This window comes from Anastrepha ludens, chromosome 4 (genome assembly GCF_028408465.1).
Source record: "Anastrepha ludens isolate Willacy chromosome 4, idAnaLude1.1, whole genome shotgun sequence".
NCBI classification, from domain to species: Eukaryota; Metazoa; Arthropoda; class Insecta; order Diptera; family Tephritidae; genus Anastrepha; species Anastrepha ludens.
Window position 1 is genome coordinate 128911730 of NC_071500.1, and position 67328 is coordinate 128979057.

The following is a 67328-nucleotide window of genomic DNA, read 5'->3' on the forward strand; positions in this document are numbered from 1 at the left end:
AGTACTTCTCTAGTGATGAGCTCATATCTGGTGGCTTTTTTGGTTTAAAGCTTTTTTATTGATACTTTCACTTCGTTTTATGAAAATTTTTTGAGTCCTTCTGTTGTTGTTGTTGTAGCAGTATCTTCGCCCTGTCAGTGTAGTGTAATTACCGGTCGTCTTCGTCTAGCTCATCTAACGGTAGACCCAGGAAACTGGCAGTTTCGACGGGTTGGGTCCAGAGGGAGAGAGGTGTTAGATGAGTGGGTTTGATGGGGCATGTGAAGAGGTGGTTAGTGTCGTGCGGGGTACCTTCACATGCTGGACATATGTTTAGTATGTCGGGGTCGATTCTGGATAGGTAGGAGTTTAACCTGCTACAATATCCAGAACGTAATTGTGCCAGGATTACGCGGGCCGTCCACGTAATTGAGGAAGTGTCTCCTGATGTGCCTGGGAGGTGGCTCAGGCTCGAGCAGGTGTCTGCATGGGTGAGGCCTACGGTGACACCCAAGCAGAAACTGCTTGCCGAGCATTTTGTTATGTTCCTTGACCGGGAGCATGTGCGCCTCGTCATGTAAATGTTGTAAAGGGGACATCAGGAGACATCCTGTCGCGGTCCTGATGGCAGTATTCTGGCAGGTCAGAAGCTTCGTCCACTGCGTATCACTGGTTCCAGGCGACCAGACAGGCGCGGCATAGTTCAGAACCGGTCGGCCTATTGCTTTGAAAGTCGACAGCAACATTTCTTTGTCTTTGCCCCAAGTGCTGCCGGCAACCGACTTGAGGACCTTGTTGCGATTCTGTACTCTCGTTGCAATAGCGGTTGTGTGCGCCGAGAAGGAGAGCAAGCTGTCAAAGGTGACTCCCAAAATTCTGGGGTTGTTTATCGTCGGAATTGGGGTATCGTCGACGTGTACCTGAAGTGGCAGCTTGACCTCCTTTGTCCAGGTGGTAAAAAGGGTCGCCGTGGATTTGGTGGGAGAAAGTTTTAAGTTTCTCGCCGTGAAGAAGCGAGAAAGGCGGGCGAGGTAGTCGTTTACTTTTGAGCATAGGCCATCAATGTCATTGCCCGAAGCCATTATCGTGCAGTCGTCGGCATATGAGACCAGTGAGACTCCCTCTGGTGGCTGGGGGAGTCCTTCTGTTTCTGCTTGCTGGACGCAGCTATAAAAAGTGTCTACAATATTAGTTATATCTTCGTTGATCTTGAGAGAGTGCTTCAGATAAATTGCTGAGGATATAAGCGTCCGGAAGTACTTCGAATCAGTTTTACTGTTGTAAAGACAGCATGTGGCAAGTGAGTCAGCTAAGTATTTATTCAACGTGATTTGTACGGGAGAGTGGTCGGAGAAAAGTTCGTAAAATGAGTTACAGGTTATTTCACTTGCCGAAATACCTTTTGCTACACAAATCGGATATTTTATTAGTGGCAGTCGACCAATATGTTGGGGAGACTGAGGCGGGTTTTCCACAACTATGCTCGTGGCTTGGATAGCTTCATGCACTGTTTTATCGGAATGCATTGTGTGATAAAACTTGTAATTGGGGATACAAAAGTAGCTTTTATCAGTGAAATGAGTTTCCGATATTAGGAAAATATCAATGTTTTTTTTTTAGCGTTGCAGAGGAGAATATTAATGGGTTTGATGGGCCTAATTTTTGTGTCGTGAGGGCAACGAGTAGGTTCATCATTGATGAGACTTGTTACAATACTTGTTGGAGGAGTGCGATCATTGACTCCGATGTTGTTTCTTTAGGCTGAGGGGCAGAGGATGAACTTATATTTTCTGGGATTATTTTAGCAACTTGGGAATATGCAAGTGAGTTAGGGCTGTGTCTAGTCTTGGGTAGGAGGAATGGACTCTGATAAATTTTGAACGACGGGTGTTGGGTTCTCATCCTTTTTTCTCAATGGTGGTTATATCAGCTTCTGTAGACTTTTGTATATCTTGCATTCTTTATAATTTGCTGGGTAATTTTCTTTGCATAAGGCTCATTTGACATGGTGTCTGTTTTCGTCTTACGCATGCAATTTGAGGATAAGTGTGCTCCAGCGCACTTATGCAAACGGGTTTTCTGTGGCAGAAGGTTTTTGTGTGGCTGTATCTTTATTTTTTGGGCTCGGTTTCAACTCGACAACGAGTGGCTTGTAATTATGTGCTTGATGTTGTGTATATTTGTCGCTGTGTGAGCGAGATCATTAAGCTTTTGACAGATTTTTCCAGTGTCAATAGATGTGTACATATTTTTGAGAATTAGCTTGAAGTTTCGTTTTTTTTGGCTTATACATATGTATAAAATTCGGTGTCGTTTTGCTCCAGGAGGAGAACTATTTTTTTGTATGCTTTAGGGGTGGATGATTGTATTTTTATTTGCTCATTGTTAATGAGCTTCAAATCGTAAGAGCCAGAAGCATTTTGATGTAAGCGCTTCATCAAAGGGATAATATTTTTAACTTTATCAACAAATATTTGTGGGGGGCTTCGGGATTTTTTCTTCTTGCGGCTTGGGGTTTTTTCTATTTTCTCTTTTAATCTCAAGGGAAGAGAAATGATTTTCAGAGGACTCGGAGCAACCTAGCCAATACTGATCGAGTTTAGCTTGGTTTAGGGATATTTTTGGCTTACCTGGGCTATCACGCGGTCATGTTTTGTGGTCAACAGTTTGTCAACCAGATTTACTGGTTGAAGGTGTTGGAGAAAAACTCTGATGTTGATTTTGAATGAGCCTCCCATTTAGAGCGGATTGGGGAGAGGCTTCTCCGATTTTCTGGTTGTGTAGGAACTTCAGCTGTTCTTGCAGTAAATTAATTTTCTGCTGTATAATTTTCTGTTGGGTAATTTGTACATGAGTTTCCAAGGGTTTTGCCGAGTTAACATTTGGGGAAAGACATTGTGTACTCCACGGAGAAGAAGGGGTTATTGGCAATGGTTGCTGTTTGATGTTGTTGGGCTTGCTGTTCCAGTTGTTGTTGATGCTACTTTTGTTACTGTTTGGAACCAGCCCGATTTGGTGGGGTGTGGCCGACGCCCATTTTTAATTTTGTAAATTATTGTTATTGTTCTTTAAATTATATTTAATTTTTTTTTTAAGTTAAGATGTGGACTGAGCAGGATATTGAAAAATATGATATGCTGTGGTGCAAATACAGGATATGTTTTAGAGCTCAGTTAATGTGTGAGCTCGATATGAGTTTATTATATATGTAAGTTTGTTGTAATTTTTGGAACGCGCCTGTAGCTGTTGTATTGCTACATTGAATTACTTTATGATTTCTGTTACAAAATCCGTAAATGCTTGGCACCAGATTCAAATCCTGAGACCGTCATTACTTTTAATTATGTTATTAAATGATTTATTAGACGCAGTTATTATAAACGCATTTATGTAGATCACATACACATACATATGTACGTACATATACAATATATTGCGAAGTTGCTAACTTCTTCATATATTTTAACTTCCAAGTTACTAACTTCGCAATATATTGTACAATTGTTCCGAATTGGGCAAATGGTGATATTTTTGCTGTGGCGAGTGCGTGCCGGTGCATATACCTATGTATGCTGACTTATAGGTGATTAATGCATATGTAATCGTATTATAAGTCCACAAAATTAATCTACCCGTTCACATAAGACAGATTACTTCCAAAATTGACAACCAGCTGTCAGTACTGCTTTAAAAGGTTTTTCTTCATAGAAATAGCTTTGGTGGAATATTTTGGAGTTTTTGATTTAACTATTATATAGCGGTCGCCCCTCGACAGGCAATGGCAAACCTCCGAGTGTATTTCTGCCATGAAAAAAGCTCCTCATAAAAAAATATCTGCCGTTCGGAGTCGGCTTGAAACTGTAGGTCCCTCCATTTGTGGAACATCAAGACGCACATCACAAACAGGAGGAGGAGCTCTGCCAAACGTCCAAAAGGGTGTACGCGCCAATTATAAATATATATATAATCTCGCTTTTTAATTACCGAGTGGGAGTAAAGTACGAAAAAGCAGAAACGAATTAATATATTACTTTTCCTTAATGTTAAGTTTTACCTTTAACATCTAGCTATAATATCTTGTCAACTATCATCGCTACAGCTTTATTATTTTTTATAGTACTAACGTACAGAGTAAACTCCATTCGTATAAAAATATATTTGTTCAATAAAATAAATGCATTTCACAGGTTTTACTCTGAACTTACAAAATGATCAGCATCAAAACTGGAATATATATGGCCTTCAGAAATCAAAAACTCGATTATGGAGCTGAAATTACAAATTCTTTAATATATAATGGTTTTAAAACCTACGCCATACTTAATCTCGTTGGCGCTGATGTGACTAAATTTTAGCTGCAATTCTTTCCGGCTAATACCTTCCGTAGTTATATTGTTCTTAACAGCTTGAAGAACAGCCAACTGTTTCCCCTCTAAGCCAAGGTAATTATTTCCTCCTATATTATTCGGATTGAGACCACTCGCTTCAATATTAGTACTTATTTTATCAGAGGACTTCGTAGCGAAATCTTCAGATTTATATCGAACATTAAGTACTTCTAACACATGAGTACAAACTTCGTTTGAATTCATAATGGCAAACATTTTAAAAACCATTAACATTTTTTGATGGCCCTGCGTACGAACACTACCATAGAGTTTGACGTAATTGTTTAGCATAACGTCAGGAGCCTTCAAAGTGTCGCCTTCTTCCAACCAATAGTGTGCTTCAATTTGTCCAGAGAGATCCTCCAGGGTATAGGTGATTTTAGTAGATGATATATCTATTGAACGAACAACAGCTACACATGTTATCATTCCAAACGACATCCCAAACATTAGGAAATTTCCTTCTTGCGATAGAATAATTTGTTTAATAAACACCGGAGCAATACCCTTCAAATAGCTAAAGTTAGTTAAGTTCATTAAATTGACTTTCCTTACCTCAGCCGAAGCAGAGCTTCCCTTGGCACTATTTTGTGTTGCTCCTAAGCTCCCAACAACTGCAACAAAAATAATTTTTTGAGCTAATAACGACTAAACAATCGGTATTATTGCGAATTCTACGTGAACGGGAACGAACTACAAAAAAAGCACAAAAAGCTAAAAAAAATTATTAGTTTAGACTTACTAGACGAATCCATTTCCATAACAGCGCGCGCTATGATATGTCGAACTGAGGAATCAACATCGATGTTTGCAAACAACGATATTTTTCGATATTATCGAGTATTCAAATCGTAGAATTTTATTCTTCGGATGTTTGAGCATAGATAATGGGACTGTTCGTGAAGAAATTTCTTCTTAACAATTGTTATTGTTGTTTTTACTGGATACATTTTTACTTGCACAAATTTGAAAGTGAGAAAAAAGCTAATCGCAAAGTAAAAATAAACACGAATTAATATTTGTGGATTGAGTCAGAGTTCTGAATTTAAACAAAAATGGTGTTTAAAATGGTTAATGTAAGTAAATATTATATAAAATATTTTAGATACAATTTATAAAGTTTCGTTGAAGTCATATATTAAATAGGAATCAGCCAATTATATAGTGGTATGTGTTTCTGAATCAAAGCCTTGAGTCACCGTTGCTGTAGTTCCCGAAATACAAATCGGAAGCACTGAAGATATCTTTCGTTTTAAGTTCGCACATCGTTGTTATTAATTCATTTGGCAATACACCAATATATGCATACGTTAATAGACCCAAGGCGAATTTATTACAGGTGATGGCAACCGGCGTACGTATAAACCTACATGTATTTGTTGTTGCCTTTGGTGTAGGCATCACGTCAAAATCAGCTGTTTGTTTTCAGGGTGATTTGCTTGTGAAACGTAAATAAAATAATTCATGTTTCGCGTTTAAATTGCTTAGTACTTCCGATTAATTTATTAAATTGTGGGCCTGAGTAAATTGCTTTGAAGATGCCAGCATATGCAATGCGGTGATGTGTGTGCAGGTAAGCAAAGAGAATACTTAACGATACTTGCAATTAAATAATATTTCTTCCTAAGCGCAGCACCGGCTTGGAGGATTCGATGCAATTACAATGAGCGTTAAAAACGCTCGCCAAAACTAAGCATTGATTGTTTTCCATATTTATAACGATTAGAAGAGGAAAAAGAGCCAACACGCTTACCTAATTTACTACTTGAAGAAAAGTTAGCTGAAAGACCACGCTGGAAATAGTCACAAAATAAAAGGTCACCACATTTCCCACAGTTCATTGAATATTTAGTGCTTAGTTTATGTGTTCTTGTAGATATGAAAAAAGTCACCTACATTTGCGGTATTTTAATTTATAATACATATTTCAAGTCTGCCACGGGCATTAATAAGGTGAAAATGAAAATAGAGGATGATGTTTGGACACGGAAAAGATTAAAATAGAGAAACACAACAAAAAAAAACTTCGAAACAAGGGCAAAATTAAAATCTTACTGCATACTAAGAGTAATGTATGCAATATTTTAGCTCAATTGTTATTTTTAATTTGCAATTTTTACATGTGTAATTCTCTATCATCTTGGCTATCAGAAATCCGCCCTTGGCTACTAATGACTATGATGACTTTATGTAAATACTGTTGAGAATCGCATACCATATAAACTGTACACTTAAAAATTCTAGATAACAAATTTCTTACATGCTTGGGAACTCATTTTATATTATATATTTATCTACAATATAATATAAAAATAAGTCGGGGTTTCCTTCCTGACCCTATAACTCGAGAACGCACTAACCGATTTCCACGGTTTTGCATTCGTTGTAAAGGTCTCGGGCTCCGTGACGTTTATAACATGTACTCTGCTCAGTTAATTTCATGTAACATTTATTATGCGCACGTTTTTTCAAACGCTAACTTAAAACCGGTATTTCGTTCACTGTGATATTTTAAAATTGAGGTTAAAGTTATTCGTTTACTAACAGTTCAACTGGAAACTATTAAATCAATCACATGTATTGTGCAAATTTTTGTTTAACTTCAACAGCAGGCATTTGTCCTTAAGGTGGTAAGTTGAACTGTGTAAATTATGTGGATCGTTCATTTGAGGTTAAATTCACCAGTCTGTCCATAGTCCAAAATGCCGAGAGGACGACGTGCGTACATATAATAAGAGAAAATGCCCGATTGAGACAACGTGTGAGCAGATCATTGGCATCATACAATCGCTTGGCATTTCAATATGGTCCCACTGCGAAGGATAGTGATGATGACAATTTAGATATTGGACCAATGACGACTGTATGCCGATATTGCAATGCGTTAAAGATCAAAAAACAAACGGCTGGATTGTGCTGCGCAAGAGGAAAAGTCAAACCGGATCCTTTACTTACACCACCACAGCCACTGAAACAATTGTTCGATGGAACTAATCCCGATTCCAACCATTTTCTTCAACGCATCGTTAAATACAATAACTGCTTTCGCATGATTCCTTTGAGGCTAATATCATTCGAAAAGGCGGAAACATTAATGCAAGCGGTGGACAATAATACTGGTGGTATATTCTTCCTGGACGCACCTGGAGGAACAGGAAACCATTTGGCATTTCATTGATTTTGGCCACTATTCGATCAAGATGTGACATAGTTTTGGCGTTAGCATCATCTGGAATTGCGGCGACTCTTCTAGATGGCGGTCCTACTGCACATTCTGCGCTTAAGTTGCCACTCAATTTAAACACAATTGATACTCTAAAATGCAATATTTCCCGATCCAGTGCAATGGGAAAATTGTTGATGCAATGCAAGCTCATTGTTTGGGATGAGTGCACAATGGCACATAAGAAATCACTTGAAGCACTTAACTTCACACTGAAGGATCTTCGGCGAAATAACAACATCTTTGGCGGCTTGATGATATTGTTGGCAGGCGATTTCAGGCAGACGTTGCCAGTAATTCCCCGTGGAATGTCTGCAGATAAATTGAATGCTTGCCTGAATGCATCACCTTTGTGGAAAACCGTAAAAACATTACCGCTAACCTTTAATATCAGAGTTCAACTTCAAAATGATCAAAGTGCTGCACAATTTTCCAAACAATTGTTAGCTGTTGGAAATGGAAAAGTCCCAGTTGATGCGTTAGCTGGATTAATTACTCTTACCAACGACTTTTGCCGATTTGTACATTCTCAGTTAGCTCTTACCGAAAATGTTTTCCCAAACAGAATTATGCTTAGTTAAGTCAACGAGCAATTCGAGTAGGGAAACCATCCGCTTTGTTTGAGTTAACGTCAGACCAAAGAACAACAAATGGGGTTTACCAAAGAGCACTTCAATGAAACGGATAATTTGCGGACACGTATAACGCTTCGATCCGGTATTTACTTTGGATTCACTTTCATTTTTTACTTAAAGAAGCTCAACTAAATTACACTTCATTTTTGTATTTGAAATGAATTCATTACTGTTGTGAAATGAAATACAATTTTTCCTTTTCAAATATAAAACAAAAAAAAAAATATTTTTTTTTAATCTTTTAATCCCCAAACGAAATGTTACAAAAAACAAAGTCATCGGGTGGCGAAACGGAGTTCGCCGGGTTTGCTAGTACTTTATTAAATATGTATAAAAGAAAAAAATATTCTTTTTTTTACTTATTTTTTATTTTTTTTAAGATACAAGAAAACCTTAATTTTTATAATTTGTATTTAGAACATAAGTTCTTAAACTTTGAAATATTAATTGAAAAATAGATTATTTAATTTAATTTAAATTTATATTAATTTTATTTCATCCATTAGGATTTTATCCTCTCCTGCGCGCTGTGCGGTATCAATATAAGTCTGTATGACGTCCTATAAATCTGTGAGCTCCAATGATATAAAAAACAAATGATTATTTACGCCTATTATTCGAATTATTATTGTGTATACCTGCTTATACCCGATATCTCAATTAGCATTTAATTTCAATCCATGCAACAAAAGATCTAATGTATTTACTGGCAATTTCCTGGTTTATAATCGCAATTGTATGTTTAAAACTGAAATATTTGCTTCTAGCTTCCAACAGTGCATGTGGTAACTCGGCAGCTTCAATTAAGGAATTCTGTTTGACGAACAAATACAACAGCTCTGGACAATTTGCCAACTGTTGGTATGCATCTTTTTAATAAATTATATAAAACGTTTTTACACCGAAATTTCATACCTTGTCGTCATTATATAGCCATTGCGGTAAAAAAGTGTTGAGACTTAGCAGCTTGTTTACTATATATTTACGTGCGCTAGTAGAATTATCTAACTCATAATCATCAATGAGTTTTTGTAACAGTGACAAATCTAAATTATAGAAAAAATCACATAGCAAAGAAAATGTTTGTATAGAAACTACTTTTTCTCACCAACCATTTCAATTTCTTGTAACCACGCCCATGCTTCATTGGTGCTTTCCTTGGTAATATGGCGTACCCATTGGGAAGAGGTGATAATCCGAGGCCAGTTAGCAGCTTCAATGTAGCAGTATATAAACCACCACCAGATAAAATTATTGCCAATTCTTGGGGACCTGCATTAATAAATCTTTGTACGCCTTTTCGATAATCAGCGAGTCGAACTAGTGCTTTGTATGGTGTTTTAATTTTCAATACAAATAATATATGCACCAAGGCGTATCTATAAAAGGGGATAGCAGTTGTACAAAAACAAAAAGTTACATGTATTTTGTTCTTGCTTTTTTGGCACAAGTGTCAAAATAATTATTTGCTAGGCGAATTGGTTTGTGAATAGTAAATAAACGCGAGTGTCGCGTTAAATTGTTCGAAGTACATTTGTGTTATTAATAGCAAAAATAATTAACAACTAGGATTATTATTTACTCCTGAGCAAGAAGTTACAGCAGTCATAATAACAAAGTATTCAATTTTGTTATTAAATGGAAGGGGAGAGCAGGAAAAACGAAATTTGCGGAGACCTACCTACTATAAAAGTACATTATGAATTTTATTAATATCTTGCAGACTCAAATCATACATGTGAATGATCATCATCAACATTTGTGGGCCTGCCTTGTGGTGATGTGCATGTAAATGCAAGTAAACCAGTGAATACTTTCTCTGCTTCCATTTAGATAGAATTTCACCTATATGCAGCGTGTGCTAGTTATGAGGACTCCATAACTCCCAATTGAAATGCTTCCAAAAAGCTACAATTTACTTTTGTTTTTTATTTATTACAATTTCTTTACTTAGCTTATAGAATTGATCTTGTCTATGACTATGACGTTGTCGGATAACTATATGAATTACATTCGTTATATACTACACAAAACTAGCGTTATAATAATATAAATTCATATATATATATATATATATATATGTATTCCAAATAAATACGCGGCTATGAGAAGAACTGGTTTACATTCAGGGGAAAAGTGTTTGCTAATTTACAAATTAAAAGTGGATTTGTTCGCAAATAAGTACATAAAATTAGTTTATTTCCAACTAATAACTATTTGGATTTTAGATGTAATGATTTGCGCTTCATGGTATCATTACATTCAAAATCTGAATAGTTATTAGTTTGACATGAACTAATTTTATGCTGCTTTCTTTTCTAGGCAGAGCTAGTACGAATCGGAATTTATCCGAATTTATCTGCACTCTGTTTGGCAAGTGGCTAGATTATTCCACCCCTTATCTATTCGTATTTTCATGTCCGCAGCGATTTCTTTATATTCCGTATTTAAAGGTTTCAGTATGTCGTTTTCTTGTTCGAATTGTCTGTAAACAGCGCTTTTGGCAATCTCATCTACAATTTTGTTTCCTGCAATGCCCTTATATCCGGGTAGCCTATAGATATGCAACCGTCTGTCTGCGGCTAATCTTTCTATGGCTTCCTTGCTTCTTAGAGCACTTTTAGATGAGATTTGGTATCAGTTTATTGCTTTTATCGCAGCTTGGCTGTCAACGTATATATTTATTTTGGAGTTGCTTGATGTATTTTGATCGCAATATCAATCAGTGACAAGTTGAGTATTCTTTCATAGACCCCATGTAACTCCCAGCATCTTTTTACAGGTGTACAGTGCGTTGCTGGCCTTTTTCTTCCTATAATCTAATATATTGTACTTCCATGATAGTTTACTATCCAAAATTACTCCAAGGTACTTTGTTTGGTTTTCCTTCGACAAAAGTTTTCTGAGCCTAGCCGCTTCTTTTGTACTTCTTTCCATGATTCTCTTTTGGCCCTACGTTTCTCTTTCTTATAAGTTCGTCGTAGATTGTTATATTCCTCCCAGCAGGATTCATTGTCGGCTGCCCATGCCAATTTATAGAATTCTAATACACTTCGCCTTTGTGATCCCAGCTCCTTGTTCCATCAATGTCGCTTTGATCTGCGTTTTAAGCGTAGGTGAGTGCATGCTGCGAGATATGCTTTATTAGGTGCCCTTGTCACCGTTCTAACACTCTCTTCCAGTTAAACACAAGAGCTGAACCTGCGAGGTCTCAATGGTTTTTGCATTAGCAATTTTCTGAACAGATCCTAGTTTGTATTTCTAGGATTTCTGAAGGTATTGCTCTTTAGATTGGGCGTGAATGTTATTCTGAAATGTATATATCTGTGATCGGAGAAAGAAGGCGTTAATAACACTCTCCAATCTACTACCAGCGTAAGGTTATTTGTAAAGGTTAAGTCTAGAACATTTTTCGAGGTAGGTCCAATATATGTTGGTTACTCCCCACGGATTGCTACTTCTAGTCTACTTTGTAAAATAAAATTGAATAGGGACTCACCTCTATCGTTTCTATCGGAGCTTTCCCAGATGGTATGATGTGAGTTTCCATCGGATCCTATGGCAAGCGCTAGCTTCCTTCGCGCAGCTTCCTTGACCAAATTGTGAAGCTCGTCCGGCGGTATGACATGTAGCAGGACCCAAGAAGTAAAGCTTTATTCTTGCAGTCCTGGATTGTCACTACTGTCTGTAGCGATCGGGAAGTATGTATTGTAGATTGGTGAGTCTAGTCCAGACACTAGGCTTCCCGAACCAATCCACGGTTTCTGGACCAGAGCCACATCGTAGTTGGCCCCTTCTAGATTCTGAAGGAGCTCAACTGAGGCTTCCTTACATTTTCGAAGATTTATTTGAAGGATCTTCAGCATCAGACTTCGGTTCCTTCACGGGTTTGGATGCCTGCTCCAGCTCACCCTCCTTCACGTCTTGTAGATTTAGGGCGGTTTCGATGTTGTCTTCTATGCCGTGATCCTTCTCCTCCTCCCCAGTTTCCACCGTGTTTTGATTAATGTCTGTTGGGTTACATTTTTTGAGGTGAAGGTACACGCTACCAATAACCCACGCCATTTCCCAAACCTTGCATATAAGATGCCCTCCGCTTTTTTTTTTAATTTGGAGCATGGCCAAAGTGAACGCTGAAGCGTTTCTAGCTCACTTTGAAGCAATTCCCATGCCGTAATAGAAGAAGGTACACCACGCCAGTCGAAACAGAGAAGCAGAGGCGGAAGCTGCATATTTCAGACAATCCCGAAAAGCGCTGAAGCAAGCAATCATCGCCAGTAAGAAGGCAAAATGGGAGAAACTTCGAAGGGATCTAAATAGCTACTCTTGGAGTGTGGGCTATAAAATTGTCGCGGGGAAGCTAAATGCCAACTCCACACCAGAACTTCTAGACAGAGATGCTATCAGCAAAATAGTGTTCAGACTGTTCCCCACGCACCCTATGCTGTGCGGGGACCGAGACCCCAAGGGAACGAGATGTTCCTACCCTTCACCGAGAAAGAGCTTAAAATCGCAGGAAGAAGCCTCAAAAGAAACAAAGCTCCAAGCCCCTATGGCAGCTCTCAAATTTATGGCTGAAAGCCGACCAGATGTGACGCTCGATGTTTTCAATGCATGCATTGCTCAAAGCATCTTCCCTAAGCTGTGGAAAATACAGAAACTGATGCTGATCAGTAAGGTTAAGGGTGACCCAGCGCTACCGTCAGCTTGGCGTCCGCTTTGCATGCTGGACAGCGCCGGCAAATTGCTTGAGAAACTCATGCAGCGCAGACTTGCAGAGTCTGTTCAGAGTGCAGGAGGACTATCAGCAAGGCAATACGGTTTCCGACGCGGAAAACCAACCCTTGGCGCAATACAGGAGGTGGAAAGCAGCGCTCAACGCTGATGCCACTACCCGAACCACATCACCGTCCTAGAAACGCTTGCGCACACTTTTTTCGCACCTTTAACATCCTACGATGGATAAACATTATAAAGGCACTACGAGAAGGGTTCGAATGTGTGCATACCTGCTAAAGATTCAGAAAACAAAAGCAATAACGTCCAACGTCCGGCACAGCTCAAGAATCTATTCTCGGCCCCGTTCTCTGCAATCAGGGCTACGATGGGATATTGAGCATAGAAATGCCAGAAGATACATATCTAGCGGAAAGAGAGCTAATTATGGCGGCCACAAGCTCAATTCTCCTGTACGGCATGCGAAGTATGGGGAATTGTGCTAAGCTGCAAAGCCAAACGCAAATCACTGGAGGCTGTGCAATGAACAGCGGCACTCAAAATTGCCTTAGCCTACCGCACTGTCTCTGGCGCAGCAATTTTCGTGATCAGCGGGCAGATACCCGTCGAACTCATGGACCGGGAACGAATGGATGCGTGGGACCCCAAGAAAAAACACGTCATCATTAGCTTCTCAGAACGGAGATGCCAAACCATACTCTGGTGGCAAAGCCGATGGAACACTGAACCGAGTGGCAGATGGACGGCGAAACTTATTCCATCAATTGACAAATGGGTCCAAAGGGACTTCGGGGAAGTGAACTACTTCTTAATTCAGTTCCTCTCGAGCCACGGATACTTCCGGAGATCCCTATACCGCATGGGCAAGATAACCGATTCCAAGTGCATATACTGCGAAGCGCTGAGCGATGATTAGTTGTAACATATGGCTCGCGGAAAGAAATGCTCTAAGGGAGCAGATTGTCGACATCGCACCGAGCAACATAATCAGCAAAATGTTTGAACGCGAGGATAGCTGGAACGCGGTAAATAAATACATCGAGAACGTACTACAGAAAAAAAGATTGACCTCAGATAGAGACGTAAGAAGACGAGCCTATAGCATAAAAGCTGGCTACAAATATGGTGGACCCAGACGTGGGTGAATAGAATTGGTCCTTTATGGATGCCGTTCTGGGCCCTCGCGAAGTAATATAGAAAGCAGTTCCGGGAAGGGTGTTTTCCCAGAAGAAGAAGAAGGATCGTTTTACCCTCGGCCACACCACACGATGCAGAAGACGACGGTCGCTGTAAGTGCGAAGGCATTACGAACCTTACCTCACCCACAAAAAAAAAACACTCCAACCACTTAGTATTACTAGCCACACTGGATATTAGAAATACATTCAACAGTTTAAGTTGGGACGACGTAATTGAAGACTTAAAGGTTTAATTCAAGATCCCAAATAATCTTCAATAGCTATCTAAGCAAACGCGTGCTCTTATGCAAAACGTGAAAAGGATGCAAAACTAAACAAATAACAGCAGGTGCGGAGCAAGGATCAATACTCGGACCTGAACTTTGGAATATAAGCTACGATGAAATCCTTCGAATAGAGATGCCTCGGATGTGCATTTAGTGGGATACGTAGATGACAATGCAGCTGTAATAATCGCTCGAAACACTGACGAAGCCAAAAGGAAGTTAATTCAGGTGATGATCCGAGTTCAGACATGGCTAGAAGACCATGGATTAGAGCTTCGTCATACAGAACTGTGCACAGAGCAGAGAACAGAGCACACCTTCTTTAAATGCCAGAGGTGGAACATAGAGAGAACAGGTCTGCAACGAGCTATTGATTTATTTACACCTGAAGAAATTAGCGAGAAAATGATGATAGACGAAGAAAAATGAAATGCCGTTGCAAATTTCGTGGAGAATATTATCCGAAAAAAGAAGCGTGAAATGGAAAGGTATGCTGAAGAGCATTGAGCATAGGTTTATAAAACCAGGCGACCCTGGACGAGGGTGAGTAAGTAAGTGTTCTTCCTAGGACGCCGTCTTGGCCTTCTACCTCGAAGCAATGAGGAAGCAGTCCCCGGGTGGAGGAAAACTTCCAAGAGAAGAGAAAGGATATTTTTAGTGGAATTCCCACACACGTAGTAGCGACGGTTACTATATGGTGCGAAGGTATTTTTAACCCAACCGTCAAAAATAAACTCTTTTTTAAGGTGTTGAACCTGTAGTTCGCTCAACTTTGCCATATGCGCGATCCTTTTCTTGAGACTTTATTCAAGAACTCTGGTTTTAATTGTTCCTCATTTCGTATCAAGTATTTGACATTTTAAATGTACATATAAATATTCTTCTATATTTAAATAGCTATATTAGTCTATAATGTTTTCTATAATTACCAATTTTCCCTTCCAGTTTGCTGCCATGCATCCCCAAATCATTACCGACCCCCACGAAATCATTTACAAAATAGACAGAACAACAGGCAGGGCATGAATATCAGTTCGGTTGTTCTTGTAAATTAACTGAAGGGAAAAGTGCAGTATTATGGAAAAATGTTATTTTTTCGAATGGAAGCAAGTTTTGCATTTTTGGTATCAAAGAAAGAAAAAATATTTGAAAGAAATCTGGTACAGCGCTGAATAAAGAACATGTATTACCAACAGTAAAACACATGGATAAGCTTTATTTAACCCTTATTAAACACTTATGGGCGTTTCTGGAAAGAAATATATAAAGAAAAACCAAATTACAAGCAAAGAGGTCTTGAAAGATGTTACGTGGGCGAAGATTACGTTTCGCCATTTTGTATTAAATTTTGTATTTATCTGAAAATATGACATTGTTCTAAAACTGGTCGAACTTTTCATGATCTAATGCGAATGCGATCGAGTTATGCCGATCGTCACTGTCACGAAAGTCTTCTTTCTACTTAATTGGGCGGATAGGTTGGGTGGGACAGTGCTTTTCAATCTCATTTTCCACTTCAAGTTTTCAATTTTTCTTTTTGTTTATGTTTGATAGCAATTTACATATGTAGTTAAGGAATTCCGATAGTATCGATAGTCCTAAACCATAATTAGTATTTTCTATAGTATCGTCGATAATTTTCCATCTTGTTCTAATGTTGTTTGAACATATCTAGAATACATGTTTAGTTGAAAAATGGATTATTTTCATTATATATATTGTATTGTGGCGCTGTTGATCCGTTTCCAATTTTGTTTGGTAAAATCTTCTAAAATAAGTTTGCTATGGGTTTGACTGTTAATTTTACAGGGTTATTTAGAGTATGATAATTGGGTTAATATTCAATTAAGTCATGCTGTTGATGTGCAAAATCAGAACAACTTCATATATCGAGGAAATGTTACTATTGCGAGTTTGGACAATGGTATGGCTAAAACATCTCAGGAAACTCTCACTGATAATCAGCGGGCTGGGCTTAGAGTGAGTAGCATGAGGTAACTAAGTCATAGATTTAAATACTGATGGAGGAAAATAGTCTTTAGGTCAAGCAAATGAACTATATAGGCTAAAGGCAGATGTTATTTATGCCAATGGAAAGCGAAAGGTATTTTTCAGCGCTACCAGAGCATGCAATCTCATGGAAGCTCAACTAAACGACGTCTTATGGGTTTCGGTAGACAATAGTGGATATGTGAATGCTATAACAATTTTAACTTCGGGATCGCAGAAGTGGTAAGTTTTTATTATGATTTTTGGAATTGGTGGGCTTTTCTCTCGCCATTATAATCACCAACAACAACAATCGCGATTCTTTATTCCAAACTTTTACTATTTATAACAAAATTTTTTTTTTGTAACACATATAGGGGGGACCGGGGTAGCTTCGGCTGTGGGGTACATTCGGCAATAGCGTTTTCAGTATGAAGGAGCAGTCTGGCATCACCTTATAGAGGTGAAAACTTTCGCACCACTAATAACGAATATTGATTCAAAGTTTCACTTCTTTATTTGAGCAGCTGATACAGTTACACGTGCTTTTGTGTTTTCTCGAGTGCCTAAGGTGTTTTTCGGTTATTACAAGAAAGTGTTTTCTGCCCTTTGTATTTCACATTTTTAACAAATTTTGATAGTAACTGAAAGGTAAAAATGTATATTTTGTGAAAAATGTGATTAAGGGATATACAAAATGTCAAAACGTAAAAAAAAAATAGAGAAAAGAGAAAAGGGAAGGGTCGGGGCACATTCGGCGAAAATAATACTTTAGCTATGGCACACCCACTTCAGCTAGATGAAATCGTTGGTGGAACCAAAACACCAGAACAAATTCGTCCCATTTCCCGTTTGAACGCTTCTAAAAAGACTGCTCTGAATTTTAACTAGTTCTTGTGAGAAAAAAAGGATGGAAAATAGAGTTATTGGAAAAAATTCTCAAGCAGCAAAAAGAAATATAAGGTTTTCAGCTAAAGGAAATGTTTGAAACGACAAAAATACTAAAAATGTTAAAAAGGATTCTCGCCCAAAGACCAAACAGCCTAAACTTATGTTTCGAAAGGAAATTGATACCTCTGACAAAAGTAACATAAGCATTGAATACGCAGATACTGACCAATCAATTGGATCTTTTGTTGATGGTAAGGAAACGCCGGAGGTGGACAAATTTTCAAACGATAAATTGACAAACGACTTCGAACTTAGTGTAGGAAATTTCGTTCTTACCTTACCTTCTCAAACCTGCAAAAAAAAAGTGTATTATATTGCTGAAATCATTGAGATTCTTAGTAAATGTACATTCACTGTTATCTTTCTTAGGAAGCTTGACATTCCGCAGCTTACATTTGTAAAGCCCGAGAACGAGAATATATTATTGGTTTTGAAAAGTGAAATTTTTATTTAAACTTCCAAACCCTGTGAACCCTGCTTCAACATCACGTTGTGGCACTTAATATATTTTTGAGACTGATCTAAGTAGTTTCAACACCAAATAACTTTCTATTATTTTGGCCCAAGACGCACTATTTTTCACTACAGTTAAATGAAATATGCTTTTCGTTTGTACTGATATACTATTTATTAAAATATAATTTAAGAAAAAATGTTTGAAAGAACTTTTTATTTAATAACTATACCTTACAACATGAGTGACGAAGGTGCCCCGTCAAGTGCTGGAGCTACCCCGCCATGGGGTACATTCAGCAAATTTTAATTTTTTCCAATGACCTTAAAATATTTTGTCTACACTACCATTTCAAAAAATGTCTCCATAACATTTTATTTTTAAATAACGTGGGACTTGTTCAAACTTACACAAGTTTCAATTTGTGGAATATCTAGTGAGGTATGGAGTTTCAAAAAAAAAGTGCCGAGCTACCCCGGTCTCCCCTATGTACATTTCGAAACAAAAACGAATTTTAACTAATAAATCCCGCGATTTATATGAAAATATTTTATTCTGATTTTTAGTCCAAATGTTCCCTATTTTTTATTATTTTATCGAAAGCCAAAGGACAATTTAACTCTTTTAAAAAACACAAAAGTTATATCGAACCTCTTTATTGATTGCGTTTTTTCTTGTGAAACGGTGTGTGTTCATTACTTACAGTGGTGGAAAAAAATAGACTCTTACCTTTGATATGCATTTCATCGTTCATATCTTAAATATTATTGCAATATTAAATACCGATCTTGCACACGTTTGTTTGTTTCAATATACTGCTCTCAACAACAACAAAATTATTTACCTTCCCATCATAAAAAAAGAGAAAACACCATCCAGAGTACCTAAATAGGTTGGCAAATAAAATAGACTCGTAACAGTTTAAATGGGAAAAGCTCCGTTAATTTCCACTTAAAATTTTTCAAATCAAAGAAATCAGCTAGTCCAGTATTGTATTGTCATGAATAATTATTCACTAACGTGCTTTTGAATTGAAAGTTTGTAAAATGGGTCGCCGCGTTCATTGTACCGAAAGTGAAAAAAAATCATAGAAAATCTTCGGAAAAAAGATTATACCATCAAAAATATTGCCGAAATTGTTAAAAGATCCGATTATTTAGTGAGAAATGCGCTTAAAAGCAAAAATAGAACCGACGAAAAACGGGGAAGACCACGGAAGACGACCATACTAGAAGACCGCGCTATAATGGATTCGGCAAAATTCTTGGATATTTTACAAAATGTTATGATGCCTTATGCTTCAGAGGAGATGCCGATAATTTGGAGCTTTCAACAAGACAATGATCCGAAGCACTCTGCAACTGTAACAAAAATTTGGCTGCGTAATGAAGGTATTCGGGTACTGGAATGGCCCTCGCAGAGCCCAGATCTCAACCCAATTGAAAATTTATGGGGAATAGTGAAGCGAGAGCTTTCTAAAATGCCAAAAGCTACGAATAAAATGGATCTATGGAGAAAAGTGTTACAGATTTGGCAAACAATTCCAAAGGAACAGTGTGAGCGGCTCGTGGACTCCCGAAGGTGCGCTGCTGTAGTCCGAAATCGAAGTTCAACCATTAATTATTAATGCGTATTTAAAGTTTTGTATCCTTTTTTTTAGTGAAATAGCTGTTATTTGAAAAAAATTTGAAATAAAATGAAAAAAAGTCTATTTTTTTTGCTAGCCTGTTTAGGTACTCTATGAGCAAGAGTCGTGTTTTCTCTTATTTTTTAATGGAAAGGTTAATATTTTTGTTGTTGTTGAGAGCACTAGATTTGAACGAAGAAACGTGTACAAAATTATTAAACAATTGTGCAACAATATTGGGGATATGAACGATCAAATGCATTTCAAGGCTAAGAGTCTATTTTTTTTCCACCACTGTATACCTGAAAATAATTTACAGAAAAAGTGTAGAATATCAGCAAAATTCTTTCTCTAACCGCAGTATTATGGACTGCCACGTTTTTTGAATTATATTTTCTAAAATAAATAATATAAGAATTCTGCCCTTTTGGTCGACTGGGCTGGAATTTAGAACAATGTATATTTGGGAATTTTTGGCAAACTATAATGTTGTTTTTAATGAAACTTGGTGGAGATGTTAGTGAGGTGTTAAGGAACACTCTTTATAACTTTAAATTATTCGGGAAATAATAATTTTTTAATTATTTGCATTCAAAATTCCCTCGGGAACTTCACTATAATTTGCCACATTACACTCTACATTTTTTAACATTTCACTAAAATTCACCAAATATACACTCACACGCGTGTTTTTACTGATTTTTATGCTAATATTCTTATTATTTCTATTAAAATTAAATGCAAATTCATTTGCCCATGCAATCACTTTCCAATTTTAAACGCGAATAAGAAGAAGATTGGAATTACAACAGTATGGTGTTGGACTGATGAGGCCATTTTTTTGAAGCGCGGCCAAAGGCCGCCCACGCGATAAGAAGTTCTACGCAAAAATACTGTGTTAATTAATTTAATTTAATTTTAATTACTTTATAATTTTTTGTGATACGCTTAATATCATTGTTTTTAAGTTCAAGTGAGTTGTATGTTTTTATTTTCAAAATTATTTCTCAACTTTAAATTACAGCACAAAATACTGCAGTTTTACAATGAACCTTCCACTGAACATCCCTGCGTGTGAACTTCGTTTTCATTTCAGGTGTATGGCAACTCCAACTTTTCGCTAAATTAGAGAACTTTAACATTAAAGTACTTAAACCCCATAAGCCTCCGGCAGGTCCTGTTTTCAGTTTTAAGATGGGGATACACCCCTCTATCACCCCCTTTTAACCGTTTTTTTCAAAGCGATATACATTATACTAAAGTTTTCGCGCCGCCGTAGCTTGTTTGTTTGTTAACAGTAATAGTAGCCCCGTCAGTGTCGGGCATATCGTCTTCGTCTAGCTCATCTAGAGGTAGGCCCAAAAGACATGCTTTTTCGACGGGATGAGTCCAGAGAGAGAGGGGTGATAGATGAGTCGGTTTTAGGGAGCATGTGAAAAGATGGTTAGTGTTGTTGTTGTGGTTGTTTTAACAGCATAGTTAGCCCTGTCAGTGTAAGTATATCATCGGTCGTCTTCGTCTAGCTCATCTAAGGGTAGGCCCAGGAAACATGCTGTTTCGACAGGTTGGGTCCAGAGGGAGAGGGGGGTTAGATGAGTCAGTTTGAGGGGGCATGTAAAGAGGTGGTTAGTGTCGTGCGGGGTACCTTCACATGCCGGACATGTGTTTGGTATGTCGGGGTCAATTCTGGATAAGTAGGAGTTTAACCTGCTACAATATCCAGAACGTAATTGTGCCATTGTTACACAAGTCTCACGGGGAAGCTGGAGCTCTTCATCTGCGATAGGTGGTGGTTGGACTCCGATTACGGCATTCACAGGACGGGAGCTTAAGAAGGTGGTAACGGTCTCCCGGTGAATGTCGTTTATTGACTGTCTAAATACTGTCCGGTCCAGTAGGTTTCGGTCAGTTTTGTCGTGGAGTTCGTCATTGTAGTCTAGGAGGTGTCTCCTGACGTGCCTGGGAGGCGGCTCAGGCTCAAGCAGGTGTCTGCAAGGGTGAAACCTGCGGTAACATCCCAGCAGGAACTGCTTGCTGAGCAGTTTGTTGTGCTCCGCTACTGGGAGCATTTGTGCCTCGTTGTGAGGTGAGTGCAGTGGTGGTGCTGTACACTCGTCGGAATCCACACGGGGAGTAGAAGGGCTTCAAGTGGCTTCACTACTGGGGAAAGGAGAGTTATCGGCCGATAAGACTCCCTTTGGTTGGCGGGTTTCCCTGGATTCAGTAGTGGACCGCTCTCCCTGCTTTCCACTTGTCAGGGATGATGAGAGTGGCCAGGGACAAATTGAAGACCCTTGTGAGGAATCCTACTCCCAGGGGTCCCAGATGCTTCAGCATCAGCGCGTTTAATCCGTCAGGGTCAATGGCTTTCGAGGATTTCGACTTGTTTGTAATTACAAAATTACAATACAATTTCGGGCAAGACGGACGTGCTTTCGAATCGCTTTGCGAAAAAGATAATTAAAGAAGTGATTTCTAAATCAAAATATACATTCACATTGATACAAAGTGAGATAGAGACTCCGTATCGGTGGCGAATAAAATTGTGATATTTTTTAATTGCTCACGTTAAATTGAGCTGAAATTAAATAGCACTTAAATAGCAAATAAACAGTGAAAATAAAAAGAACAGTGCGGTAAAACAAAACAACAACAAAGTCGGCGCAAAAAGTAAACAAACGGACCAAAATGGCAGAGAACGAAAAATGTGTAAAATGCAAACTGCCAATACGGGGTGAAACGGGATACCGGTGCGAAGGCGTATGTGGGAAAATATACCACTCAGCAACAAAATGCTCAGGACTGGACAATTATAAAGCGACCATAATCGGAACACATCCCATGGTGAAATTCATTTGCGAGGAGTGCGTTACATACATTCAAAACGTTGATCTAGTCATACGGGATATTCAGGAGAGCGTCAATAAAAATAATATATACCTAAAGGAGCATAAGAGTGACTTTGAAGAGGCACTAAGAACAAACAAGAGAGAGATGACACAACTGTTACAAGCGATGGATGAGAAATTCAACGAAAAAATGGCAAGTCTAAAAATCCAACAGGAGGTATACAAACAAAATGTTGAAGAAATAACAAAAGTAAGAAAGGTAGCGGAACAAATGAAAGAGCAAACTGAAACTGCGGGTAAAGAGAGTGAAAAACTATGTAAGGAAATCAAGACATTGGTAGTGGAAAAGAGCAAAAGCACATATGCAAACATGTTAAAACTCAACAGTAACCCAAACAAAACAAAGGATATAATAAATAAATAAATAATTGGCGCGTACACTTCTGTTAGGTGTTTGGCCGAGCTCCTCCTCCTATTTGTGGTGTGCGTCTTGATGTTGTTCCACAAATGGAGGGACCTACAGTTTTAAGCCGACTCCGAACGGCAGATATTTTTATGAGGAGCTTTTTCATGGCAGAAATACACTCGGAGGTTTGCCATTGCCTGCCGAGGGGCGACCGCTATTAGAAAAATGTTTTTCTTTTTCTTTTAATTTTGCTTTCACCGAGATTCGAACCAACGACCTCTCTGTGAATTCCGAATGGTAACCACGCACCAACCCATTCGGCTACGGCGGCCGCCAAAACAAAGGATATACCAGAACTAAAAAAACGTGTGCCTATTATAATAAAACCAAAAACAAAACAAACAAGTGATAAAACAAAACAAGACTTGAATAATAAAATTAACCCTAAAGAGCTAAATTTTGCTGACATAAAAACACGTCAAAATGGGACTATGATAATTAATAGCGTGAACAATGAGGAAAGAAATAAAATTAAAGCAATAATGGAAAAAAAGAAAACAAGACTTGAATAATAAAATTAACCCTAAAGAGCTAAACTTTGCTGACATAAAAACACGTCAAAATGGGACTATGATAATTAATAGTGTGAACAATGAGGAAAGAAATAAAATTAAAGCAATAATGGAAAAAAATATGAGTGACCAATACGAGATTAAGATCCCCCGACCACTTAAGCCAAAACTGATGATAACAGGTATGTCTTTCGAAAAGAATAATGAAGAGTTATTAGAATGCTTGAAGAAGCAAAACAAATGTATGGAGCAAGGTGAAATAAAGGTCTTGAAACAATACGCGGTCCAAAAAAATAACAAAACGTACTACAATGCTATACTGGAAGTGGATGAAGAACATTTCTCGAGCGCCCTAAAAATTGAAAAAGTCAGTATTGGATGGGAAAAATGCAAGGTGTATGACGGAGTTGACGTGACGAGGTGCTTTAAATGCAAAGGATACAACCACAAATCCCTAGAATGTAAAAATGAAGAAACATACAGCAGATGCTTTGAAAGACATAAAACAAGCGAATGCAAAGACGACCTCAAAAATAAATGTATTAATTGTATAAGAGCAAACGAAAAATTCAATTTGGGTTTAGACGACAGCCATGTATATACAAGTAAACAATGCCCAGTGTATATAAGACATTTAACGGCAAAAAAACAAAAAATAGGATATTAGCAGTCAAAAACTATTGTAATGAATAATCCTTCAGAAGGCAACGGGAAACCACTGAAGGTACACTCTCCCATGACAATTACATACAAACAACACACAAATAATAGGAGTAAAAATATTAGAAAACACTTAAGGAACTTAAATATTGCGACATGGAACGTACGAAGTTTATACGAATCAGGTAAATTAGACAACACAATCAGTGAATTTAATAGACTGAAACTTGACTTTCTTGGTATAAGCGAAACATGGTGGCAATCAAACGGCTGCATAAAAAAAGACGTACACTTTTACTACTCAGGAAATGATTCTTCAAGACATAGAAGAGGAGTAGGCATTATGATCGCGAAAAAGCATTGTGGGAAAGTTAGCGAATTTATTCCATACTCTGATAGGATGGCGATCCTAAAATTGAAAACAAATCCAGTTGATTTAAATATTATCCAAGTATATGCTCCCAATGCTGACTGTACTGATGACGAGATTGAAAATTTTTATAATGACCTTAAAAAAATTCTAATGATGACTAAGAAACATGACATAAATATAATCATGGGCGCCTTCAATGCAAAAGTAGGAAAAGAGGAAACAACAAATGTGACTGGAAAATTCGGTCTAGGAGACAGAAATGAAAGAGGAAATAGACTAGTGCAATTCTGTCAAGAAGAGGAATTCATAATTGGTAACACGTATGATAAATTACAAGAGAGACGACTGTACACATGGAAGTCACCACAAGACGGAATGAGAAATATAATACGTAATCAAATTGACTACATCTTGATTAACAAAAGATTTAAATCATCGATGATACGGGCAAAAACACTACCAGGCGCAGACGTTCCTTCTGATCACAACTTATTGCTGGCAACGATACGATCTCGATTAACATCACGGAAAACAAAACAGAAAAAATCCCATATCGATATACTAAAACTGGAAAACGACGATATTAGGAACAAGAATTAATATAGCAAAAGAAAAATGGATGAATGATGAAATTGTGAACTTGATGAATGAGAGAAGGAAATATCGGAACATAAACATTGACGAATATAAGCGTAGAAACAAGGAAATCAGAGACAAAATAAGAGACGCAAGAAACCAATGGATGGGAAAACAATGTGAGGATATAGAACGATTGGAAAAGTTACATGATAGCTTTAATTTACACAGAAAACTAAAGGAAATATGCAACCTGAGAAGATACAATGCAATTAATACATTATACGATACAAACGACAAAGTTATAACAGACGAAAACGAAAAACGCAATATTTGGGTACAATATGTCCATGAATTATTCAAAGACGATTCAAGAGATGTAAATATCAGCACAAACGACTCAACAGACGATCCACTACTTAAAATAACTATGTCGGAAATAAAATATGCGATAAAATTGTCAAAACCAAAAAAAGCAACAGGCTGTGACGAAATCTCAGCTGATATTCTCAAACTTATAAATGACAGTGGAATGCCAACCCTAATGAAAGTGTTTAACCACATATGTATATGAAACTGCTAATTATCCAAGCTCATGGTTAAAATCCACGTTTATTGCGATACCAAAAAAGACCAATGCAAAACAATGCAACGACTATCGGTTAATAAGTCTAATGAGCCATACGCTAAAAATTTTTCTTAAAATCATTCACAACAGAATTTATCAGAAATGCGAGGCCGCTATAGGAACAACACAATTTGGCTTTAAGAAAGGGTTTGGGACCAGAGAAGCAATATTTAGTCTTCAAATGCTTACACAAAAATCACAGGACGCCAATCAAGATATATGCATGTGTTTTATAGACTACGAGAAAGCCTTTGACAAAATACAACATAACAAGCTATTGTATTTGAAATAATGAAAGATCTGGACATAAACAAATATGACGTCAAATGTATACAAAACTTATATTGGAATCAGACTGCAGAAATCAGATTCGGAGACAGCACCACAAGAGAGACAAAAATCTACAGAGGAGTGAGACAAGGTTGCATTCTATCGCCACTATTATTTAATGTGTACGCAGAAAAAATATTTGAAGAAGCAATAAATGACGCAGAATTAGGTATTAAAGTTAATGGCATATATATAAATAACATTCGCTACGCAGACGATACAACGTTAGTAACAAACAATTTCCAGGATCTCCAAACTATTGTAAACAAAGTTGAAAAACACAGCAAAGACTTCGGGCTAAACATAAATATTGACAAAACCAAATCTATTATTGTTAATAAAAGCAGCAGAGACTATTCCTATGCGAGACTAACCATAGGTGGCAAAACAATAGAAAGAGTAAAACGTTTCAGGTATTTGGGTGTATGGCTGAATGACCAATGGGACCATGATCAGAAGATAAGAGGGAGAATAGAAATGGCTAGAACAGCCTTCATGAAGATCAAAAAGATACTGACACGCCGGGACATACCAAACGGGTTAAAGACAAGATTTTTAAAATGTTATGTATGGTCAACACTCTTATATGGATGCGAGGCCTGGACACTGAAAACCGTAAGCATACACCGACTAGAATCTTTCGAAATGTGGTGTTACAGAAAAATGTTGAAAATAAGCTGGAATGACAAAATATCAAATGACGTAGTGCTAAATAGAACGCAAACCGCTAGGAACATGCTTACGGACATAAAAAGGAGGAAAGTCGCATATTTCGGACACATAACAAGAGGTGACAAGTATGATATTTTAAAACTGCTGATGCAAGGAAAAATTGAAGGACAAAGAGGAATTGGTAGGAAGAAAATGACATGGCTAGACAACATCAAAGAGTGGACAGGCCTCAAAACAATCGGCGAATTAACAGCAGCAGCGAAAAACAGACAAAAATATAATGAAATCATTAAGAATATGACCTGACAACCGTACGACTAAGATCACAATAACGTTTGTATGTAATCGCGAACATCCAGCATTTTTACGCCGATTAAGAAGAAGAAGATGGGCCCCCTGAACCTCATCACCGGAGAAAGTAAGTGGCGCACTGTCGTTCGTCAGTTTGTGCAGTCTTCTGGTAACACGACGTTTGGTTCTGTCGCCGGAGGATGCAGTATGAAAAGCCGGCTAAAATAGCTCGCGCATCTCTTCGGGTCCGACGAAGTACAACCGTTGAAGGTGATAGCCACCTTGTCGTTGTGCTTCGTCAGGTTCGACAGGGACCTAACGGTGGACCAGAGCTTACTCACCCCAGAGGTGAGGTTACATGTCTTCAGGTGCTCAACCCATTTAGTCCGCTTATGTTGATTTACCAGTTGCCGGATCTCCAAATTGAGATCCCTTATGCGGGGATCCCCGGGATCGGCATGGCGTAGGTGGTCACGCTCGTTTGCTAAAATGGCTGCTTCGGCTGGGAAATGAGGACGAATGTCCTTATAACTTCCAGCTACAATTGCCCACTACCCTGGTGGGGGCGTCGTCGTTCACAGTGCTGAATGTCGAGTCGTCTATCTGCTCTGCCAATTGCTGTCCCCTACGATCATTTGGCAGGCTTGAATGCCAAAGATCGTGATGCGCATTAAAGTCACCTACAACCAATCGGTTTTCACCTCTGATGAGCGCACCTATATCAAGGTGATATCCTGCCGGGCAGCAGGTGACAGGGGGTATATATACGGTAAATATTTCGAGCTCGGAATCGCCTGACCGGACAGCCATGCCTTGACATTCTAAGGTGCTGTCCCTGCGGTCGATTCCTTCATCGATGAGACGATACTGCACTGTGTGGTGGACTATAAACGCTAGGCCACCACCATTGTCTCGCTCGCGATCGTGTCTGTGCACGTTATAGCCATCCCTGGTGATCAGAGATGACCTAGCGTGCAACTTTGTTTCTTAGACCGCAGCTATTTTAATACTGTGCCGGCTCATAAAGTCAACTATCTCGTCGACCATACTCGTAAGTCCGTTGCAATTAAACTGGAGAAGCTTGAAGCTTCTCGGTGAGGTCTGTGTAATCCGGGGGGTGAGGGACGCGTGGGGTTGTCTACGTTGGACCTGCTGCTCAATCCACTGTGGTTGTTGCGGCCTGATGGTGGTGGGCGGCCGCGCCTCCGGGGGCGGTAGTGGGTGCAGAGCTCTGCAGCAGGGGGCAACGTAGGCAGTTGTCCACTCACGGGTGGTGCGCAGGCCGGAACATCTCCGAAAATGACACCAGCCATTGCAGGAATTGCACTGGACTGATACCAGATTCCGAGGTATTACGGTCTGACACATGGAACAGACTGTACGGGGGACCAGGAGCTGCTGGTTTGTCCCCGCACTGGGGTTGGAGCAGGAAGGGATGGGAGGGGTTGAAGGGGAGTTGTGTTGCTCCGATAGGCTCCTCACCGTGGAGGTGTGGGTTGTGGTGGCGGTTGGTAGTGCCGGCCTATCAGGGGGTGTAGTAGCCGTGGAGGCATCAGACGCCTGTTGGCGGGAGCAACACGTGGCCACATACCGTGTCTACCACTCCCTGTGCGATTTAAGGCCTGAACAGGTCTTAAGGTGGATCCACCCGTTGCACTTATTGCACCTAACCGAGGTGGAGTTCGGGTGAAGCCGTTTATGGCGGACGCAGCAGTAGAATACCTCTGGCCCAGGGTTGGATTCGACTCCAGCCCTGAGGAGAAGCATTTGGAGCAGGATTGCTGCGAGAGTTTGCTGCTGTGACGTAAGGGGTGGGGTGATATACGATACACTAGACAGGGCTAGTGTACTGGGGCGGCAGCCCTTGGTCGGGAAAAGCCCGAGTCATTCCGGTAATGTAGAACCGGCTGCCATGGGAATGGGCATATCTGAAGCTTTATCCACTGCGTGTCACTAGTTCCAGGCGACCAGACCGGCGCTGCATAGTTCAGAACTAGAGAACTGCACCGGTTAGGTGTAAAACATTAATACGCTTCGCTTGAACAAAAAAAACAGGCCTTTGCGTTCAAACGATCGAACTTGTTAAAATAAGCAAAGGAAAAGCAAAATTTTAAAGCAAAAACACTATATTTTCATATTTGTTTTTTTTCTTAAAACTTTTAATAATCGTTGGACATTATTTTACAACGGCTGAAACCAACTAATCCTTTCAAATACGAAACGCAATTTACAGCGTACATTGTACGCCAACGCTCGTTTGCTCGAACATGTGCTATTTACAATAATGACAATTACTTCTTTGAACAAGTTTGATCGTTTGAACCAGTGATACGCAGTGGACGAAGCTCCGGACCTGCCAAAATACTGCAATTAGGACCGCGACAGGATGTCTCCTGATGTCCCCAATACAACACCTGCATGACGAGGCTCACATGCTTCCCGTGAAGGAGCATAACAAACTGCTCAGCAAGCAGTTTCTGCTAGGGTGTCATCGTAGACCTCACCCATGCACACACCTGCTTGAGCCTGAGCCACCTCCCAGGCACATCAGGAGGCTCTCCTCAACTACGCGGACGAGATCTCAGACAAAACCAACAGACAGCTACTAGATCGGACAGTGTACAGACAAGCCATAAACGACTTTCATCGGCAGACCCTTACCACCTTCTTAAGCTCCCGACCCCCGAATGCCACTATCGGAGTCCAACCACCACCTATTGCAGACGAAGAGCTCCAGCTTCCCCGAGAGTCCCACGTAACCTTGGAAAAATTACGTTCTGGATACGTTAGCAGGTTAAACTCCTACTTATCCAGAATCGACCCCGATATACCAAACATATGTCCGGCATGTGAAGGCACCCCGCACGACACTAACCACCGTTTCACATGCCTCATCAAACCCACTCATCTAACACTTCTCCCAAACCCGTCGAAACAGCTAGTTTCCTGGGCCTACCGTTAGATGAGCTAGACGAAGACGACCGGTGATTACACTACACTGACAGGGCGAAGATACTGCTACAACAACAACAACAACCGGGGAGACTCCCGCAGGTGGTTGGAGGAGCTTCGAGATGTAGAAGTTGAACAGCAAGGGAGAAAGCACACCACCCTGCGGTACACCTTCCTTCATCTTCCCCTGCTTTGATGTTTGATCTCGAGGGACGAGGTAGTTTGCGGACCACCTCTTCAGCCCTCGCGGCAGTGTCGACTGATAAATATCATCTAGTAGCGTGTCCTCTCGCAGGGGCGGTTTTGGTTAAGCCCGCGGTGGCGGTGAGTGCAGTGGTGGTGCTATGCACTCGTCGGAAGCCATGCTGATGTGAGGCTGGGGCCAGGTGTTTCGTGAAGAGTGGGAGTAGAAGGGCCTCAAGAGTCTTCACTACTGGGGAAAGGAGAGTTATCGGACGATAAGACTCCCCTTGGTTGGCGGGTTTCCCAGGCTACTGATAGTGGGACCACTCTCCCTAATTTCCGCTTCCAGCTGCCTCAGCTGGGAAATTGGGGCGTATGTCCCGGATCCGTCCAGCGGTTATGAAACGAGCCGCGGCGGCTGTGATCACCTTACGGAATGCGCGTTCGCCTGCGCGCACATCGATGGGAATGGGTAGGGCTGCGAAGATGTCCTCAGTAAATTCTGCGAATCTGGTCCAATCAGCATTGTTAAAGTTGAGATATGACCGGTGATCAGCGGAAACAAAGTCGGCAGGTTTCTCGATCGAGATGATAATGGGCAAGTGGTCTAATACAAGCGATAGCATTGGTCGCCAGGTTATGCTATTTATCAGACCTGCGCTAGCAATTGTGATGTCAGGCGAGCTGCTGCAATTGCCCACTACCCTAGTGGGGCCGTCGTCGTTTACAGTGCTGAATGTCGAATCGTCTATCTGCTCTGCCAATAACTGCCCCCTATGATCATTTGGCAGGCTTGAATGCCAAAGATCGTGATGCGCGTTAAAGTCGCCTACTACCAGTCGGTTTTCTCCCCTGATGAGCGGACCAATATCAGGGTGATATCCTGCCGGGCAGCAGGTGACAGGTTCGAGCTCGGCATCGCCTGACCGGACAGCTATACCTTGACATTCTTAGGTGCTGTCCCTGCGGTGGATGCCTTCATCGATGAGACGCCACCACCATTGTCTCGCTCGCGGTCTTTTCTATGCACGTTGTAGCCGTCCCTGGTAATCGGGGGGAGCTAGCGTGCAGTTTTGACTCTTGGACCGCAGCTATCTTGATACCATACCGGCTCATGAAGTCGGCTATTTCGTCAATCTTGTTCGTGAGTCCGTTGCAGTTCAGTTGTAATAGCTTGATACTTCGCGAGAGTGTAATCGTAATTCGGGGGGTGAGGGATGCGTGGTGTTGTCTACGTTGGCCCATGGCAGCCGGTTCTACGTTACCGGAATGACTCGGGTTTTTCCCGACCAGGGGCTGCCGTCCCAGTAAACTAGCCCTGTCTAGTGCACCGTATCCCTGTGTTAACTGTCTTACTTTGTGCTATAGAGGGATAGCTAATGTTTTGGGAGTAAGTTTGAGTCTTTAGTCTTTTGTAGAGCTCTTACTTTGTATTTTTTTGTTGCTTCGCGAATGCTGCCTTTGTCTATTACTTTGATTTTTAGAATTTCTTGCGCTTAAAGAAATTTTGGGCAGGTGTTAGCATTTGATGGATGGTCACCTGAAGAATTTGCGCACATTGTTCTGGTACATTCGGTATTCGTAAGAGGAGGCAGATTACAGGTTATGCAAGTTGGAAGATTTTTGCAATGCTTCATCGTATGCCTAATGATTTGACATGACCGACAACGCATGGGGTTGGGGAAATAAGGTCGATCTCAAAGCTTCCACCAAGCTACGTCGATTTTTTCGGGGAGAATGTATGAGTCAAAAGTAAGCAATAAGGCTCCAGTTGCATATACGGTGTCATTAATTTTCCTTTGAAATTTGTATACCGGGATTACTCTATGTGGCTTTAAACCATCAACGATTTCAGATTCTGTCATGTCCTTGAGAAAAGGCGCAAATACTGTACCTTTGACACAATTCAGGTTGACATGATATGAACATTCATTGTGGCAAATTTGTTTGTAAGACTAAAATATTTCCATCGTGGGGTTCAGCAATGGAATTTATTTCTTTGCTTATGGCTAATATGGCTTTATGCACAGAGAAACATGAGTATTTAGACAACGGTTTTTCTTTGTCGACAGATTTAATAACTAGGTTTATATTTCGAGTCATCGCATTTGGTTATGTTAACCTGGGGTAAATAAGGAAAAGATTCTTGGGGTTTATTAGTTTTTTTTTCCTTTTTGATTGCGGACTAGAGGACAGAATGGCGAACCTATTCTCCCCTAGGTAAGTAGACCCAGAGGGCATTTTGAAAGAACTTCACACTTATCCCAATATACGATATATTTTTGGATTAACATTTGTGAAAAATAAAAACACGTGTAGCGTTAATTTGGAGGTTAGCAAATAATAAGCTCAGAGAAAATTAGCGACCGCACTAGAAAAATTACGAATGACCCTAGGCAAAGAGAGTTAGTCGGTTACTCAATAACAAATCTAATATGTAAACATGCATACAAATGAAGCTACAGACATGCCAAAATACTGCCATTCGGCCAGCGACCGGTCGCCTCCTGATGTCCCCTATTCAACACCTTCATAATGAGGCACAAATGCTCTCTGTAATGGAGCACAACAAACTGCTCAGCAAACAGTTCTTGCAAGGGTGCTACCGTAGGTTTGACCCTTGCAGACACCTGCTTGAGCCTGAGCCGCCTCCTAGGCACGTCAAGAGACACCTTTTAAACTATGCCGACGAGATCCAGGAAAAAACTGAGCGAAATCTAGTGGACCAGACAGTGTTTAGACAGTCAGAGACAGTCCTGTGAAGTCCGTAATCAGAGTCCAACGACCACCTATTGCAGATGAAGAGCTGCAACTTCCCCTTGAGACATGTGTAACACTGGCACAACTACGTTCTGGATACTGTAGCGGGTTAAACTCCCACTTATTCAGAATTGAAACCGACATACCAAACATATGTCCGGTATGTGAAAGTACCCCGTATGAGACTAACCACCTTTTCACATGCATTTTAAAAAACCTACTCATCTAACACCCCCCTCCCTCTTAACCCAACCCGTCGAAACTGCATGTTTCCTAGGCCTACCCTTAGATGAGCCAGACTAAGACGACCGGTGATATACCCTACTCTGACGGGGCTTCTATTACTGTTAAAACAACAACAACAGAGATTGTAAAATTCATAAGAGCCAGAAGACGAGCATGGAAGGAACATGGAACTCGAGCCCCTAGGCAAAGTTTGACTATAGCTCGAACCAATTCGCCATGCGGTGTTTTCGGTACCAGGATGGCATTTGATAACTCGAGCCAGCGTTTACTTCGTCGGAAGATTAGACTCGTTGAAAACCGCAACCGCATCACCTTCTTCAATGTTGCGTGAAGTCCGAAACCACTTGGTGTGACGTTGTAAGCTGAGTACCTCGCCTCTCCCGACGTCAGAAATGTTGTCTCATGGTAGAAATTGCTTGCCATCGCTGACGAAGATTTTCACGCAACCCTTGACCCTCAGGTTCCGGGATTGACTTAAGCGGTTTACCGACTATTAAATGCGCGGGAATTAGAACTTCTAAGTCACCAGCAGTGCCAGAGTAGTCACAAAGTGGGCGAGAGTTTACGCAAGCTTCTATTTCAGTCAGAATTGTGTTGAATTCTTCGTATGCTAGTAGAACTTCTCCCAGTATGCGTTTTAAATGATACTTGACACGTTTGATTCCATTCTCCCAGTAACCTCGCATGTGGGTTGCAGGCGGTGGATTATAGCGCCATTAGATACTCGATATTTTTTATTCTTCCTCCAACACGTAGAACACAATTCTCATCCAGAAACGACTACCGACGCAAAAGACTACTGCGAAATTTCATTAGAAAAATAAAACCGTTGCTAAGTTCAGCTTCTTATAACTCTCGGTGTACCAAAATGCTTTATAACATTGAGCCGCCTGTTAGCACGAATATTGGTCAAAAAACGTAAAACATAGGAAATGACTCGAAGCAGCTTGAAATACTATATGATGAGAATTTTGTCATCATGGACCAGTGATCCGTAGAGTTAGTCACATGAGCACGAATGCGGTTTCGTATGCCCAGCTCTGTAATGCGCTCTTTAAATGTCTTCTGCTGCCATAATTGTTCAGTACTTTTCAGGAAAATAGGACCAACCTACTAATTGATGACGTATTAATTCGGAGGGGGTTATACTCGTGAAACGCAATCTGCAGGATTGTGTTTAAAACTGACGGGATTCCAACATTCGGGAGGCAGGACTTCTTGAATATCAGCGACGCAGTTGGCTATAAAAGTCACCCATCTGCTGGGGTGAGCGTGTAACTATCCCAATGTTATGGTATAGTCAGTCCAAGCGAAAAGCGGGTAGCGGAGATCAGACCAGCAGTGCAGCACTCTTCGCACCAGTTTAGAAGCAAGATGCCGGGCGTATAGTTCAAGGTGGCAACGTTGTTGGTTTAAGCGGTGCCACCTTGCTTTTCGACGAAATTAGTGACACAGTAATGCTACCGTCGCTTTGTGTTGTACGCGCGTACAGAACGGCGGCGTTAGTCAACATAATGGGTGGTACCCTCAAATTAATGATAAACGTGAAGTAATCTCGCTCTGTGTTCCAGATAAAACCTAAAGCGTGAACATCCTCATGCGTAAGATACGCTTTTTGCAGCGCTTCCTCTAACTCCCACAACCTATTCAATGCTCGATCCAATTGAGCATCGCAATGTAACGACTGTAAGCGTGGCATATCAGGCTCAGATCTATTCATGCTTCCAAACAGAGTCCATCCAAAGACCGTCAGTTGAGTCATAGGGGTGCCAGATGCACCGTTGCGAAATTCTGCACAGATAAGTTGATCCATAACGTCCATGCCAATCAATATATCGACACATTCAGGCTTCAAAAAACTGCGGATCGGCTAGAAACAAACCTCGGATATGCGGCCCCGACGAAATAGCTATAGTCTGTGTTGGTAAGTCGCTCGTAATTTTGGGCAAAATTAGCGTTTTGACAGTGAAGTATAGTACTGATTTGTAGAGAAAGAAGAAAGAGAAAATGATACTTCACCTCTAGCTCGTTCCCCTTTCTCTGACCCAATTCCAGTAATTAACTTCAGATGTTGATCGCGGCAGGCCCAAGCGTTGCACACACGCCTCGGTCACAAAGGAAGCATGCGATACAGAATCGAAAAGTAATCGTGCGGGCTGCCAAATACCGGAACAGTCGCGTACCTTGACTAATGCGTTGGATAACAGCACAACTCTTCCTACTGGGACGGGTGGACTGGAGCTAGAGTTCAAGCATGAAAAGACGCGCCGACGCTTCCTCGAAATTCAAATGTTTTTGCGCTTACCTTTGCTGTGGCATCGGCAGCGCACAACGGATGTGGCGCGTTGCTGATATAATTACTCACTGCGGTAACGGTCGTTGAAGGCACATCATCGTGCAACAGGGTGGGATGACGTTGTTTACACTTGCGGATACGGTACACCAGACAGGGCTAATTTACTGGGGCGGCAGCCCTTGGTCGGGAAAACCTGAGTCATTCCGGTAACGTAGAACCGGCTGCCATGGGAATTATAGTGATCTGAATTTAAGCAGTTGAAGCATATGCGACCATGTTTCACGAGCTGTGATTGTGGCGATAAATCTACAATAATTCACGAAAATTTTCACAACCGTAAATTTTATGAGGTCCACTCCACGTTATTTTGTTCATATACCGTGTGGAACACATTGTCGACTTGTTTGCTAATGCAGTTTTGACCTTAATTGGTACTGATGTTGTTGACGACGAAGCATCGACAGCGATCGACATCTTATCTCTAAAAATGTTATTAGTTGCTCAAAAGATGGAGGGTCAATATTAACAAGCGATAACTCCCCCTGCAAACGCGTTTCGAATCGCGAACCAATCATCCCAAAACTCAATCGGACGACCGAACGCTTTAAGCTCGCGAATATGATGTTGGAACGCATCAATTATACCTTATATTGCGTCGGCATTGTCATACGTAACCCTTTTAATATCGGACATCGCGAGAAGATGAGCTTCCACAATTAATCGAATAACCTTCTACCGCGGTGTTAATAGACCCCAAGCTTCAACGTAATTTGCGTCACATATTTTAAAACCACTGATAATTTTCAACGCATCAACCGATAAAGCAGAGTTACTGCCGACTAATAAGGAAAATGCGTCGAGAAAACCGATCCACTCTGCAGACTCACCGGAGAATGTGGGTGGTAACTCCATTTTCAGTAAATGTATAGCCGCGGATACAGGTGCCTTTGTGAAGCTATCTTGTGACTTAGTACGACAATTTTTTACTCGGCTAAAGTTAGCTGAAGCTGTAGAGTACCACGTTTCGGCTGGATACGCACATTTCCTTCAAGTTCAACAACATTGGCCCACCAAGTAATTTCTGCAGCGTCTTGAGCAACGATAAAACGAACCCACTGTTCACTCAATAAGTGGAGGTAACTCGCAATATTTTCTGCATCCATAGTGAATGCCTCATCAATTCTTTTTGCCATATCGCGCGTTTAACAGAATTCGACATTTTTTTTTAATTTTCTGGTCTTTCATCTTTATCTAACTATTGGCGTTTGCGAACAGGATTATTGTAAAGGACCTAGTTTTCATCACCAGTAACGATGTAACGAGTAACTTTAATTTTAAGCCGTTGCAGCAGCTGAGAACACATATTCACTCTCTGTTGAAGGTTGGCGACCGAAAGTACAGATGCCTGTAAACTGTTCCATGCGATGAATTTAACCTCTGAGCTATCATATCGACTGTCAAATTTGGCTCAGCTTCCACGAGTTCGAGGAAGGCGTCAGAGTTAAAGACTTCAGGACGACCAGCGCGCGGGGCATCCTCCACGTCGCAGTAACCACTTGGGATTTTTGAAAACCACTTTTGCGCAGTCCTTACACTCACAGTATCCTCTCCGTTAACAGTGTTTATTTCTGCAGCAGTTGTTGCGTTTTTACCACTTTTATAAAAAAAAATACAAAATATGCCTCTTATACGTGTTCGAAGATTCCATTTTATTTTTTAACAACACGTGCTTCTATCCGCGACTAAAATCACTTGTTGAATGCACAATATATCAAAGGAAATATAAATAGTTCCGTTATACTCCGCGAATAATTTTTTGCATGCAAAAATCGTACAAAAGTGAAATTATGGGTAAAATACCACGAACTTATGGACTGACCTGATATAATGACCGAATCTGTGGAGGTATTTTTGAAACACCCTGATGGTTCCTTTCTAACCCTAACCCTAGATGGTTCCTTTCTAACCACGTCGTAAGAATGGGTATTAGCCCATGCGTCCATCTAACTTTCGATCAAACATGTTAAATTCCAATTAGAATTAGCAATTGACGCAATTGGTTTATATTCTCTAATTCATCAAACAATTAGAATGAGTTCAACTAATTCCCATTAGATAATTGAAATTTTTATTCCAATGGTAAAACTAATTGCAATTAGTTGCCATTAGCAAAAAAAATTGGTTTACCTTTACAATTAGAAATCTAATTGCTCGAATTAGAATTAATTATTTTGATAAAAATAAATTTTTTGCAAAGAATTATTAAAGTGAACGAATAATGATGTAACTTACATCATGTAAGTCACTGTATGTGGAAAAATGTGGTTATTCAAGTACCGTAATTGTTATCAGTCGGTAATTGTGTGAAATGTAAATAAATAAAATTGAATTTTCTGGTGATGATGAGGATTTTTATGTTACATACACGCCTTCGAAAGAATTAAAGAAAAGGAAGGTGTTCAAGGAAATGGTGAACAATTTGTGAAGAGACGTATGGAAAGCACTTTTGGCAATATAATTTTCTCCTCGAATTTTTATATTGAAGTTAAGAAGGTATGAAAGTTTCATTACAAAACTATACATCGAAAGTCCTTGTTGTGTTGTTAAAGTACTTGTGTAGTGTGCCGTCGCTTGACTGACTTTTCTTTTGAAAAGCTCGAACAGTTAGTATTGTACATACGTTAAATAGATGTTCATGTATGTAATAATATTAGTTTATATTATGTACATAAGTAGTATATATATATGTGAAATTTATATTATGAATATTTCGATTTTTTTTTGTTTTTCAAAATATCAAAATAATTGATTCTAGTTCGAGCTAATTGAATATCTAATTGCATTAGCAGAAGTCAATTAGATTTCTAATTGTAAAGGTTAACCAATTTTCTTTGCTAATGGCAACTAATTGCAATTAGTTTTACCATTGGAATAAAAGTTTTAATTATCTAATGGGAATTAGTTGAACTAATTCTAATTGTTTAATGAATTAGAGAATTTCACAAAAGAAGGTTAATTAGCATTCATTAGCATTATCTAATCATTATTTAACATCTCTGCTTTCGATGATCTGTTCCACCGGTCTTGCCATCGAACGACGCTTTTCTTCTGCAATATTTTTACGACTTGCTCTACCGTCGGGCTCGGATAGCCTTAAATACACTCTCTGCATTTCTTTTGCCAAAATGTCTATGGGGATTAGACGGCTATAACGAAGGAAGCATCGTCCGAAATTGTACGGAAGCCGCAGATAGTCCGCAAAGCGCTTAGCCGATAGACGGCTGTCAGTTTTTTTGTGTAGCTACTAATGTTCAATGCTTCAGCCCAGATCGGTGCGGCATATAAGAGAACCGAGCTGACTACCCTGCTATATAGGATTCTTTTCCATGACATTCTTGAAAGAAATTAATTGTGATAACAGATTATTCAATTAGTTAAAATGTTGTAGATTACTACAATACTTATGTACTTTTAAAATTAGATGTATAAAGCTTGCGATGATGGTCAAAGTAAACTAAAGCACTACTATTAATGTTCTTGCCTTACAAAAATAATTGTTGCTTGCAAATACTAGAGTTGGTAAATGACGAAAGGAAAAATTTAAAAAAAATTCAAAATTGAAAAACTACAGGAGTAGATAAAATGCTCTCCAGGGAATGACTATTGTTTTGCTCAACTGTATTCACACTCCTGTATTCAAACTGTGTTCAGAATAATAACAACACAACATATTGCATTTTGACTAATTTTTTTTAATTATTATTTATTATTATAAATATATATAATTATTCTTTAATTTTTTATATACTTTTATTCATACTATTGTATATACAACATAATTCATGGAAAAAAGGCACATTTTTATGATTTTTTTTTGATGACACAGTTAAAATTTATTCGTCAAATCTTTTACTACATTAAACTATAGCATTTGAAGTATATTTTGTGAAATTTTCATCCAAAAATATTTAAAAATACGGCAATGGCAGAAATTATTCGGACGCATCTCAAAAAAAGTAGTTTTGCGGTGCCCCTCATAACTCGGTGTTAAATCATCTGAAATCAAAAAACCAAAGTTATTTCGTTAGATAATCGTCTTCTCCGGGTAACGCCGAGAGGGTTTTTTGAAATTAAAAATTTTTCGAGTTTTGGGCACGTTAAAGTCAAAAACACGATTTTCGCGTAAAAAATCGGTGAATTAGTTACCGTAAAAACAAAAGTATCAACAAATTCGAAAAAACTCTTCGGCGTTACCTTGTAAAACATCTACAGAAAAAGTGTTCAAAATTTCAAAAGAATCGGTGCAGTAGTTTCAAAGTTATGAGGGGCACCGACTTTGAAAACGTAAGTTGTGGGAAAAACGCTTTAACGCTAACGCTAAACGCGGTTGAGCCAGGTAGGTAGCAACACTTACATGGCTGTATCTTTGTAAGTTTTGCTCCGATTCATCTAAAATTTTAACAGAATATTCTTGAAAGGTTCTTCATTTAAAAAATCAAATAAAAAAAAATGCAAAAAAAAAAAAAAAATTAAAAACGTTACCCCCCCCCCCCCCCCCCCCCCTAAGTTAGGTCTTACTGTATTAGTATGAAATTTTTCAAAATAAGGTCAGAAACGACCTACACAGACAAGAAATACTGGATTAAAATGTTCCATAAAAAATACCTCGCTAAATTTTATTATACTTATAGACTCTTAAAGAAGTTATACATGGCGATCGTAGTTTTGTACGATTTTTATTTTCAAATAATTTAGATAACTTCAGGCCAAGTAGTTAAACTTCAATACACTCTGAAAAAAGTTGTGTGTTTAAGGACAAAATGGCAGGTGATCCAATATTCTAACACACGTGTTTTCTTTTCTTTGGCCGCACCCGCTATACTTTATAAACAGCAAGCCATAATCTTTATGCCTGTGTTTTTATTTTACAGTTTTAATGAAGAAATATCAACCTTTGGCTTGGAAGACTTCAACACGGATGTGCTTATCAGACATACAGAAATGGCGCCTTTCCCAGATACGACAAGTTTCATTCAGAAAGTGGAAAGGGAAAGAGAAGCGCGAGAGCGCGGAGAGTCTCGAGACAACCGTGGATTTTTCGCAAAATATGTAAGTTTTAGCAGTAAGAAGGAAATAAGGACTTATTAGAAAAATCAGTAAAAAAATATTCATATGTACTGAGTTTTTTAAGAGGAGCTTTGATTATGAACTGAAATAAAAACCACAAAGTTGAGGAAACGGGAAATTTCGGTGACCACTATTCGAGCGATACGGAATAGTGCATTTGATTGCCATAAGACTTCAATAGTTGGCTTATTACAGGAAGTCAACAATTTGCAATAGTTGCTAAAAATGTCTTTCAATAAAACTATAGTAGAGAGAGAGCAGTGTAGCATTTTAAGAATCGATCTGCATAACTCTCACAACCGAGACAACAATCTTTGGCTTTATTTAAGTATTCTAGAACTTATTTCCAAGAGGTATGCATTTGAAATATGTGAGAGAAAAAAATAGTAAAGATGAAAAAGTTAAGCTAATTTGGAAGTATGACGAGAGGCAGAAAATAGTACTTAACAATTTGTAAAATATTTCCGGAGCTCGTTTTCAAAACGTGGTGAGTTTTTAATATAATATTTTTAACTTGTGTGGGAGACTACTCCAAATATGAATAGCGAAAACAAAAAAATTGTGTTCGAATATTGATGGTTTAAATTTTGAGTGTAAGAGCTGAGGTGGTTGATTCATTTGATATCAATATTTTGCGCAATATAGAAAGGAATCTCAGTTTTAATAAGTTTTCAAGAAGCATGGAATAAATTTTAGGCGCCTACATTGAAAAGTGCTCACGAAGTTCTACAACGTAACACATGAGCTGAAAAGTCTCGGGCCTAATAAAGCAAACACGTTCTTTTTGTTCAAAGTTAGCTTTATTTATCAACATAATTTTCATTAAGAACAACGCAATCATTCCAGCGCTACTCTAACGTTTCAATACCACTTTTGTACAACGATTTATCTTTTGCTTCAATAGACTTAAGCGATAACCTCTTCGTTCGAGCGAAATTTCTTACCGGCGAGTATTTTTTTATGTCTGCGAACAGTAGTCCTTGGGAGCCAAATCTGGCAAATACGATAGATGGGGGAACAATTCCAAGTTAAATTCGTCTAGTTTTTCCATTGTTTTGGCGTTGTCTTTATGAAACACAATTTTTTTTCTTTGGCATATGCGGACCTTTCTTTCCAATTTCAGTATATAATATCTCCCTTCTCAAGATAGTCGAAGAATAATAAACATAACCTTTCCAGCCGATTGTTGAGATCCTCAAGCGGAAAGGTTATCCCACAAGTTACTAACACGTTTTTTTTTTGTAATTATGAATACTTTAACCGAATATTGCAATGTACGAATACTTTGTCTGCTTCGTTGGAGTGAAGTTTTTTGTTTTTGCCCCCCGGCAGTCAATGTCAAACCTCCGTCTGCCATCAAAACGCTCCTCATAAAAAATATCTGCCGTTCGCAGTCGGCTTGAAACGGTAGGTCCCTCCATTTGTGGAACAACATCGAGAGGCACACCACAAAAAGAAGGAGGAGATCGACCAAACACCCAAAAGAAAGGTATATGCGTCAATTATATATATTGTTGATATATATATATTGATATATATATATATATATGATCGCCTTTCACTTGGGAGTGGCCAGGGCGATTCCTCTGCATATGGTTCAAGCAGCCCCGGGATTAGCCCAAGTATCCTCTGGGTAGCTTCCGAACACCAGTTCTAGAGCGAGCCAATGTGAGAAGGCGAACCATCTCAGGATAGCTGGTTGTGCGCTGGGCTCGGGACCCGCCACATAAAAATCCCCCCCAATGAAAACACAAACAAAGCCTGATGAGTACTACCTTTACTGATGGCAACCCCTGCAAACGAAATAAAGAATATGATTTGAGGGCACGCATCTGGAATGTCCGGAAGGGGAAGGTGCCTCTGCCCGGCTGGTTGATGTCTTCGTGAGAGTAAATGCTGACATCACGGGGCAAGGCCAGAAAAACATAGGACCTTGCGACGTCTAGTACAGCTGTTGTTGTGGGAGAGAGATTTTGTCGCCAAGTACTGTTGTTCACCCCGGTAGAATGGAACAATTTTGTCTTTAAAATCAATAAAAACTAATTTCACACAAAAAAGTTATGGTGTTTTGAATAGGTAACGCTTCATATCGTTCACCCTGTATATATATTTAGGAAGAAGTCAATACAAATATGTGGTGCTTTTCTTGTTCAAGTTAAATAAGATTTTCAGTTGCATTTTGAAAACAAATTGAATGGAACAAGTTCTGAAGTATAAATACAGAATATCCAAAATAAAAGTTAAAAAAAAATAGCAGGTCTAAAAACTAGTAGTGTTACGTTATTGGTATTCCCGCATATCTCTCCGCTATCGTTTTAGTGCGCCGACAGTAAAACTTGGGCCGGCAGGAAACTCAACGGAATCTCGCTTGGTACGGAACGTGTTAAATAATCATTGGAATATACCAAAGGGACCGAAGCATTCCATTTACTTTACCTACGACATTAAATGTGTTATTCGATTAAATATTATATTATATAACACCAAGGTTTCTTGCAGACTCATTATAATCAATAGCAGAGTTATGGGTAAGGCTTTCTCAAGTGGGCCACAAAATTACCAAAGTGAATATTTTGCGATAAAATTCAGCCAGGAGTGAGTTCTATCATCCAGAATCACACTCAGAAAATTTTGATTTTAAAATTCCAAATAGTTTTTCTTTTATTAACTATCGAAGTTTTTTGCAGCGCTTGAAAAATTATCACATTTCTCGTAAAGTAAGAATCCGATTACAACGATTTTTCAACTGCAGATTGATAAAGGATGATATTTTCCAAATACGTTATTTTTGTTCCGAAACTTGATGTTTTGTTGTTGTAAATACTTTTTTTTAATAAACAATTAAAAATTTAACTAATTTCTGGGCCTCTGGGAAGAAAAATTTTTAAGGATATTTACGTAATAAACATCTGTGCATTTATGTATAGAAGAATATGCGTGCAATTCGAAAAGGATTGTTTACAATTAAGTTTTTTGTGCCAGGATGCGCGCTCCGACTTACGCGGACGCGCACGAACACACAAACGGCGGCTCGCGGGCGGCTTGCGAAAAACCATGTTTTGGACACGTCTCAACGCGATATGCTTCCGGAAGACCAGTTTTGCCGACATTGTCATTAGTTGTGTCTAGTCTCCTTCCGACTGCTGTGGTGATGTGTTATACTGGTGGGGATTTCGATGATAATAAAAACTGTGATGTTATGTAAATCACGTACGATAATGTGTACAAAACTAAGTATAGACTAATATATAACCCTTTCGGAAAACAAAACCATAGTCGTGTTTACACAAATCTAGGCCGAATAAGTTACCAAAATGCGAAATTTAGTGAAATAGCTGGACAATTTGCGTGCCGGTCTTGCAGGACATAGTTATACCAAGGAAAAGTTCACGTCTCCCCTATTGTATGTTCCACATACTTGTTAAAATACCGTTTAAAGTGTACTTATAATTATAAATGCATCATTTACACGTTGGCCTAACTTTCAAAAATGATCCTCCGAATCCCATTGAAAATTTCCCTGACGAAATTATTACTACTGAAGATAATGAACAAGGAGATCCTAATTTCACTTGTGCGGCTGTTGATAACGAAATAAAAATTGATAATATCAATAATTTACTAGAAAAATTTGGCGTGTGCCCGGTTAAAATTCGGCGAGTCTCTTGTCCAACAGACAAAGAAAAAGTAAAATTAGCTGCGATTAAACAAATTCGTGAATATTTTCATGTGTCTCGACGAATGGCCGCTGCAGCTAAAAAACTTCGGAAATCGAAAGGCATTGGATCGCAACTAAAGAGAAAAAAAGGTTGCCCAATCGATCCAAATATAATTGAAGCTGTTCAGAATTTTTATCGGTCTGATAAAGTAAGTCGCATGACTGCAGGTGCCAAACAATATAAAACAGTAACAAATATAGGAGCTGGCCATCGTGAACAGAGAAGATTATTATCAGATAAAATCGAAAACATCCATAAAGAATTCCAAGAGAAATTTCCAGGAATTCAAATATCACTTTCAAAATTTAAAAAATTGCGCCCCCAAGAGTTGTGCGTGTGTGTAAAACTCACCAAAATATTAGTCTCAAATTTGTTGGATTGAGTAAATTTATCAATAACACAGAAATTCCAATGAAATTCTATGCAAATTAAATAATTTAGTTTGTACGTACATTTAGATACTACACTTAAATATTAATTGACTTCGAAATTTTTTGTTTACCTGTATACAGTATAAACATGATATAACATTAATGATAAATTAATTAATTAATTAATCACAAATTTTGTTTACAGATGTACTTTGCAAGTAAAAAACGAACGGGTTACAGAATTCGTTGAAAACCTGAGTAAAGATTTGCTTGCTGTTTTAAAACATGATTTTCTCGCGAAATCGCAAGCACAGTATCTCGTCGATATTAAAAAGAATGTGATTGAAAAAGAATACGTCGTTTGCATTGATTTCTCCGAAAATTACGCATGTCGTGTTCAAAATTCTGTGCAATCAGAATACTGGAACACAACGCAGGCAACAATACATCCTTACGTTGTGCATTACAAAGAAAACGGCGTAGAACATTTTCAATCTAAAATTATACCCATTATGTAAAAAAAACTACATGAAAAGTGTAAAAAGCGTGAATGATATTAATTTTGTCTCGAAATAACAAATGAATATGCGATATCTGTATAACTTTCTATATCTGTTTCACTTTTTGTGTCTGTCCGTGAATTGTTGTTGTTTTTCAGCGAGAAATTTTAAGGGCGTTGTCTGACTGAACTTACAATGTATAGATCTGATATGTAAACATAAACGTTAGTAATAAAGAAGTATATATGAAACCTTGCATGACAGCTTATACATTCCTTTGAATACATTTGATTTAATTATCATTACGCATTTCCGCGACAGCCAAAGCGCAAATTATGTTATACGTAAATTATCTATATGGCCAATCTTTAAAAACAAGTAAACACCAGTAATGGAAAAGTCGGCAAAGCTGATCTTCCGGAAGCATATCGCGTTGAGACGTGTCCAAAACATGGTTTTTCGCAAGCCGCCCGCGAGCCGCCGTTTGTGTGTTCGTGCGCGTCCGCGTAAGTCGGAGCGCGCATCCTGGCACAAAAAACTTAATTGTAATCAATCCTTTTCGAATTGCACGCATATTCTTCTATACATAAATGCACAGATGTTTATTACGTAAATATCCTTAAAAATTTTTCTTCCCAGAGGCCCAGAAATTAGTTAAATTTTTAATTGTTTATTAAAAAAAAGTATTTACAACAACAAAACATCAAGTTTCGGAACAAAAATAACGTATTTGGAAAATATCATCCTTTATCAATCTGCAGTTGAAAAATCGTTGTAATCGGATACTTACTTTTCGAGAAATGTGATAATTATTCAAGCGCTGCAAAAAACTTCGATAGTTAATAAAAGAAAAACTATTTGGAATTTTACAACAACATTTTCTGAGTGTGATTCTGGATGATAGAACTCACTCCTGGCTGAATTTCATCGCAAAATATTCACTTTGGTAATTTTGTGGCCCACTTGAGAAAGCCTTACCCTTATTTAAGTTTGAAATACTTTTTATAAATGATAATACACTTTAGTTGAGGACTAGACTGTTATTATTAGCCTGGTTATTGACAACACTTTTATTTAATTTAGAAATATTTGCATTAATTGAATCAAAGGGCTAACTAAGATACAAATGGACGTTATCGGCATATTAATGTATGAATATCACAGTGTTTAAGTACCTTATATATAAACAAATAACAAAGGACTAAGCAAAGAACGTTGCTGGATACCTTTAACTACTGCCACGAAACTGGATAAAGAATTATATATATACCAGCGAAAACCCGCCCGTTCCCCTGGTCGTCTTTAAAAAAATCTAGATTAGTTAATTAAATTAAGCCGAAAAATACTGTGTGTTTTTTACAAAAATTCTCGCGCATGAATAGTAATGTAAGAAGTTTTAAATAGTAGTAGCAATTAAGAAACGTTTGATGTGATTTACTTTATTACTTTTTTTATTGTAATGCTCTTTGGCCTACAATATTCTTCGTTTTTCCATGAGTTGTTGAATAAATGAACAATACCGATGGCTTACCAACTCTTGAGCATGAAACATAAAGTTGGCCATGAGAAAAACATGGGTATTCTAAATCGATACCACAAATTGATAAAGTTTGGCCTTGTGACTTATTAATAGTAATCGCGAATGCAAGGCGAACAGGAAATTGAAGACGTTTGAATTCAAACCGCATATCCGATGGTATCATTGGTATTCGCGATATTAAAACGTCTTCACCAGGGTATTTTCCATTCAAAATTGTTGCTTCAATGAGTTTATTCATCAATCTCTAAACTGTTAATCAAGTGCCGTGGTTGATTTATGTTTCTCAACATAATAATCGGTGCTCCTATTTTAAAGTTTAGCATGTGTGGCGGTAATCCAGGTAAAGCAAAGGAATTCAAAAATTCAGTGCGATAATTTACAATATCATCTTGATTTGTAACAGTGTCAACGGATCGATATGTTTGTTGTGGACTTGGTATGTTAGCCGAAATAGCCGCATTCATTTCATTCACATCTTTACTTTTCCCAGCCATGATGGCTCGTTCACTAAGCCAATCATGATTTTTGTAATTTTGAGGCAAATTTGGGAAAATACTTTGAATTAACAGTTCTTTCGCTATGAGTTCAGGTGCAAATGACTTTTTTGCGTGAAGTCTGAAATAAAATAAGTTCTATTTGCTCTTCTTAAATTTATATAAACTTTTCCAGGCGAAGTAAAAAAACTGACATGTACTTGCTTCAACCGCATATTTGTGAGTACGTAAATATATGAATAATATAGGTAATATCTCATATTAGCATAACCTTTCTGCAAAAAATTAAGGAAACGTTCACCAATCACGCCGGCAATGATGCAATGAATTTTTTACTATAACTGACTTCTGATTAACGTTTATATTATATACTAAGCGTATATGTAACATTTTAAAATTTTTTTAGAATTTTTTTTTTAATTTTTAATAATAAGTGGTCTTCCTCTTCCTGTAGCTATTCCTTTTCCTCTTCCATCTCCAGCTCCATCTCCTTTCTTTATCCCGGAAACGGGCAGTAAAAATTACTTCACTTGAAAGCTTTCATCAACAGCTTCCATCTGATACCCATATTGTACAAACACATCCAAGGGTACCTTGGTCCACCTTCTCGGCTATATCTCGAGACCCTGGTCACTCAGAGATCTAAAAAATACTCTGTATTAAAGCACTCATCAGTAGCTTTGATTTGATACCCACAATGTAAACACACATCCTAGGGTTACCCGGGTCCTCGTTTTGGCCTTCGGCAGCGCCATCTGGTGGCGAGTGGAATAAATAAGCATATTATACTAACCTTCGCCGTGGAAAAAAATATATATATACCAAATTTCATAATAATCGGCCCAGACACACACGACCAAAATGTATTCAATTCTAATGAATGCTATGTGCGGTACAAAAAATACGTGCGGCAAATAGCAAAAACACACTCACTTAACCGACGCACCGCACACACACGCGTTATCGGATTTGAACCAAACTTCACAGAAACCTTTGCCAAAGCAACACCAACAATGTGTGAAACTTTCATTGTTTTCCTTACACGCGTTGCTGAGATTACCGGAGACAAATGCACACTTTTTTCGGCTTAATTTTTATATATATAGATATATAATTGGCGTTTACACCCTTTTTGGGTGTTTGGCCGAGCTCTCTTGTTTGTGGTGTGCGTCTTGATGTTGTTCCACAAATAGAGGGACCTACAGTTTCAAGCCGACTCCGAACGGCAGATATTTTCATGAGGAGCTTTTTTATGGCAGAAATACACTCGGAGGTTTGCCATTGCCTGCCGAGGAGCGACCGCTATTAGAAAAATGTTTTTATTAATATTGGTGTTTCACCGAGATTCGAACCAACGTACTCTCTGTGAATTCCGAATGGTAGTCACGCACCATCCCATTCGGCTACGGCGGCCCCCTAAAGGATAAAGAATTACTAACACAAATAGTCTGCGAACGCTCACAAAGATATGACTTTACTAAATTTAAAGCTGATTACGAGAAATTGAAAATGTTTTAATCTTTAAACGTAATAGTGCCAAATGCTTTAGAATCGTTGTTGTTTGTGTTGTAGCAGTACTTTGCCCAGTCAGTGTCGCGTAATCACCGGTCGTCTTCGTCTAGCTCATCTAACGGTAGGCCCAGGAAACTGGTTGTTTCGACGGGTTTGTCCAGAGGGAGAGGGGTTTTAGATGAGTGGGTTTAATGGCGCATGTGAAAAGGTGGTTAGTGTCGTGCGGGGTGCCTTCACATGCCGGACATATGTTTAGTATGTCGGGGTCGATTCTGGATAAGTAGGAGTTTAACCGGCTCAGTTGACGAGGATGGTGTTCAGTGCGTGCATTACATAGAGAAAAATCTTAGGTATTATACATTTAAGAAATTTCGCGTGTATTCCATCGAAACCAGTTACCCTATATTTAATTACAAGTATTGACTCCACAACGTTGCAGTCTTCTATGCATGTAAAGCAAAAGTTTTGAATGAAATTCTCTGAACGTGAGTTAAATGTCATGACAGATGCTGGTTTTATATATATAGGGTGGCCATGTAAAATTTGCGTTTTGAATCGGCTTTAAAAAAAAAACTAATCAATATTTTTTTAAACTTTTTTTTTTTATTTTGAAGATTAAACATTGTCATTTATGAATGAAAAATAATATCGTTCAAATGACTGCCACGACTAGCTTTACAGTAGACCATTCGATCAACCCAATTTTTAAGCACATTTTCGATTGTTTGTGCTCCAATTTCATGAATGGCAAATTCGATTTCGTGTTGTAAAGCATCAATCGTCTCTGGATGGTTCGCATAGCATTTGTCCTTAACGGTTCCCCACAAAAAGTAGTCCAACGGGCTTAAATCACAGCTCCAAAGCGGCCAATTGATATCGGGATTCAAAAACGGTAACCAAAAGTTCGAGTGTGACTTTGGCAGTGTGACAAGTTGCACCGTCCTGTTGAAACCAAATGTCGTCCATGTCATCCTCTTCAATTTTTAGAAACTAAAACTCGTTGAGCATGTCACGGTAACGCTCGCCATTTACTGTAACTGCGGAAGAAGAAGAAGACCCACCACTTTGGAAATAGGTTTTCAATATTTCCCAATTTTGTTCAAGAGTATAGCGTAAATGTCAAACCTTTAAGTAAATTATGAACACATTTGACATGTCATTTGTGTTACCATTCTCAAAAAAATAGGTGGTCATAGGTGGTGGCTATATGGCCCACCCTGTATATACAATTGACGCGTACACCCTTTTTGGGTATTTGGTCGAGCTCCTCCTCATATTTGTGGTGTGCGTCTTGGTGTTGTTCCGCAAATGGAGGGACCTACAGTTTTAAGCCGACTCCGTACGGCAGATATTTTTATGAGAAACTTTTTCATGGCAAAAATACACTCGGAGGTTTGCCATTGCCTGCTGGTTTTAGGGAGGTAAAATAATTTGGCGTTAAGCACGTTTACTCCAATAGAATCGGAAGTTGAATTCTTGTTGCTACTGATACCTATTTTAAGGTCATGTTTCCAAGTTTGTTTAGACACAACAGCTAAGCAGAATCTGTTCTCATTTTAATTCTTGACTTGATTTGATTCTTGACTAACTTACAACTACGATGATTTGTTAACCTTGTTAAATTTGGCTTTATGGAAAACGTGCCATTCACGCAGGTTGTACTTTTATAAAACTTATTCTTCAAGTTTCTTTAGATGATTAAGCTCTTTATATAACCACGAAGTGTTTAAAATTCTTTGCCGTGAATAGTGGAATATTATTTAGGCAAGCATCATAAATATGACACTTAAGAATATTAAAGCAATTATTTACATCAGATTTGTACAGGTGAGTAAAATCGCAAAGAGAGTAATTAAAAACCATCCTCTGACTAATTGTTGATAATTCGAAAAAAAATTAAAGAAAGTTTTGAAGGTAAGATATAACCAGATTCCAGTTAACGCTTGAAATCTAAATAAGCTAATAAATACCAAATTTAAGAGAATACCTAGTTAATTCATTACGAATTCCATCCACTTGAGATACTGAGAAAATTATCAATGAAATAAAATTCTAAAACTTTAAATGGAGTGAGGAAATTACTTTATCAAAATAACAACCTAGCTGCTAATCATCTGTGTGTTTTTGGTTACTTCAACCTTCCAAACATTTCGTGTCCTGGTATCTTCTCTAACCTTAAGTCTAGATTTAACTCAACTTAATTATTTTACGAAGAAGCTTAATAGAATTTTTGATCAGGTTTTCACCAGTACAAATTTTAACGTCACCTTTTTTCAGTGTCTTTCCTCATTCTCTCATAAGATGTTTCGTTATCACTTTTATGATTGCACAGTTAGCAACTCTGAATTTTATGAATGTAAAGGGTTTTTCAATTAGCGCGGGTCGATTTTGGTGCCATGTGGCAGCCATTTTATTTTGGTGACATCTGTCAAATCTTTTGTTTATTATTCAGTTGTTTATGCCAAATCATCATGGCAAGTTACAAGATTGAACAGCACGTTCAAATGATAAAACTTTATTATCAAAATGAGTCTTCATTCACGCAAACGTTTTTCAATTGGCGCGGGTCGATTTTGGCGCCCTGTGGCAGCCATTTTGTTTTGGTGACATCTGTCAAATCTTTTGTTTATTATTCAGTTGTTTATGCCAAATCATCATGGCAAGTTACAAGATTGAACAGCACGTTCAAATGATAAAACTTTATTATCAAAATGAGTCTTCATTAACGCAAACGTTGCGCGCATTCCGCCCATTTTTCGGTAGACGTGGTGGCCCTTCCAATTTCTTATGGCCCATATTGAACCATATGGACCTAGACGACATTTGGTTTCAGCAGGACGGCGCTACGTGCCACTCAGCAAACGCCATTTTATTCCATTTGAACATCTACCCGCCCTTATTGAAAAACCCTTTACTTGCTAACTGTAACTCTGAGAAAAAGTAACGTTCAAATGTGTGTATTGTGATTTTGATAACCCTAACTCTTGCTTGCTTGTAGCTAACTGGGAGAATTTGTTCTCCAACTTAAATGTTGCAAGCTGTTATTCTTGAGAATTAACATGACAAAATATTATGAATTTCTGTGTAAGATCTTCCATCTGCTCTCAATTTCAGAATCTGCTTTCGTTGTTCTGTCTTGTAGTATTTCACTCGACCCAATATAGTCAAAACACAAGAAATATATGTATGCCTGACAGGGCATTTTCCAAAACGTATCTAACAATGTGAAAGTATCGCATCAATACTATATGAATACCGTATGCATTCATTTCATTAGTAAAATATTGACACTATGAAAAGTTATGCTTTGCAACCCTGTTGAAATTTTGAAATATTTTATTTTAATAATTAATACAAATATTCCATAATGATGAATCGGTTTCGTTAAAGCTTACTTTTCTTCGTTCTCTGCCTTTTTTCTTTGTAAATGTACATATATTACATTATCTTTTTTAGAGATTCTTTGGTTGCTTGTTGAGAGATTCTTTGTTGGTTGTTGCGTATCAAGAACATCAACGACACTTTTGCGTTACTTTGCTCAAATACAAAGTAGTAGGCGTTTTGAAAACCGCCCGCACACACCAAAATTTTAAAATATATCAATAAATAATAAAAAACGTACTTTCGTCTAAATCTGTGCAGAATTTTATTAATATTCCTTGTATAACATAAAAAAACTGAAGGCAGATTTAAGCCGTCCCCGAACGCAAATATTTTTTATAATAAGCTTTTCCATGGCATTTTCTTCATTTTGGTGTTTCACGGAGATTCGATCCTCACGCACCAACCCATTCCGCAACGGCGGCCGATTTCAATACTGCAAAATACAGTCTGTTACATACTGTGGTTACTGTTACACGTAGATAAAAAATCAGAGCGCCCTGTTTCTTTTTCTATGACATAGAGGGTACCTCGGTCGTTCATGCTTTTTGTAAAAAGCTGTCTGTCAAATTTAGTCTACAATTGAGTGGTTTTTCGAAATGAGTGCTGTTTACGCCTCTCGCTTTGAGGCAATATTTCTATGCTTGCATGAAAAAGAACCCAAAGTAACGCAAACTGCTGCTGCGAAATATATGGGAAAGTCGGAGCAGTTCGTTAGCAAGTGGATAAATTGCTATAAAAAGGTCGGTAACGTTGATGATTTTCCTGATCGCGGAAGTGTAAGCAAAGTCTCAAAAAAAATACGAAAAAAAGATTCTCGCATTGTTCTCGAAATATCCAGCTTTGACTTTGCGTGGAGCTGCTGTGAAATCGAAAGCAAAAGGTGTTGACATATCTTACGGAACGATTCGCAGGCACTTGCTTGCCAATAAACTGAAATATCACAGTACTTTGGAAAAACCAATGTTGAGTGCAAAACACGTTGAAAAACGAGTGGAATGGGCGAAGGAAAACTTGGACCGCGATTGGAGTAACGTAATTTTTTGTGATGAATCCTCCTTCTGGGCATTTCCGAGCATCAAACACGCCTGGACAACCTCCACCAGTAGGATGCTTCAACGGACTGTTTAACACCCCGTCAAGGTCCATGTTAGAGGGTGCTTCTCAAACAAAGGTTTCGGTACTTTGTTCTTATTTACCGAGAATTTAAATGCCGAAAAAATGAATAAAATATATCAAAAAGCTTTGTTACCATCTGCTAAGCAATGGTATATCAAGAAAAATTAAAGCTGGATCCTTCAAGAGAACAACGATCCGAAACATCGGAGTCGAGCGTGTGGCGAGTGGAAGGCGCAAAACGGAGTTGTCACTTTAGATTCGTCATATCAGTCACCGGATGCAAATCCCATAGAAAATGGGCTCTGATGAAAATGCAGCTTCGCAGACGTAAGCCATGTAATTTAGATCAACTTTCTTGACGAATTCGGAAAATTTGGAGGTCTTTTCCGGTAGAATATACAGAAAAACTAGTGGAAAGCATGCCCCGAAGGTGCCAGGCCATAATTGCCAATGCAGGAGATTGGACTTGCTACTGAAGTATTTGCATTGAGTATTGACGACCAAATTATCAATAAATTTGCGAATTTTCGAAAAATCAATTGTTATTATTTAACAGTGACCACGCTCTTATGTAACAGACTGTAACAAGCACCGATAAAAACACTACGAAAACAAATCCACACAGTACTTTTCTCCAAACTATGATGTGATAGGCGCTTTAAAAACACAAATATAATAAGATACACAATGAAGCACAAATAAAAAGTTCTAATAACATATTTTAAATTGCATTGTAAAATGTTGTGATACATAAAGCGGCAAAAAAAAAAAAATATCTGCCTCGAACATAAAACAAGTCCTTTATATTTTGCAGCCGTATAGATTTGAAAAATGTAGTACCTAAGATTGTTAATTTTAATGACTATCTAATCATTTAATTTCATTTAATTTCAGTGGATGTATATTGTTCCTGTTGGTCTGCTGTTATTTATTTCCGGAGCTACGAACCAGGATGCCTCAAAATAAATTCTTACATTTTTTATCAGATAATATAAATGTAAAAACAACCGTTGAGAATCAATTCAATTTCATTTAATTATATTACATATTCAAAAGCTCAAAACCCACACGATTTAATAATTCTTATAAATTCAGGTATTTGAAAAATAATCACATATAAAACAATACATGCTTTAATGAAATCTCATACTCATAGTCGTAATGATATAGGAATTATAATACAGAACCACAAACCACAATTAAAAAAAATGAATACATAAAATACACCCCTATTGAGGATATTATTGTAGTTATAAATTTAAGAATGTCTGAAATAATACATAGGTTTGGAGTATTAACCCGAACAGCTGATGTTGGTTTACATGTCATGTTTGCTCACAAGAGATTGCTATGAAAGTTGCCAGCATTTTTATATAAAAAGGAACTATCCATAATCTTGTTTTTTAATCTCCTTTTCAATTTCAATAGATCAGATCTTAATGGAGAATGGTTACAAAAACGGCCTATATATCTCTCTCAGGAAAACATAGTTGTTTTACTAGTGTCCAAAATTTTATCTGAAACCCGATCATTGACCGTTGGAACACAGCTATTATCAACGTCGGCTTTATAGATTTTCGCTACTATTAGGAGGAGTATACGGTGCCATTTAAAAATTTCTGAGAAGCATTGCACAAAAATACAAACATTTTTAGAGCAAGGTGTCTTCATTTGTAAGTTTGAAGGTTGAAGCACGCCAATTTCGATGCGTCTTCTATATCCTATTTTACGAAGTCCGGTGGAAGGCACTGTAGGAGATGTTAGCGCTAGATTGTAGCATTGAACGTTGATTTAATAGAGAAGATTCAGTCTACTGAATATAATATAAAAACATTTTCTAAGATTAGATATGAACCTAATCTTAATTTTTTTAGTATCAGACACCTTAATCATTGAATAAGATTTAAAATTTTCTGTTTCTTTCGCACCTATTTATTTATTTTTATTTATTCAATAATAATAATTGTAATAATAATTCAATAATTGCATTTTAAGTTTCGCTCCTCGGTTAATTTTAACATGATATGAAGAAGTGGCAATATGCAAAAATGTGGTAAAATTTCATCAATTGGTGCTTGAAAAATCTTAAGCATTTTTAAGATTCGATTTTTTTTGTTTGTACCTTCGTAGCATTTTATTCTTTCGAAAATTAGGACACGTGTTCGACACGACTCGCGTTTTCACTTTACAATAATGTCTTTATTGTTACATCTATACTTTTATGATAGGGACGGGCAGCAGAGTGGCACGCTCGCAGCAGAGCGTGCTAACAAAGTGCTAGATGAGGGGGCGACAAACTTACATCAAAAGGGTAAGCAATAGGCGTGTACGCAAGAATGATAGAAAGAAGATTGCGCCCATCAGAGAGTGCGTGACGTCACGTTTGCCAAGTAGTGCAGTGTTGCCATCCATTTGCTCTTCACAATAAATTTAGTGCTTTTTTATACCCAAAATGCGTAATTTTTTAACTTTCGTTTCTGTTTCTTTTTTTTTTTTTTGAATTTAAAGCTACCGAAACTGCAAGTTAAAGAAAAAACTGTATTTTTAAACAAAGGAAGGTTAAAAAAGGTCGCTCTGAGAAGATTTTAGTGCTAATGAAAATTTGTTGACTCTTATAAAATTTAGTATTTTGAAAGTCAAAATTTAATTTTTTGTTCCTTTTGAGGTTATACCAGAATATTAAACCTTCTTTCAACTCTTCTTAACCTTGAAAAAGCGTTTGAATTTACTGAACGCGAATTAAAACCATAGAGATGTAATCGTTTCGTCCGGTCCTCAATCATAAGTAGCACATAGAACATCAAGAGGTGTATTCACAGTAAAAATAAGCAACAAAATACCAGAAAATACTGAAAACGCCATAACGACATTTTTACAGAAAGAGTACTTTATTTTGTTACATAACCTGAAATACAGCAAATAAGTCGTTCCCTTAACAAAAGAGTTTCTTTTAACAAAAAAATTCATAAATTAAATTGTACATTTCCATAACACATTTATTTAAAACAAAACACTAAATTTACAGGCAATTTGTCACGCATACAAAGTTTTTTAAGTAATTCAATAAAAAATTGGTATTTTATTTTCTGGGCATATTTAACACTTGTAAATTAATGGGCATTTTAGTCCGTTTTTATATCCAAAGCTAGGCAACACTGCAATAGCGGGACATAAATTTGACTGCTGAAAGGAGAAGAATAAGAAAAAGTTGGAAATTAAAAACGTAAATAAAGCGAGAAATGTCATATTGGTGGGAAAAATGTTAAATATTTTGCAAATCATATTAAATTGGTCCACCAAGTCGTGCATCTACACATTTTATAGTGTTTATTATTGCTGCACAGTCGCTGATAAGATTGAGCAATGTGTGAATGTGGATTTTAATAGCGTTGATGGAGTTGCACCAGGAGAAGTGCCTTGAACGGATGGTGCCACTGGATGGATGGCGGAGACAGTTTACTCAATCCGTTGCTCGGTGCTCAGTTACTATTGCTATAGAAATTTTTAAACATTTAACTTTAATTTAATTAAATATAATAAACATATGTATGCAAATAGACTTATGCATGCACATATTTGTGATCACAAACAAACCGTGTTTGCAGGCTTAAGAATTGCATCTACGGAACAGTGATCGGCTTATGCGGTTATTGATATGATTAAAGATATAGATATTATTGTTTGGTATAAAAAATATATATGCATATTAAGAAATTTCGTCTCTTTGTTTAATACTTGCAAAGCGTCTCATCCTTTGGAAATATAAAAAAGCTTATATCAAGCTTTATTGCGGTTCTTACTATCACAATTTTTCACTGCACCCTTCATTTTTCCTTGTTTTTCACTTATACACTTTCACGAATTATCTTATTTTTGCGTAAATATTCACTAAAACGTTTGGTTAAATAACGCACATTTCAAAAAAGAAACGAATATTCATAAACATCAACAATAACCGCAATCATTGGCAATGTGACCAGATCTTAAAAAAAATAAAGTTAAATAAAACTAAGTGAATTATTGATCTAATTTCTAAAAAATGTATATTTTACAAAATTATAAACATTACATTTAATTAGAACATATGTATTACAAAAATTTCATGAAAAAATAACGGTGTATATTTTCCTGAATGAAAAAATTGTCTTCGTTTACATATAAGTGGGTATGTTTTTATGTTAGTGCATTTTTTTAAAGAAATGCTGGTCACAACAGCGAACAGTAATCTCAACCAGCCATGTTTTATTTAAACAAAACATGTTTGTGACATTGATGGGAAAACATGTTTCCATTAAAAAAATAGGGGATTTTTTCAAAAACATTGGGCTACAAAATCGCTAATTGGGCTATGTCGAATATATCTGTACTTTCGTTAATTGCCAATGAATTCGCTGTGAAGGATTTTATACGCTCGTTTAACTGCGATTCTGTAATTTCCGCCATTTCATCTACTCGTCTGCTTATAGTTCTACGAGATAAGCACATACCCTCATATTTAGGTAATTCTGGAGGGACAAAATTCCTACTCCTTTTAATATACAAGACTTCACCAATTCGCTATCCGAAAATGCACGATTCTCACGAACAAAGTTTAACACGATTTCATAAGTTGCTCGCTTTGCATCTACAACGTAATCTTCGCTTTCCTTAAAAATTAAAAAAAATTTTAATAATTTGACTTAAGGATTTGTATATACTTTTCCTTTCTTCTCCTACATATTTATCATATTCACTCTATGCAGCTCATAATGCCTATTTATGTTAAAAACCTTACACACCACACGTTTTTCACATACAAGGCATTGTGATTCTCCGTCTACATATTTGCATAAAAAAGTTACATTCCACTTCGGATTTAAATTTAACAATGTTCTTTTATTTGAGGTCATGCTGAACCAACTGTTTTATATTTAATATTTTATTTCACTTTGTTTTATCTAAATTAAAAATTAAACAGAGTAACGGCAGTTGAACACTGTGCACTTGACGTTCGCCGTTTCAAATTTTTTAATAGAATTTTCAGCACTTTCACTGCATCCACACCATACAAATACACTTCATATTAGTGGTTTTTTATGCGACAATAATATTTAACTTATGAAAAATAAAAGAAAAAATGGTATAATTCAGTAGCTAAACATTCTGAAACATTTGACAAATTTCGGTAGCTGAAGAGAGTTTGCAGTCTTGTAGTAATTTGCTAAAAAATTTGATCTTCTGGATTTCTTAGCTCAATTTAAAAAACATCAATTTAAAAAAATATATCCGAACTCAAAAACCATTTACGTAACAATAACATAAGTGTGCATAATTTACAGATTCGTCAGTATATGCAGTGATCAATATTATTCAAGATTTAACTGTCTTTGCTTTGCAATATGTAAGATTTTAATTTAATCTCAAATTAAATATTTTCAGAGGCCTTAATCTTCTTTACATCTAACAATTAAAAAACAGTATTACGCGAACTTTTGAAATGTTTTATTGCTTGTTTATTATCTTAATTCATTATTATAATAGAAAGTGTAATATGTATATTACAATATTTAATTTAGTTATTGAAGAAAAATCTACCAAAAAAACCTAATTTTGTAGAAATTTGTTGATATGAAGTTAAAAGTTGGCATCCCTGGTAAGAATTCATGAATAAGTGCTCTCTCATTCAGAATACAAACACAGACACAACTCGCTGAATTTTTCTGTTTCTTCCCTGGGCTTTGTTATCCCCCTTCACCTAGCACTTTTAGCACGCAGAAGCACACGCTGCTGCACAGTGCAAACGTACTGAGTGCCCGTCACTATTTTATAGAATTGTTCAGCCTAAAACTTAACTAACGGCTCATATGTAATATAGGAATTATTATATTAAAAGGGTTAGTATATTAGAAGGTAAGATTAATGTTATTTTAAAAGTATATAAAAGTATACATATGTATATTATAAAAAATCATTGTTTTATTCACAGTAAAATTATTTCAGTAAATTCAATGCTTCAGAAGTGTCTGTAGTTCTTCGGCGGTGATTAGCGCGTTGCCGATTGCGCGCACGAGAAAATGCCTGGCGAACTTCACTGCCTCCTCCACTTCTAGGTGTTGGCCCATGGACGCTTCCTCAGCTCGCGAGGTTTGCGATCAGCGCCGACGAAGTTGGGGACGTTGGCGCTTTTAAACTTTTACGTGATCTCTCGGCGTCCAACGAACCTTTTTGGGAAAAAATAAAACGATTAGAGTGCGAGTCTGTTACTAGCTCTAAGTGTACTGCATTGGAAGCGAAACAAACGAACACTGTGACAAATCTTTTTATTGCGGATCTACCGTATATTTTGAATGTACAGAGTCCGGCACTCGAAGTGTAACCAACTTCAGACCGCTCGCGCAGCTGCCCGTGCATCAGCTGTCTGCTAGTTGACTAAATGACAGTCCAGAGTATTGTTTACAAGCGCGCTGAAGCATTTTGCCGTGAGTAAATGCGAAAAAAGAAAATCAGTAATGGATTTCATACATAATAATTTAATTGCATTATATTTGGCTGGAAAATCACAACCAGCGATTGTTCGTGAGCTCGAGCACCTTAGAGAAGGTAAATACATTTTTTGTTTATCGCGCCATTAGTCGTTACAATGATACTGCAACGTTATGTGAAATGGTTCAAAAAGTGAAGAAGCGACTTAAGCGAAATTCCCGACAAAGTGCGAATCAAATGGCGAAAGAACTGAAGATAGCTGACCGTTATCAATTATCCAAAGTCAAGCCTTACAAGATCCAAAAGGCGCACGATCTCACACCAAAGCAGCAACAAGTCATACTTGAGAAAGCGAAGGAGTTGCTTCGCTTGGCCGAAAGCGATGAATTTCCGAACATTGTGTTTTCTGACGGGAAATTTTTTCATATTGAGCAATTCGTGCACTCCCAAAACAACTTTTCGGTGGCAGACCATGGACGTCTCAACAGTACTCGGTACCGTCTCACAAAGCTCGAGTGAACCAAGAATGGCTAAAAAACAAGGTTCCGAACTTCATAACGTCCACACAATGGCTCTCAAATTCATTAGACGCGGATCTGATGTATTATTCTCTTTGGATTATTTTGGATAGCAGGCCAAAACTAAAAGATTCAAAAGTCTTGAGGTGTTGAAAAAAGACATTGTGCGCGAGTGGGCCAAAATACCTGCAAGTCACTTTCGGGCAGGTTGCGATTAATTTCTGGATCGTCTCAAGGTCATAGTCAAGGCAAAAGGTGGTCACATCGAGCAAAAGTAAATTAATTCTTAATTTTGTATTATTTTCACACATTTTTTACTTTGAATTTACTAAAAGAAAATTTCCAGACTTTATTTATGGCCTTCGAGTGCCGTTCCCTCTAGTATATATATATAGGTATATAATTGGCGCGTACACCCTTTTTGGATGTTTGGCCGAGCTCCTTCTTCTATTTATGGTGTGCGTCTTGATGTTGTTCCACAAATGGAAGGACCTACAGTTTTAAGCCGACTCCGAACGGCAGATATATTTATGAGGAGCTTTTTCATGGTTTGCCATTTCTCTTTATGTAAGGCTCATAATTGGATGAGATTAACTCGCATGAGCAACTAAAATGGTTGAGTTTCTTTTCAAATGTATCGACTTCTGGAGGAAGTGTGGACCACTAAACCGCTGTTCGTGGACTTAATTGGGCTAACAAATGAGCTGCCAAGAGTTCTTCAGCGACTCGACTCAAATTGACGTGGTAGTGAAGCATGAATTTGGCAGTTTGCACTCGACTCGGTATTTACAAACCAAGGAATACTTATTAATGGTAGCTGCAGTAGATTGGTTTTGATATTTTCCCGGCTGGTGTCGAGGTGCAATGGAATCGAATCATCCTAATCTAGCTTTTGAATTTGAAGCTCTTGTAATAAGATTTTTGCTTTGGTAACTAGTGGGGCCAGAGGATCGAAAAGGCACGAAACTGATAATATGTTTCACTTAGTGGCTCGTATACTAGTAAAGTTGTCATCTAAGACAAATCGGATTAAATCTTCTTTCAGCAACCACTGTTTTTTGTGGAGTTGTGCCATTGAAATTTAAAACCTTTTCGGAGACCTCAAAATCGAAAAAATTATGGGTGGTTTGAAAACCACTTGGTTAATTGGAATACTGCTTAGTCTAATATTGTCACTATTTCACTTCTAATAAGGTCTAGAAATTTTCGGAAATATTCAGAAGAACTTTAAAACAAAAGAATTATATGTATTCAAATTCAGTTTGACATATTTTTATTGTATATAGTTATAATCAATGATAATACATCATGGCGAGTTCGCAAATGTCCAACCCCCCTTAAAGAGTGAAATAATCCCCTAAATACCTAAAAGTTTAAAAACAAAGTTTTTTCAAGGACAATCAAATATTCACCAGATAATTCAAAACATTTATATATGTTTTTATGTTTGCTGGATCAGAATTTGTTGTCCGTTTGCCCTTGCAAGGTTCACGGTCAAACATAATATATGCTCCGCAATAATTTCAAAAAATTTATACATACGTTTTTGGGGTTGGTAAGTCCGAATTCGTTGTCCGTTTGTACCTTCGAAGTCAATTTGAAGGTCAGTAGAAGGCCGAACATAGAGCACTCACCGAATTTGTTATCCGTTTGCCAAATGGATACCCTTGCGGGTACTGATCACAAGGGAAGTCAAATGTTGGCCTTGATTTACCTTAAGACAAACGTTCCCAAAAAAGAATTGATGAATGAGGAACCAATTAATCGAACTCGCCTCAAAATCTAAAGTCAATGTAAAAAAAAAGTTATAATAGGACTTGAATGATGTTTATTGTATGAAAGTTCGTACAAGAATATTTTATAATGTGATCAGACATATTTCTCTTAGTTAAAATTTGTAAATTTTTTTTTTTTTTGATATCCTTGTTTACTCCGCTCGGGAGCATAGGACCTCGGAAATACTTCCATCGTACACACATGAGCTGAATATTCGCAATTTAATGCGCCTGGAGAATTGCGAACTCGTCCTTACTGTATTCATTCGCCCGAACGCCGCCCTTGCTTTGTTTAGCCTGCAGTTGACATCTTCATCTACTCCGCCGTCTGTCGTGACACTGAACAAATTCCACCGGACACCGTCAACCACTATATGTCTTGCTTTGTTGGGGTTGACTCTCATAGTCTTAGTCTTGACTAGTTTCGCCTTCGCTTGCATGTCAGTCAGTTTGTTAGAGAGGGGGCAGATGTCATCGGCCAAGTCCAGGTCCTCAAGAGCTCTGATGAAACTCCGTACGACTCATTTTTTGTGCACGGTCAACTGTCTCATGACAGGGGTGACAGGGGACAACCTTGTTGTTGTTGTTGTAGCAGTATCTTTGCCCTGTCAGTGTTATGTAAATTACCGGTCGTCTACGTCTAGCTCATTTAACGGTAGGCCCAGGAAACTGGCTGTTTCGACGGGTTGGGTCCAGAGGGAGAGGGGTGTTAGATGAGTGGGTTTGTTGGGGCATGTGAAAAGGTGGTTAGTGTCGTGCGGGGTGCCTTCACATGCTGGACATATGTTTAGTATGTCGGGGTCGATTCTGGATAGGTAGGAGTTTAACCTGCTACAGTATCCAGAACGTAATTGTGCCAGGATTACGCGGGACTCTCGGGGAAGCTGGAGCTCTTCATCTGCGATGGGTGGCGGTTGGACTCCGATAACGGCGTTCGGGGGTCGGGAGCTTAGGAAGGTGGTAAGGGTCTCCCGATGGATGTCGTTAATGGTCTGTCTGTATACTGTCTGATCCTGGAGTGGTCTGTTTGTTTTGTCCAGGATCTCGTCCACGTAGTTGAGGAAGTGTCTCCTGATGTGCCTAGGAGGTGGCTCGGGCTCGAGCAGGTGTCTGCATGGGTGAGGCCTGCGGTGACACCCTAGAGGAAACTGCTTGCCGAGCATTTTGTTGTGCTCCTTAACCGGGAGCATGTTAGCCTCATCGTGTAGGTGTTGAATTGGGGACATCAGGAGACATCCTGTCGCGGTCCTAATGGCAGTATTCTGGCAGGTCTGTAGCTTCGTCCACTGCGTATCACTGGTTCCAGGCGACCAGACAGGCGCGGCATAGTTGAGAACCGGTCGGCCTATTGCTTTGAAAGTCGACAGCAACATTTCTTTGTCTTTGCCCCAAGTGCTGCCGGCAAGCGACTTGAGGACCTTGTTGCGATTCTGTACTTTCGTTGCAATAGCGGTTGTGTGCGCTGAGAAGGAGAGCAAGCTGTCGAAGGTGACTCCCAGAATTCTGGGGTTATTAACCGTCGGTATTGGTGTGTCGTCGACGTGCACCTGAAGTTGCAGCTTGACCTCCTTTGTCCAGGTTGTAAAAAGGGTCGCCGTGGATTTAGTGGGAGAAAGTTTTAAGTTTCTCGCAGTGAAGAAGCGAGAAAGGCGGGCGAGGTAGTCGTTTATCTTAGAGCATAGGCCATCAATGTCATTGCCCGACGCCATTATCGAGCAATCGTCAGCGTATATGACCAGTGAGACTCCCTCTGGTGGCTGGGGGAGTTTCGAAATATAGAAATTAAAAAGCAGGGGTGAGAGGACACCACCCTGCAGTACTCCTTGCTTTATTTTTCTCTGTTTAGATGTTTGGTCTCGAAATATCACCGACGAGTGACGACCACTCAGGTAGTTCGCAGTCCACCTCTTCAGCCCTGGCGGGAGTGTCGACAAGGGGACAACCTTGTCTTACGCCTGTGTTGGTTTTGAATGGATCCCTCATATTGCCGTTATAGAGCACTGCCAGTTGGGAGTTCTTGTTGTTGTTTCTGTTCTAGCAGCATAAACATTCCCTATGGAATCCACGAGGAATGATGCTGGAGAAATAGTCAAGAAGATGGCAACTATGAGTGCATTTAGGTTAAATGAAACAGGTTGCTGGAAGGATAAAACTCATGGCCATGCCCGTCTATTACTGCGACAAACCCAATACTATATACCTTGAAAGGACTGACTCCATCGTCCCGACGGTAACGTTCAATAGAAATTTAACCACTCTCTTTCCAACTTCAGCACTACAGTCTATAAAGATGGCAGTAAAATGGATTGTGAGGTTGGAGCTGGCATATATTCTCATAGACTTAAAATTGAAAAATCTGTGCGTCTCCCTAATGCTTCCAGGGTCTTTCAGGCGGAAGTTCCGGCAATTGGGGAAGCTAGTAGGCTACTAATCGCAGACTCGTCTTTTAAGGGTAATATCGCTATTCTTTCGGATAGCCAAGCTGCAATCCAATAACCTCTAAAAGCAGATGAACTGGCAAGAAAGGGATCTGCCATGAATAACGCTCTTGCAGAATCGGTATTCACACCATTAGGTGCAGTCAAGAGTGCAATTTCCATAAAATACCTCCAAATTGCGGATTGTAGACGAAGAGACCAAATGAAATGCAAAATTTGCAGAACGTTATGGCCCACCTACAACCTTAAGCAATCGTCAACATTGATAAATGTGAAACCACGGGACGCCTGGAGACTAACGGCAGTCATACCTGGCTTTTGGTCTGTGAGAGAACAAGCAGTCAAAATGGGCATCCCTCACAACACATACTGCCACAGTATTCCTCTGCGAACGCCCTGCCGTATGTAAGGACATAATCTTAACCCTGGGCAAACCGCTGTTGGAGAGTTTTGAACAACTAACTGGCTTAGATGTCAACAACCTGATAAGGTTCCTGAACCGCACAGACTGGATATAGTCATGCTGTAAATAACTGGTACACAAGTTGGTAACGAAGATGTGTCAACAAAATGGTACGGAAGCGCTAGTTGGATTCTGGACGAATCACCACTTAAACCAACCAACCAGATGGGTAAAAGTGTTCCGGAAGACAGTTTATAATGTTATAATTCGAGCGGAAAATAGGGTAAATAAGAGCAAAAGCGTACAGGTGGGCCTAAAACTAAAATGACTGGACGTGCAGAAGAATGCGCGATGATAAAAAAATTGGATCAAAACCCTAGAATTTCCTTGAGAACACTTGCAACGGAGCTTAACGAGGAGTGTGGTATTGTTGTCTCTCATGAAGCAATGCGTTAAGCTATACTATACCATAAATATTCATCGATATCAGCACGCACGAAACATTGAACATTCGATCGAAATATAACTCCCACGGTTAAATTTAGAAAAGTTTCCGTTATGGTTTGGGAGTGCATTTCAAGTAAAATAGTAGGAGATTTCGTGTTTATTGACCCCCATTGCCCCATAGTTTGATGCCAGCAAACCTCCCTTAGCCCTGGCTCTTTACTCCTTGATAGTGTGTTGTCCCATGGCAAGGAAGGGCTCGGGTCCTATTAAAGGCGAGACCGCACTTACACCCCTGTGTTCTGGGACCCAAATTAGCCGGATGCAATTATGCATTCATAGTAGATTGAGTTTTACGATAAGACCAAACACCAGTGAGGATTCGGTTTCACAGGACGATAGGGCCATGATAGCCGCCTGACTGTCACTCAAAATGCCAATTCACTCATTCCTGTCTAAATTTATCTCTGCACATATACAGTTGGCATACATCACCGCTTGGAAGATGCTTGGAAAACTACCCATCGGCACAGACCGTTTGGTTCTGGACCGTAAATTCCAGCAACTATGCCTTCTGGGGTCTTCGAGCCATCTGTGTACCGGCACAGGGTACACTCCTGGAGTTTCTTTTCAAATGCAGGTTACTCCCGTTTGTAAAGCAATGGCAAGACGCGAAGCTAAGCGGATGAGAGTGACAGGCTGTCATCAAATCGAATTGCATACGAATGAATTTCATATAATTTCTTTGTTTAATAAAATATTTCTGTTTAAATAAATCAAACGTTTAAATATCATCAATATTAATCGGTCGACTAACTAGACTCGTTCATCTTATTGTTCAGTTCAATTCTGAACTTCTTTTCGAATTTGATGACTTAAGTGATATCATCTCTGGGTGAGTGGGAGTTGCAGCTTTAGCACTTCCATGTTTTTAGATGACATCAGATGAGACTGATTGGTCTAAGGACTTAGCTAGTGAATAGTCTCTTTTTCCTACTTTTGGTATGAAAACCACTCGTGCTCTTCTCCATACTGTTGGTATGTATGCCAGCGCAAGACTGCCAAGTGAATTATCCCAACTAGGTGCAGTGTAATTAGCTCCTCGCCTTGCTGTGGTACTACCAGGTGTATTTCATCAGCTCCCGGGGTTTTATATGATTTGAAGGAGCTAACGGCCCATCTTATGGATTGCTAGGTAAAAATTTGTTCAGCCAGTTTCCAGTCCGATTGGGACTGGACTCCGTATAGGACTCCGGAATCTGAGTTACGGCTCCCGGAAAGTATGTGGCCAGCAAGACGTTTGCTCTTTCTACCTCATCGCATGCACATGCATATATATGCCATCTATCTTTTTGATACCTATTTTGAAATACACCCCTCTTTGTATTTCTAATTTCCTCACGATACTGTTTTGGTTTACTTTAGGAGATGTGGATTTCTTGCTCTCATCTGATAACTTAGTGGGCAAAATAATGTATGAGTTCATTTTTCAAAGCGCAATGTTATTACAAGTAATGCATAGAAAAAATTCATTACATTTTTATCTTAACATCCAAAGCTTATTAAATTAAAATTAAATTACATTATTGATGTAGAGTAAGACTTGTAGAAAAGGAAATAGTAATACAAGAATTGAGCGATGTACAGTAGTGGCAAATGATTAAATAGTACACATTATCCTTTTCTGTGCATAGTATTCAGCTAATGCTATTTTAAAGTGCAATGTATCTTTAGTAATCTTGAGCTTATGAGTAGTTTATTCCATAGGCAGACGGTATGGACTAAAAACTGACGTTCAGATTTTACCGACGTAAATTTTAATTGTGGAAGCTGTTGTAATTGTGACGATTGGGTAATTCGAAGTCAACTTTTGAAATGCGGATGCTCTTCAGAGACTATGGTTTTGTGAAGCATTATAAAGCACTTGAACTTCAACATATCGTCGAGTGATAGCGAGGTTATCTTGCAAGCCCATAGAGAGATGTGATCATAGCGATCGCTGCTATATATGTACATATATACCTGGAACTGTTATTGTAAATCACATTGAGTTTTTTATTGCATTGACTATCAGTGTTAGCATAGAGTTCACTACCGTACAACAACCTTGGTAGCAAATAAGATTTCGCGATGAGCAGTAGGCATTGGTGTTAGGTGCTGTGTTAACCATAAAGATCTCAGCATTCCGTATACTTAACCAATTGTACTATAGATATGATTATCCCACGTTAGTGTTCTATTGAATCGTACACCTAGATGCAGGTAAGAATCTATACGGTATCG

General features: G+C 38.5%; 2 protein-coding genes and 2 long non-coding RNA genes across 6 annotated transcripts; 2 read left to right on the top strand and 2 right to left on the bottom strand.

Annotated features, from left to right (window-relative positions):
• Positions 1–4064: 4064 nt before the first annotated feature.
• Positions 4065–5211, bottom strand: LOC128861173 (replication protein A 32 kDa subunit). Its single transcript, XM_054099100.1, has 4 exons — positions 5110–5211; positions 4923–4981; positions 4300–4874; positions 4065–4248 (listed from the first exon to the last, which is right to left on the bottom strand). The coding sequence occupies exons 1-4, from the start codon at positions 5126–5128 to the stop codon at positions 4170–4172; spliced, it is 732 nt and encodes a 243-aa protein (XP_053955075.1). The 5' UTR covers positions 5129–5211; the 3' UTR covers positions 4065–4169.
• Positions 5155–7076, top strand: LOC128861174 (uncharacterized). Of its 2 annotated transcripts, XR_008454345.1 has the most exons (4): positions 5155–5443; positions 5707–5940; positions 6001–6184; positions 6244–7076. It is a non-coding gene; the product is annotated as an uncharacterized LOC128861174 (long non-coding RNA). The 2 variants fall into 2 exon arrangements; XR_008454344.1 differs by lacking the exon at positions 5155–5443 and having other exon boundaries at positions 5511–5940.
• Positions 7077–8721: 1645 nt separating this feature from the next.
• LOC128861175 (uncharacterized) lies at positions 8722–9617 on the bottom strand. 2 transcript variants are annotated; one of them, XR_008454346.1, is made up of 4 exons: positions 9338–9617; positions 9141–9271; positions 8864–9080; positions 8722–8793 (listed from the first exon to the last, which is right to left on the bottom strand). It is a non-coding gene; the product is annotated as an uncharacterized LOC128861175 (long non-coding RNA). The 2 variants fall into 2 exon arrangements; XR_008454347.1 differs by having other exon boundaries at positions 8738–8800.
• A 6446-nt stretch (positions 9618–16063) lies between these two features.
• Positions 16064–54068, top strand: LOC128861176 (ER membrane protein complex subunit 10). Its single transcript, XM_054099102.1, has 5 exons — positions 16064–16185; positions 16237–16407; positions 16463–16659; positions 40174–40351; positions 53900–54068. Exons 1-5 carry the CDS (start codon positions 16123–16125, stop codon positions 53969–53971), a joined length of 681 nt encoding a protein of 226 aa, XP_053955077.1. The 5' UTR covers positions 16064–16122; the 3' UTR covers positions 53972–54068.
• Positions 54069–67328: the final 13260 nt, after the last annotated feature.

Excerpts from the sequence above, each read along its gene's own strand:
- LOC128861173 (XM_054099100.1), bottom strand. Across the intron at positions 4,875-4,922 it reads GAAGCTCTGCTTCGGCTGAG|GGTATTGCTCCGGTGTTTAT; the intron begins GTAAGGAAAGTC and ends AGCTATTTGAAG. Across the intron at positions 4,249-4,299 it reads ATCAGCGCCAACGAGATTAA|CTCCATAATCGAGTTTTTGA; the intron begins GTATGGCGTAGG and ends TTGTAATTTCAG.
- LOC128861176 (XM_054099102.1), top strand. The coding sequence starts at position 16,123 with ATGGATTATTTTCATTATATATATTGTATTGTGGCGCTGTTGATCCGT. Across the intron at positions 16,186-16,236 it reads TCCGTTTCCAATTTTGTTTG|GGTTATTTAGAGTATGATAA; the intron begins GTAAAATCTTCT and ends TTAATTTTACAG. Across the intron at positions 16,408-16,462 it reads ATCAGCGGGCTGGGCTTAGA|TCTTTAGGTCAAGCAAATGA; the intron begins GTGAGTAGCATG and ends GGAGGAAAATAG.